The sequence below is a fragment of the Cetorhinus maximus genome, chromosome 8, assembly GCF_964194155.1.
Source record: "Cetorhinus maximus chromosome 8, sCetMax3.hap1.1, whole genome shotgun sequence".
Lineage (NCBI taxonomy): Eukaryota > Metazoa > Chordata > Chondrichthyes > Lamniformes > Cetorhinidae > Cetorhinus > Cetorhinus maximus.
In genome coordinates this window covers 124,952,947-125,025,035 of record NC_135886.1, presented here as the reverse complement: position 1 = coordinate 125,025,035, position 72,089 = coordinate 124,952,947, and the positions used below count along the sequence as shown (strand labels likewise).

The window sequence follows — 72,089 nt, the reverse complement described above, 5'->3', positions numbered from 1 at the left end:
AGCCAGCAGTACCCCAACTGTAAAAATGTCCACAAGAAAGTTATAATGAATTACTGTGGCTGCTAGTTGCAACAGGAAATGTATGCATGTGGGCGCATAATGAAATACGGCTTCAGTTATCTCTGTCATGGAGCAGTGAGCAGCATACTGACTGGCTCCTATAATGTCCCCATGTGTACCAGCAAGGATCCAGTGGCTTAAAACCTGAGGGTAGTTGTGTCCTTTATTGCCACAGGTAGTGAAGGGGAGGTAGCTAACTCTCCTTGCAGGTCACCATCAACCTAGTGGCCTACTCAGTCACAGATTTCCTGCTGAGCCTGAGTACCATGCACTGCAGCCCTGTGATGTTGACGTAGCTGAAACTGTCACAGAAGTTCTGTTTCCTGTGGTAATTTTCAGTGCAAATGCGTGCCTCCTTTTACCCTCTCTACTCCCTGATCATCTTCAGTGTTCTCTGTTGGCAATGGTAGCTGCAGCCCTGTGTTGGAAATGAAAACTCCACAGCTCTATTCTGCTCTGAGGGTCCTTCAAACTTGATATATGTAGCTCAGACATCTGAATGTGAACTCAGAACTTAAGTTTTGTTTTACTCAGCACCCTCCCCTGCACAATTCCCTTGGGTGGAATAGAATATAAAATAAATTTAAATTATTCAAAAGTGAATTTAAAACAGATGTTATAACAAAATGCTGCATATACTCAGCTGGTCAGGCAGCATCCGTGGAGAGAGAAAGAAGAGTTAAAATTTCAGGACGATGATCTTTCAAAGGCATTTCCAGCATTTTCTGTTTTTATTTCAGATTTCCAGCATCCGCAACATTTTGCTTTGTTATAACAAATGTCTCTACATAAAGGGTTTGGAATAACCTTTCATGTAATTAGGTGGAGTACAGGACACTAGGATATTTCAAAGTACAGTTGGACACTAGTCTGGGGCAGGGTGAAATACTTGTGGGACAAAACTCTTGTCTGTGGTGTTTTTTTATGTTCTGCGGGCATTAGCAGTCCCTACAAACACACCTGCTAATTTTCATCAACTCCTTTTAACTTGGAAGCAAGATTTGACCTCCTCTTCTCTTGCCTCTCTTCTCAATTTCCATATCGCCCTTCCATCAGTTACACCAAGTGCTGACATACCGTGTAGCTCCTAACAGATCATGGAATGGTAAGCACAGAAGAAATGGTTGATACTATTTTCTACAAGTCTACAAATAAATTTAATACCCAGATGAAAATATGGTCCTTAATAGGTAGCCTTAGTACTGCCAGTCTCTAGTTAGACCAGTTTCTCTCCTGGTGCTAATGTAGCAAACCTAACACCACTTAGTAAACCTTAAGGAAAGACCATATTACTTTCCCTGCCTTCAGTGTGTTTCATAAGTCTGTTTCTGCAGTGGGGTGAGTCAATCTCTAGGAAGCATGCTAGACCTGACTGTGTCGATTTTCGTTTTTCTCCCCCCGCCAACAGGAGCCGAGGGCATGAAGTCATGCACTGCACTGCACTGCACTACACCACAGCTTTAGGCCCTCATTTTTGTGTAGAAAGTGCCCTGTCTACCATCAGTTAATTTGATATTTGATGTGACACAATTAGAAAGAAATGAAATTATACTGATGTTGTTAGCTCAAGTGAAAATTGCAAGAAGTTTTTCCAACGCCACATTCCTTCAAGTAATTAAAATGTTTGAGGAATTCCATGTCAGTGATGGTTAGAAATGCTTTATGTTTGTATGCAACATGGCCGATTCATATTAAGAAAAAGCTATATAAAATAGTGGGAGGCATTAGTCCCACACATACTTGCAATCTGACTCAACAAATGTTAACAGAGAATTAAAGGTAGTACATTAGTCTGGGTTAATAAATAGTCTAAAAGCTGGATTGAGTGATCGTAATTACTATCAGTAGCAGCTTACCGCAATCAGACGTTTTGACGCAGTTCACTTTTGCGGGTTGCTAACAGAATATCACTAAAAATATCTCAAGCAGCACTTTAATTTTAGGATGTTCAAAGATGCCCTGTACTATCCTCAAGTGTTCACCCTCGTGTTAAAATGTATTCCATGCTGTACCTTTCAAAAAAATGAAGAGTTAAATTCAATGATTTTGCTTCAGGAAAAGACTAATAAAACACAGCAGCAATGAGATCTTTGGGGGAGGGTTTGTATCACTCCATTTTGTTCAGTAATATTTGAAATTATTTTTTACAACTTGGCAGTTGCTTGATTAGATGTTGAACCATTGACTTTAAAGAATTTCAACAGATATTTTTTTCCTCACATGCTGACCGAAATGAGCTTTGCATGTGTGTGAATACTTGGTCAGAGGATGTTCATATGAGATAGAACTTGGTTTGCTGTGGGCCGCCAGACAACGTCTCAAGTACTGATACTAGCTGACTAATGCCCAACAGGCGCACTGTTGTGACTCATGTTGTTCTTATCACAGGAAAAACTTTCATTGTGGTCATACTGTAAGCTCCAGCCAACATGATTTAGATCATTTTCACTTGTTGAAGAAGCACTTTCTTCCCCCTTGCCTTTCCACAGGTTATGTTGAGTAAAGTTCCCAAATATCATACCTCACCCTTTACTTCAGAAGAGCCAGCAGTATAGCAGTGGTAAAGAACTTTTCCCACACCAAGTATCTTGATGGCTTCTCTGAAAGCAGTGCTCACCGAGTCTGGCTTTGTGTTGTGACCCAAGAACAGTAGGAACTATTACTGCTGCATCTAGGATGGCTGTAGCCAGCGAAGGAAAAGACATCCATTCAATGAAGTACAATTCATACCAAGTTTTCAACATGCATTTATCGCTTTTCAGATTTCTGTTGCAGCTTCCGCTAACCATGCGATCAGATTTAGGACACCCCCAGACTTTGTGATTCATGAGGAAATGCACTTTTTTCTCTTTTCCTGCTTATTCTTCTCCCTAACTTTCCTCTCCTCTCCTCTCTGCTTCTCTGCAATGTTCTCTACTCTACTCTATCTACTCTATCTCATCTTCTCACTTTTCCATTTGCTTCTCAACTTGTTTCATCTGCTCTTTTCTCCTCTTCTCTTGCCTCTCTTTTCAATTTCCATATCGTCCTTCCATCAGTTACACCAAGTGCTGACATATCGTGCAGCTCCTAACAGATCATGGAAGCCCACGGCACATGAGAGGTTAGGTGAATGGGCCAAACTTTGGCAGATGGAGTTTAACGTGGATAAATGTGAGGTTATCCATTGTGCTCGGAAGAATAAAAAGGTACCTTATTATTTAAATGGAGAGAAACTTCAGAATGCTTCAATGCAGAGGGATCTGGGTGTCCTCGTGCATGAATCGCTGAAAGCTAGTATGCAGGTACAGCAGGTAATAAGGAAGGCAAATGGAATTTTGACATTTATTACTAAAGGAATAGAGTATAAAAATAGGGAAGTGTTGTTGCAACTGTACAAGGCATTGGTGAGACCGCAACTGGAGTACTGTGCACAGTTTTGGTCCCCTTACTTGAGGAAGGATGTAGTTGCATTGGAGACGATTCAGAGAAGGTTCACTAGACTTATTCCAGAGATGCGGGGTTTCTCTTACGAGGAGAGATTGAGCAGTATAGGCCTTAACTCGCTCGAGTTTAGAAGGATGAGAGGAGATCTAATTGAGGTATATAAGATGCTAAAGGGGATAGACAAAGTAGACATGGAGCAGATGTTTCCCCTTGGGGCATTCCAGAATGAGAGGCCATAGTTTTAGGCTAAGGGTTGGTAGATTTAAATCAGAGATGAGGAGGAATTACTTTTCTCAAAGGGTCGTGAATCTGTGGAATTCATTACCTCAGACTGCAGTGGATGCCGGGACGCTGAATAAATTTAAGGAGGAGATAGTTATATTTTTAATTAGTAATGGGTTGAAAGGTTATGGGGAGAGGGCGTGAAATTGGAGTTGAGGCCAAAGTGAGATCAGGCATGATCGTATTGAATGGCGGGGCAGGCTTGAGGGGCTGAATTGCCTACTCCTGCTCCTAGTTCTTATGTTCTTATGAGAGCCCTGATTTTAGTTCAAGGTGGGTGCAGTGCAAGTGGGTAGAAAATCCATATTGGGGTTCAGTATGAGGCCCAGATCATTTTAGGTCCTGGCCTTCAATTGAATAATGAAGCAATGTCTCCTGCTCAAAACTGACTGGAATGAAGTCACAGCCGGCAGACGGGAGTGTGAAAGCAGGAAAGAGGCCGTGCAGAACTATCAGGGATCCATGTGAACAGTCTCTGGCCTGAAGTTAGTGCTGGAAGATGTTGGGCGTTGGCTGGCTCTCCAAAGAGCTGCAGGTGTTTAGAGGATCAAGGAAGGCCAAGGCTGGAAAGGCCCAAGGATTTCTTGTGAAGCCCGTAGGAAATCACAAGGAAACGCTCAAAAACACTTGGAATGAACACAGCCTCTTGTGGTCACTCAGTTGCCTCCTACCAGGTTTGACAACACATGAACATCCTGATTTTGCCCATTAAAATCACATTGCATCACAAATCATGTCATTGGGTTACAACTTGAAGTAGGCATCCAACTGACCAGGACAGGCAGCCCTGCTGAGCAAGTTTTCTAGTAGGTAAATAAGGCATTGGGCAGGAATACATTGGAAACAGGGAGCCGACACCTTGACTGGCATTTTAACTGCCCACCCATCCCATTTGGATGTTAGTGATGTTGTTGGGACCTTTCCCCATCAACTTCACCAACTGTGACGATCTTCAGAAGGAGCCTCTTATTAGGATTGTTATGTTTTGAGATCCCTGTCTATTTCTCCTGGGAGAAATTTTTGGTTTAATATGGAAGTGAAACAGAGGATAGGCCGGGCTCGTGTGAGCAATAGTTGTCTCAATGGACATTCTTAAAAAGAACAGTGAGCCAGCAAAAGTGTTATCTTTATCAGGCTGAGATAAATGCTTAATTCAAGAACAAATTCAAATGATTACAGCATGCATAGGCATTTGGTATGTTGAAATAGATGCCCTGCTTCTGATCTTGTTGAATTGACTGGCAGAAATCCCCTGCTGCCAAGGTAGTAGATAGTTCAATTGGCAACACAATTGACTAACCTTCAAAGGGAGAATGAGTCTATGCTTACCTATCCAAATATGGAACAATGTAGGAAACAATGGTTCAAGGACCAGTTGAGCAAATCTGCTGTGAGAGGCAGGTTAAAGCCAGTTGACCTCATGAAGAGAGAGAAATAAGCCCAGAATAAGATTTAGTCTGATTTAGAGAAAGGGTCAACCAAAATAAAATGTTAATAATTTCACCAACAAGGATGGTGTGGCATGTTTTAATACTTTTGTTATTATGGGAAGGGAGTCAAATTAAATTTAAAGGTTGTCATTTGTTATAACTGCATATACTTTACTGCTTGTAAAATAAAGCAACTTACTGATTCACATCTAGCCTTGTCTTAATAAAGTGTTAATCAGTCTGCTTTTTGGATAGGTGAAATGCACATCAGGACATATTTGTGAATTATGATTTTCAATTCCTATAACAAAGGGGTTTCATTGTTACAATCCCAGCTCATGCTATTGAATGACTAGACATTGTAGTGATGAATGCTGATTGTAAGGAACATGAGGTCTGTTTTTGGAGGAAACCTCCAAGTGTATCTAAACGTCTCCAGCAGTATCACCAGGAACACTGGCTTTGCCAACCCCTTTTCTGAAGCTATTTCTGTGCTCAAGCTTCAATCTTGAATGGAAGTATCCTAGGTTGAGAGGTGAGCTCAACTGCTGAATGGGTTCACCACTGAATCTGCCAGCAGTCCCAGTCATTGCTCCCCAAATATAACTTTAAAGACTTGTGAATTCTACCAAATACATACAAATCCTGCAACTTTGACATATTTTGATCACTCGACATTATTCAAACAGAGTTTTGGTATTGAACATACATTACTAACGCAAATGGCCTTGAGTCCCAGTCCATGCATGAACCACAACAAGGGTGTTGGGTGCAACTAGATAGAGGTTAGCCCCATTTCATCACCCAGATTTCACAGGGATTTACCCATGATGCAATTTGGAATTGGAAAGAAATTGAATGACCATATCAACCTTCTCCTCTACTAAATCACCCAGGAAGCAGTAAATTCACTGTGCTCATCAGTCTTAGCTTTAAATGGCAATTCAAAAACTCCAATCCAGAAAGGTTCTGCAACTCCATGGCTATTCAGTCATATTTGATCTGGTCCAACTTGCTGATGTCTCTCCAACTGCAACAACTTTTGCGACACTTTCAAGGCTCATCACGGTAATTCATTAAAAAAGAGAGTAGCTTGTAGAGATTAAGACTCCACTGTTGATCAAAAGGGCACTGTGAAAATTTCTTTTACAAGACTTCAAATGTGTACCTGAAAGGGCGGCACATCCTTGAGAAATCAAGATAATTACAACAATTACAGATTCCACAACTAGATTAATGAACTTTCCAACACTTATAATGGTTAGGTAGTTTCTTCACTGCTTTAAGAGGCATTAAAAAGTCATTGCGGCTGGAATTTTAGGTTTTTTACATTTACAGGGTGCACACCTTCCTGCAATTTCACTCACCTGGTGAAAATAACAAAGTCAGATGAGTTTTATTACTCTTTTTTCAATGAACAATTTCAAATGAATGCAAGTTGTCAGAAATCTACAGAGCAACAGTAGAAAACCATGTAGAAGGACAGATTGACCTCGGTATCTCCTCTTTCTCCTGGTATGGTGATATTTTCTGACACCTTCACTTTCTGTTACCAAGAAGCATACATTGTGCATGGAGTTTTAGGTGTTAAATTAACAAAACAGTAACAAAGTACAACTCTGTCAATCAAAAATGTCCACTAAAACATGCTGGGTGTGGTGGGGGGTGGGGGGGGGTTGTGGGTTGGGGTTGTCGCAATTTTATCCAATCACAGGTAATTTTTGTCTTTTGGAAAGCATGATTAAAATTATATCAGAAGCTTTCTACTGATCAAAATTAATTCAGTTGATGGATTCTTCCCTAGATGTAAATAATTGTATCTATAATCAGAGATTTCCCTTCTGTAAACTATGTAAGTTTGCATTGTTCTCACTAGAGCGACGGAGATTGAGGGGCGACTTGATAGAAGTTTACAAAATTATGAGTGGCATGGACAGAGTAGATAGTCAGAAGCTTTTTCCCAGGGTGGAAGAGTCAATTACTAGGGGACATAGATTTAAGGTGAGAGGAGAAAACTATAAAGGAGATGTGCAGGGCAAGTTTTTTACGCAGAGGGTAGTGAGTGTCTGGAATTCGCTGCCAGAGAAGGTGGTGGAAGCAGGTACGACAGTGGTGTTTAAGAAGCAGCTTGACAAATACATGAATAGGATGGGAATAGAGGGATACGGACCCCGGAAGTGCAAAATGTTTTAGTTGACGGGCAATATGATCGGCGTAGGCTTGGAGGGCCGAAGGGCCTGTTCCTGTGCTGTACTTTTCTTTGATCTCAGTGAACAGTTTTAAAACCCTTTTAAGGATTGTTCAGCAGTGACTTACAATTCATTTTTAGCAAGTCTATGGAAAATTCTTAAAACATACATCGCCACATCTTTGGACAATTTTAAATTTACCATCTACTCATGTCTTTCAAAATATGGTGAGTCAGGGGAATAATTATTATTCATGTACATGTGCTAGTGAAGTCATTTACAAAATTGCCTATCATATTGATGGAGCTAACCCCTAATAACTGGCTTTAAATCGAAGTTTCTCCAATTCATTTTTGCATATTTTCCATATTTTCTTTGTTTGTTCCCTTTAAAAGGGAACAGCTAAACTAACGCACACCATCACCCCACCATCCCCCACCACCCCTCTTCAATCCCTAACCTATTATCTCTGAATGTCTTCACTCTACAGGTTTTCCAGTGGGAGTTCAGATAATTGATTCTGAGATATTACTATCTCCACTGTTTCCAGCACCTTCTGAAAATGTGAAAATGGACAATATAACATTCTCAAGAGAATATCCAAAACATAACATTTTTTTTTTTGCACACGCACCTTTTCTTATTAGCTGGAAAATTATTAGCAGTAGAAAGGGACCAAGAGGAAAAGAGTAACAAAGGAACTGAGGAGATGGAGAAATTTGACATGAATCAAAATACTGAAAGCATAAACAAAAAGTATGGGACAAATTTCAGTGACCTCACATTTTTAGCATTGGTGGATTCAGGATTTTGTATTTTTACGGGGGAAAAGGGGGGTGATAAGTGTAAAATAACATGAAAAGCAATGAAAGCCATTTGACCCATTTACGATAAATGGTACAAACCAAAAACATTAACTCGTCCTTTCTCCTGAGAGGTGCTGACTGACCATTTCATCATTTATAGAATTTTTATTATTTGGTCCATCAAGTCTGTTTCTTAACACAATGTGTTAAACAAATTTCAACAACGTCAAACCTTCATTGTCTCCTATGCTTTCCTACTGGAATTCTCCCATTGTTGTTCGTGCTCTGTTGTTTTTCCCATAGATCTTGGGCTATTTATGACTGTATCCTTCCAATGCCTTTGTCTTTAAATTGCCTGCAAGTCTAATCCTTGTTGGAAAGTATCCTTTATATAGTTTACAACTCTTTGCAACTTATTAAAATCTGCTAATAATATGTCAAAAAAATTACCTGGCTCCTTTGAAAGCAGACAGTGGATTTGAACTCCGACTTGTTAGCCTTTTCACTTTTTAACTTTCTTGGACATGTCCAGGCTTGTACTTGTCAGCCCTATCTCAGAGGCCTCGACAGCCAGACTGCCAGTTTTGATAAAGGTTTACAGCCAAAATTAAAGCACACCAGCTTGCCTCATTTTGTAGGACTGTTGGCTCTGACTCACACAATATGGTTTTAAGGCCACTCCAGGACTTGAGCACGTAATCTAGGTTGACACTCCAGTGCAGCACTGAGGGAGTGTGCAATGCTGTGTTCTTTACGTGAAACATCGAGCACTAATTCTGACTGGCTGTGCCAGTGGTTCATGCAGGTGTGAAAGATCTCACCATTCTAATTGCAGAAAAGCTGGAAGTTCTCCTGGTGTCCTAGCCGGTTGACATTTCTCCATCGACCAAAAACGGATTAACTGGTCATTCATCTCATTGCAGTTTATAGCAATCTTGTTGTGCCCAAAGTGGATGTCACATTTGCTTGCAAAGTGAGAAACACAGCATTTCAAATTAACTCATTGCATCTGAAGCAGATGTCTCTGAGACGCTTTATAAATGCAAGATTATTTTCAGTTGCTGTGCGATTCCATTATATTCTGCCTTAATTAAATTGCATCCAACTAGTATCATGGGGGTAATCTTCATTTTAGACAATAGCATTAAATGTACAATATTGGTTCAGCCATACATTTGAAAACCTGTACTGACTTTCGCTTCTATAGTCATTTTCACCAAAGTAATTTTTTGTTGTTGCTAATTATTTTCAACCCACTTGTTTTTCCCTTTTTTCATTTCCTAAGGTTGTTGCACCTTACTAGAGCACAATTCCGTAGATGCTAGATTCCATAGATTCTTCGCTCTTACCATTTTTCATGGTTGATTCGTCTCTGAGTGTAGGCATGTCAACTATGGAAAACAGCACAGCTAACCTGTTCCTACCCTAAAGTAATGCCCCCATGGTGTCAGCGGTGGCAAGGTGACAGCTTTTGCACCCTGAGTCAGAAAATTTGTGTTGAAGTCTCATTCTAGAGGCTTGGGCCTAAAATCTATTCTGATGCTTCAGTGCAATACAGGGGTTCGGTCTTTCAGAGGAGTTGGCTGCCCTCTCAGGAGGATGTCATTGAACCTATGATATTATTCGAGGAAGAGGTAGGGAATTATCCTGTTACACAGGAGCAGGAATAGGCCATTCAGTCAATCGAGCCTGCTCAGCCATTGAATACGATCATACCTGATCATCCACTTCAATAACTTTTTCCCATTCTATCCCCATATTCCTTTATGTTATTGGTATTCAGAAATCTGTCCATCTCTGCTTTAAATATACTCAGTGACTGAGCTTCCACGGCTCTCTGGGGTATAGATTTCCAAAGATTCACAACCTTCTGAGTAAAAACGTTTCTCCTCATCTCGGTCTTAAGTGGCTTCCTCCTTATTTTGAAATTGTGTCCCCTTGTTTTAGACTCCCCAACCAGGGGAAACATCTTACCTGCATATACCCTGTCTACCCCTTTACATATTTTGTAGGTTTCAATGAGATCACCTCTCATTTTTCGAAACTTCTCATTCTTCGAACAGAATACAGGCCCAGCTTCCCCAATCTCTCTTCATAGGACAGTCCCGCCATCCCATGAACAAGTCTGGTGAACATCTGTCGCACTCCCTCCATGGCAACAATATCCTTCCTAAGGGGACCAAACTGCACACAGTACTCCAGGTACGGTCTAACCAAGGTTCTATACAATTGAAGCAAGACTTTGCTACTCCTGCACTAAAATCCTCTCGTGATAAAGGCTAACATACCATTAGCCTTCCTAATTGCCTATTGCACCTGCATGTTAGCTTTCAGCGTTTTATTGGTGAGGACATCGACACTTTCTAATCTCTTACCATTTAAGAAATACCCTGCACATCTATTCCTCCTACCAAAGTAGATAACCTTACATTTTTCCACATTATATTCCACCTGCCACATTTTTTTATTCATTCATGGGATATGGGCGTTGCTGTCTAGGTCAACATTTATTCCCATTCCCTAATTTCCCTTGAGAAGGTGGTGATGAGCTGCCTTCTTGAACTGCTGCAGTCCATGTGGTGAAGGTACACCCACAGTGCTGTTAGGGAGGGAGTTCCAGGATTTTGACTCAGTGATAATAAAAGAATTTTGATATCTTTACAAGTCAGGTTGGTGAATGGTTTGGAGGGGAACTTCCAGGTGTTGGTGTCCCCATGTGTCTGTTGCCCTTGTCCTTCTAGATGGTAACAGCCATAGTTTTGGAAGATGCTGTCTAAGGAGCCTTGGTGAGTTCCTGCAGTGCATCTTGTAGATAGTACCATCTTGCCCACTCATTAAGTCTGTCAAAATTCCCTTGAACTAGCTTTAAATCTTCCTCACAATACACATTCCCACCTAGCTTTGTGTCATCTGTGAACTTGGAAATATTACATTTGGTCCACAAATCCAAATCATTGATATATATTGTGAACATCTGGGGCCTGAGTACTGATCCTTGCAGTACCCCACAGACGCAGCCTGCCAAAATGAGAATGACCCATTTATTCCTACTCTGTTTTCTGCCTGTTAACCAATCCTTAATCCATGTCAGTATATTACCTCCTATCCCATGTGCTTTAATGTTGCTAACCAACCTCCTGTGGGGAACTTTATCAAAAGCCATCTGAAAATCCAAGTATACTATGTCCACCAGCTCCTCTTTATCAATTTTTAGTAACATCCTCAAAAAAAACTCCAACAGGTTTGTCAAACATTTCCCATTCATAAATCCATGCACAATCAGATAATTATTATCGAAGCGTCCATTTATCACATCCTTTAGAATAGATTCTAGTATTTTCCCGACTACTGATGTAAGATCAATAGGCCTGTAGTTCCCTGTTTACTCCCTCCCTCCCTTCTTAAATAGTAGGGTGACATTTGCTACCTTCCAATCTGCAAGAACTGTTCCAGAATCTATGGAATTTTGGAAGAAGATCATCAACGCATCCATTATCTCCATAGCTACTTGTTTCAACACTCTGGGATGTAGAATATCAGGTTCTGGGGACTTATCATCATTCAGTCCCATTAATTTCTCCAATACAACCTTCTTACTGATACTAATTCTCTTCAATTCCTCATTCTCCCTAGTCCCTTGAATCTCTACTTCTTTGTATCTTCCTCAGTGAAGACAGATACAAAGCAATCATTTAGCTTCTCTGCCATTTCTCTATTCCCCATTATAAATTCTCCTGATTCTGCCTGTGATGGACCCACATTTGCTTTACCAATCATTTCCTTTTACATACCTATAGAAGATTTTACAGTCTGTTTTCATGTTATTTTGGTAGTTTATATTCATATTCTATTCTCCCTTTTATCAGTTTCTTGGCCCTCCTTTGCTGTATTCTAACATCCCCCCCAATCCTCAGGTTTACTACTATTTCTGGTGGTCATTACATTACTATTTATGGGACCTTGTGTGCACATTATACCAGTGACTATTTCATCAGCTGTAAAGTGCCCCTGAGGTCATGAAAGGTGATATATAAATGCAAGCCTTTCTCTCACACATGCACTTTACAACTGCTGGGGATCCTTAATACAACACCAATTCTTTTTTTGCAGCGATGCTTTTGTGGCTTCATATAGTCACATCAGCAAAAAAAAGTAAGCTTTGCAAACTATAGTTTGGAGTGGGGACCGTCTCTTTCAGTAGCTTCGCATGTTGAGAAGTGCTGGGGCAAAAGACGGTAAAAAAAAAGAGAATCCACTTTAGGATAAACATTTTTTTTCCCTCGATCTGCTGCAACTTGATCGCAACCAGGAGAGTCTGATGAAATCTCCTTTGGTGATTGGATCAGCAGCCTCCAGCTGCCTACATTCTGATTGGCCGGCGCGCCACCTTCCTCTTGGATACAGAGGGGCGGGCCACGGATTGGCCGGCGGTGACGCGTGCAGGGCGGGGCGGTGGGGGGAGAGGCGGCTCTGATTGGGCGAGAGGGGTCAGCGAGGCCACACCTCCCCCCTCTCCCTCCCTCCCGTGTGGTGGTGGGGGGACGGACCGAGCAGCGATTGGTCGGTGGGGGTTGGCTTTTGAGTGACGGGCTGGTGCCTCCTTCCGAAGGAGATTGTGTCCTGACTTGCAGGGGAGGAAGAGACCGGCTTTGCGGGACAAAGCCCCGGCTCCAGCGGCACAAACCAGAGGGAGAGAGAGAGGGAGGGGGGCGGAAAAGAAAGGCAACAACGGGGGACATAAAAAAAAAGCTCAATGCAAAGAAAATGATCATCAGCATCAGTGAGGAAAACGACAGGAACCCAGAGAACATGGCAGCGGGGGAATATTTAAACCGCTGTCAAAGGATCTCCAGACAGGTAAACCGTGCAACAAAAAAAAATATAGATATGAACAAAAGGAATAGCAGAGAAAAAAACAGCAGCAACAGCAGCAGCTCCCTGTACATTTAAATCACCTAATTTCTTGCAGATTTGGGGTTAGTAACAGGCTGGCCACCCAGCCACCCCTCACATTCCAATCTGCTTTATTATCACATTATTATTTTTCTCTCTCTCTCTCTGTGTGTTCTTGCAAATCTTTCATTTGCACCATTGAGCCCGGCGGACTTGCAGAAAGAATTCAATGAAACTTGTTTTTGTCCAGTTGCGTTGGCGTTAAGATTTCTCTTTTTCTTGCTCCTTCCCCCCCCCTCCCCAAGTTAAACATTTGTCTTCTTCGTAATGCAGTGTTCCTTATTACCTACAAACACCATTTCCACCCCCTCCCTCCATATAGTTTATATATTTGTCTTGTTTGTGGATTTCAGTCACAAAGACACAATGAAAAAGGTGCATTTTTGTTGCATTTTCCTACTGACCCGATCCTTCCATTGAATTAGGAAATGAAGGTTTGATGCAGGAGATTGTAAACTTTGCAAAAAAAAAAAATTTCTTACAAGGTATTGTAACTGTTTTTTTCCTCCTTCACCACCACCCCCACCCCCCTCCCTCTCCCCTTCTCTCCCCCCCCCCCCCCCTCACCTTCCCCAGTCGGCATTAATTGTGTATAAATTTGCAGAATCTTTTCCTCGATTACATTTCACATTACGTTGGCCAATTAAAGTGTGATTGAAAAATGTAAAAAAATAGTCATTCTAAAATTACAGCACTGCAAATTCCACCGCATCGAAGTGTTAACTACTGCTCCGAGATGGCAAACATGTACATTTGTGCTGCTTATTTTAAATGTTCCAATTCCATTTTAGTTCAAGGATATGATTCCTATTGTGATGCAGTGATCCTATACGAATCGATTAAAATGCAATCTGCTTGCATCATCTTTCCGTTTTCTTTATCCTCCTGTACTTTACATTTTTTTTTGTCTTGCTGTAAAGAAAGCATTTGGCCAACATCGATGCCAATCAAAGTTGTTTTTCTCTTTCAGCCGTGCCCGCAGTATGTGTTCTGCCAGGGCAGGGGGAGCTCTGGTTGAGATTTGCTTGTTTACATCATTGCTGGATTTATTCCAGACCCCTTTGTGATTTCGTTTAAAGCTGCAGATCTCCCCTTTTCAATCTGCCAAATTCTGCAGTTTCACCCACTAACAAATGCTTGTGCATTCACATTGGTGTGTAAAGACAGACAAATAGATTTATTGTTGCAATACAATTGCATTTTTTTTTTTGCAGAGAGGAAAATTCCTGGAATTAAATTTAGGCTGTGGAGAGGTAACATGAGAGAGACAAAGCCTTATTTTTTTTTCGCTGTGCGTTTAAGTTTCTGTGATCAAACCAGGAAAAAAAGCAAGCGCCAGTTTAACTTAAATTCACTAGTGCCTGTGATGTTTTATCAAGAAGAATTGGCATTCTACGGTTGCTTATCCTGTTTTCTTGGTCATTTTCTCATCCTTTGTGTGCTCATCCTGATTTCTCGTTCCACACATTTTTGCTGCAAGTTTGTCACAAATGGAATCCAGGGTTTAAGAAATACATGGATTGTTTTCTTATCAAGCTGCATCCCCAACATGTAGTGTTGAATCTATTCTTTTTTTTTCAGTTACTGCTTCTGTGTTTTAATTAAAGACCCAGTGCAGAATTGTTAGTAAGTGGGGCTGACACAAAGCTCTGATGAAGTGCTGAAGCCTTGCTGCCTGTTTACCAGCTCATGCTGATTAAGATCACCACCACCAGGTCTGTTTGGGACTGGACAGTTTATGAGCTGACTGATCCAATTTCTAATATGGAAACAGGTATTGCTTAAGTCTGTTTCTTATAAAACATCAATTTTCCCACTTATGAGTCTTAGGACTTGGAAGCATTAATTATTAAGATCATTAAAGTTTTCATTGAACTTTGGTCACAACAAATGTCTAACCGCCCACTATTCTACACCTTAACCAGTCTGGACTGCACAGATTGACACAATCGTAACAGTCCTTCAGGATTCTAGGTTTTGATCATTTAAAAGGATAGAAGCACCAGAGGGGAAACCAAACTCAGTAAAGATATTTGGGCGATAGTTTCAGACCTGAAGACCATTGTGCTAAGCTTGAGGTTTGAACAGTCCTGATTCTGTTTGAAAGTCAACTGGTGCAGTTGGGAAAAAAAAGGCGGAACTTGTAGACCTAATCATCATCAATGAAAATAGCTTATGCACTCCTTTGCTGTAAACAGAATTGCACCACTATTGTTTTCTCACCATCCCCTCAGACAACCACCGCCATTCCCCTCTCTTTTTATATGTTTCCCACTGACACATACTAGTATATATCTTTTAGGAAACGAATTCGATGCCCAGTTTTCTCCTGAAGGTGCTGACTCATGCTGCTCTGTGTTTTTATGGGCTCCAGAACTGTCTGGTACCTTATGCAAATGAGTATTCTTTGTGTGTGAGCTTTGACATGACGACTGGCCAGGCTTTTTAAGCTGTGGGTGACATCATAGCCAACCCCAATCTAGTCCTGGTCCAGCATTCACTTGTGTAAACCTTCCAGCAGGGTCACTAAATGCGAATCAGGAGCATGAAATCTGGCTATTTTTCACCATGCCTAGCTTAAGGGCACTTAAACCAGTTGTGGTACCCTTATGATCACCCCAGTTACATCATCTAACTCAGCACAAAAAGAGAATCAAATCTTGGAACTAACAGATCAATGTGGCTCAACTCTACAGTAAGCGGTACATTTTATATACTGAGCTATTGGGATGAGCCTTTGGCACCATCATCATGGTTATAGTCCTGATCTGTGGGATTCATATCATCCCACCTTTTTTGCTGATCAAGGCTATGGTTATTTTCAATAAGATTCCCAAATCTGATAATTCAATTACACATTCATTATTTGTAGAATGAGAATATAGAATTATATGTAGCTTCTCTAAATATTGTGGGTGGGATCTGCTTGCCTTCTAGTGTTTGGCCTGTCGTGGCAGTAAGTATGCACTAATTTAACATGGTCAGCACCAAACCGTTAGCATGAAGCAAATGCATTCATTAATAATAATTACCATTTATGATCAAGGCAAAACATTAGAAATGCACAAAGTGAGGCTAGATGCTGTAATGAGAGATTTAGAGCACTAGAGAGACCAGCATTGGTGGGCTGAATGGCCTGTTCTTCTCCATGACTTTTGCTCTTTTAATGTAGGTCATGCATTGGACAGTTAATAACATGATTTAAACAGCTTAACAGCTGGGAGTGACCCACCAACATGAGCAATTGGTTCCCACCGGTGGTAAATGTGGGAAAGTGCCATGGGGAAAGCAAATGTGCAAGCTGTTTGTGGAAGAGAAGCTTTGTATATTTAACAATTGGAATCGAATAAAAAGGAAACAGTGGCTTTTTAAAAAAAACAAATTACCCAGTCAAAGTAGGTCAAATCAAAAGAATAAAAATTAGGAGGTTCAAAGAGGAAAAAAGATGGCCATCTCAATAACTTTCAAAACGGGCCCTTAATAAAGGTTTATGAAAAATGGTGGAAATACTTCACGAGTTTGTCAGGGGAGTGTTGGGAAGAACTGATTACTGGTGGAAGAAAACTGACGCAGTTTTCAACGTGATGGGCAAGGAAGACAACCCATCCAATACAGCTTCCAATTCTGGTAAGTTTTCTTAACACATTATTATACCATGCAGTTCACTGCCCAAAACTTCCAACCACATATAGTCTAGGTTACCATGATATGGGAAACAGTAGGATAGGATGCAAATGTATTTATAATAATTGACAACATTTGTCTTCATTTCACAAAATTTGGTCATCAAAAATGATTTGATATCTTGTGTAAGCCCATTCTTATTTTCAAATTTAACCCTCAAATCACACACATTCAAAATCATATATTCATAAGTCATACGTTCATATCTACACATTCCCAAACTTATCCACTCCTAAAAGTTCATAAGGAAATACTACCATCAGGCAAAAGGAAAAATTGGAAGAGAGGAAGGACACTACTGCCATTTAACCCCCTCAACATCCAAGGAGCCAGGAAAAGACAATTTTGGGACCATTGTAAGTTTAGTTGCAGGACCCTTAACCGACCACCTTACCAGAGGATGGGGTCTTCTCTTGGGCACATTGAAAACATGAAGGGAACACATCAGCCATGGGGGGTCAGGAGTTCTCCAATTCAATTTCAACCACCCATCACAGCTTGAGGCAAGCAAGGAGCATCCCAAAGCCTCGAAGCACTGTGAATGTTTCGAATGTTGTGTAGATTTTATGCTAACTGCATAGCAACATTGCTTAATTGTGTCACTTTATGCAAATTGACAAGGGGACAGCTAGCTGAACAGAATTGGCTTTAGTTGGTCTCTTGACAGTATTAGTCTGCATCAGGTGTCTTAATGAGCCCAGCTCAGGTATGCCATTATTCAGAGCCCCTTGAAATCTTCTGTTGGTCAGCATGTCTGAATTTTTGGGAAATGTTTGAGTTCGACTTTAGATAAAGCGCAACTCCATGTAGACTGTCCTTGTGGTGATGTCTCTGCTCCCAGTATTGTACATCAAGTAGTTTACTGCATTGACCACCTTAATGTAGCTGACCACCAACTTTCTGATGTTACTTATGTAAAAGTATCCATTATAGTTCTTTTGTTTTTTCACTGAAGTCATTAAATAAACTATTATTGTCGTTGATGGGTTTAGGCCTGCTTAATCAGGAAACTGTATCAAAACAAACTGGAAATTCACTGTTGGGATGAATGGCACAAAACATAAATATTCTAGGGACTTCTCCTTAGTTAGAAAAGGTTGTTAATTATACATTTTCCAGCTCTCTCAAAGGCATAATTGATAAATCTGTCACCAGGTAAAGTCACCAACGACGCAGATCAGGAAAGTTCAAGAGCAGGTTCCTGGTCTGCGCTGATATTAAGCAAGAAAATGATCCTCCATACGTCAGGGTTGGTAAAAAAATCGGTTGCCATTCAGTGGCTGCTGCTGAAAAGTGTGAATGCAACACCCTCTGATGATCCAACAGCCTCCCAATGCTAAGTCTAAGCTCAAGTGTGAAGAATGGCTAGTTGGGTGCCATCCAAGAAGGCTGTCAGTGCCTTGCTGTTCTCCAGGAAGAGTTAGCACCTCCAGGAGAGTTGGAGGAGGAGCAGATGTTAGGGAAGGAATCTTTTTCCAGCAAGAAAGCACTTGCATTGTTACATATCAAAAAAGAAGCTTGTACAAGATAATTGCTGAAAAGAGAGACGTGTTGCCGAAGCTTTTCATCTTACACTCATAAGGACAAATGCAAGAATGCCAAATTTCAAACAATCACAACAATTTATACTTCAGGAGGAAAAAAGGCTGATCGGTTGGCAAATTGACTGACTGGTTGAGGCGTTGCCATGGAGAAAGCAATAGGGAACTATAGACTCCCTTGCAGCAAGCAGCTAAAATGGCAAATGGTATGTTGGCCTTGATTGGGAGAGGACTTGAGTGCAGGAGCAAGGATATCTTACTGCAGCTGTACAGGGCCTTAGTGAGACCACACCTGGAGTGTTGTGTGCAGTTTTGGTCTCCTTACCTAAGAAAGGATATACTTGCCGTAGAGGGAGTGCAGTGAATGTTCACCAGACTGATTCCTGGGATGGCAGGATTGTCGTATGAGGAGAGATTGGGTTGACTAGGCCTGTATTCACTGGAGTTTAGAAGAATTAGAGGAAGTCTTATAGAAAGGTATAAAATTCTGACGAGGCTGGACATACTGGATGCAGGGATGATGTTTCTTCTGGGGGGACTAGAACGAGGGGTCACAGGGTAGACCATTTAGGACTGAGATGAGGAGAAACTTCTTCAGTCAGAGGGTGGTGAACCTGTGTAATCCTCTACCACAGAGGGCTGTGGAAGCCAAGTCACTGAATATATTTAAGAAGGAAATAGATTTCTAGACTCTAAAGGGGACAAGGGGCATGGGGAGAGTGCAGGAGTATGGCGTTGAGGTAGAAGATCTGCCATAGTCATATTAAATGGCGACACAATCTCGAAGGGCCGAATGACCTACGCCTCCTATTTTGTATGTTTCTATGTGCTTCCGGGTAATTCAAAAAGGCACAAGGCTTGAACATATTCCTGCTCTTTGCAGGGGTCCCTACATATTAATGTAGCAAACAAAACAACTACAGTTAGATGTGATTCTGCGATTGGGCAGCATTTGCTGAACAATTCTGAGTGTGCTAATAGTTACATTAACAACCAAATTAAGACAATCAGTCAAGTGTGACACACATTCATACGCAGGGACCCTTCTCTGCAAACAAAAGGAATATGTTCAAGCCTTGTACCTATTTTGAATTACCAGGAAACTTGGGGAGCTTATTTTCCCCATTGCTTTCTCGGTGGCAATGCCTCGGCCAATCAGAGTTGGCTTCCCAACCAATCAGCACTTTCTCCTGCAATATAAACTTTTGTGATCGTTTGAAATTTGGCATTCTTGCATTTGTCCTGGTGAGTGCAAGACGAAAAGCTTCGGCAACATCTCTTCTTTTCAGCGATGTACAAGATAATTACTTGGATGATTATCACCACATCCATTTCTGGTGGCTGATTTTGAGAAAAGCCTACAGGGCCTGACATCATCTTGGCTCCTTGGTGCTGGTCTTAAAATGTAGTTCAACTGGGGACAGTTTCTCAGCTGGTATTGAGCCTGCATCTGGACTCGGAAGAATGACCATTTTGGCAGTATCAACCTGGCTGATTGGTTGGATTGGCCATCCAAGTGGATAAGGAGATCTTCTAATCAGCTTGACGTTTGGTGGTCACTACAAAGTATTTTTCTGTTTCCCACTCTACCTCTCCTACCCAAGTCACATTCCCAATTTGAAAGAAAAATCCATGATCCTGTGTCTTGGTTTTGGTTTCTGGAGTGTTCTGACAAATGTATCTTTGTCGTGGTTCCTCATTTCCTTAATGTGCATGGAAGCTGGATTACTGGGACACTTCGTTTTCATGATTGGCTATGTCCAGTGCACTTTCCACTTATTTCATATGTCGTAAAGTTCCTTTGCGCGATTTTTATAATTACTATTGAAGCCTTTACATACCACCTCCAGATATCTTCTACAATTGCATCATAGTTTGTCAGTGAATCTAAATCATTCTGTAAATTTCAGCCCTTTTATATATAGTACAGCATATCAGGGCCAATTTATCCAATGTTGGTCTAACTATGAAGGGAAATATTAAACCTAGATGCTGCCTGACCTACTGAGCAGTTCCAGTACTTTTCTGTTTTTGTTCCTTTTCAGATGTACCGTTAAGCGCACGGGAAAAAATTGCAGAAAATGGCAGTTTTCCTTATCTTCAGTAAAATCTGCTGCTTAATCACTGACTTAGCCACTATTCAGGAATCCGTTATAACTGCTTAATTCAGTGCATGCTGTAAATACACCAAAATAGCTGCACTGAGACTTAAGCAGATTGATGTACTGTTAGTATTTTGAAACAGCCCAATTAACCCTTGTTCCCAATTCTCAGGAATCTATTATTGGAAATAATTTGGTGCAGTAACAGTTTTCTACCCCTTGGGTGACTTTGGTATATTTTGCAAATAGTGACTATTATTGCTAGCCCTGAAATTCCTTGTGGTGGAGCATTTGGCTAATCTCCAGCCTTAGTCTCTGCCATTAAGATCTCTCAGCAGACTTATCAGCTGTAAAGAACAGGCACTTCACCACCAACTTCTTGGACAACTAAGGATGGGCAATGAATGCAACCGTGCCAACCTCACTCATTCCCTAAGAGCAAATAAAAAAGTAGGCCTCAGATTTTCCCGTAATCCTGGTGGAGTTTGTGGGATTAGTGAGAGGGCATATCATTTACACAGGACAGCTGCATACAAGTGCAACTTTTGACTGCATTTCTGGTTCTCATCTGGCCTATGCTGCTGGAAAGTCCCCAGCATCTGTCTACAAGGTGGGGAGTTGCCCAGGCCCCTTAACCTTGGCAAGCAATTCACAAAAGCAAAATACTGTAGATGCTGGAAATCTGAAATAAAAACAAATACTCAGCAGGCACAGCAGTATTTGTGGAGAGAATGCTTCAGGTAGATCAGCATTCATCAGCTAGCTGGTTTCTAAAAGAAAATATTCTTCAGAGGTCCAGCCTGCTTGCGCCATGTCCCCACCTTCGCCTGGAGCTTTCCTAGTGCACTTACCTCTGCTCCATACAAGACAATTCACTGGCCAGGGCAACGACTCACTGAGTCATGAGCTCCATTACGCCCAGTGAGTGAAGCCTCCTCAAGGCCATATGTAGGCCGCACTGGTTCCTAAAGGACAATTAGGATTTTTACACCATTCCATCAGTTTCCATAGTTTTTTCATACCATTTCACATATTAACTAAATTTATTAAATTTAATTTCACAATTTATCATGGTAAGGTTTGAACTCCTAACCTCCAGATAATAAGTCCAGTGCCATTACCGTTATACTCTTGATTAGTTAGTCGGTGAAGGTAGAAACCAGAGCCAGTCTTTACTTGATACAGAGTGAATTGTTACAGGCATATACCTCCTAGCTTGACTTGTACCCTGTGTCAGTGTCTCTTTATATGTGCTCAAGTAACCATCCAATCAATGGCCTCCATCTGTATATACTTAACCCCAATTGATACAGTTAACAACTCTCCTTACTAAATGACCTAATGATGCGATCTTTGTTTTATTCAATTGCTATGTCAGTTAACCACTTGACAGTTGGACAAAAAGAACAATGTTTTCATGAGTTTAACGAGTACAGGGGAATAATTGAAACAGCAATGTAATCTGTACACCAGTGCACATTTTACTTGTTTACGTATCTAGTGGAGAATGGAATTGGCAACTTTGGGTTTGGGTGTAGACTGAGATGATCAAGTGCTTAGAGATTCAATATACAATTAATTGAAAGAATCAAGGGGCCTGTTGTGTTTTTTATATATAACACGTGAACAAATGTGCACCTTAGGTGTCAGCTGTGGCTCAGTCCATAGCACCCTTGCCTTTGAGTCAGAAGGTTGTGGGTTCATGTCCCACTCCCGGAAACCAAGAACTGTGATTGTACTCAAAAGAGTTGCAATCTGTGACTGTTGATAACTTGAAAGAATTTTTTATTCACCACCTACACACCTACCAATTTGCTTACTAGTTTATGGTCTGTTTTTGAGTTATATACTTCTATTTCATGAGCTCTGCTTTAGCTCATTTAAGTCACAATGATCCTGTGTGTTCACATTGTATTTGTAAAGATTTAATAGAAGTTGTATAAAACTAAAACTGAAATAATTAACTGATGTTATTCTGCTCATTGTTCAGCATTTCGTAACACATTACGATGATTACTTTGGCCACAGGTACTTGGATCTGCAGCTCATAAGCCTGCAAAAATACATTGAACATTTTCTTCGGCACAAATTCATTCCTTTGACTATTTGCACTTTTCTAGGAACAAGATTGCTGTAATCTTCTGGCTTTGATGGTTTGCCATTGGCTACTTGACTTTTGAAATATGTTGCTTTTGGGATAATCTGGTGCAGCTTCATGGCTGCACAGTATTTTTGTCTGAACCTGTTGGACATTTTGAGGAGCATGTTAGCAAGAGGTATCCTTCATTGCTCGCAGGTTTCAAACAAATGTGCTGGAAAATCATTGAGGTTGCCCTCAACCTCTGGTCTGCCTTGCATCCATCAAAGGAATATCTTGGAATTTTGATAACCTGTTCATTCTATGGAGAGATTCATAAAGTTTCCTATATTGGACAACATGAAACAGTTTCACAGAATTATGTAACTTTGCTAGAGGTGTGCTAATGGCTAGGAATGAACCCCTGGCTTGTAAGAGTTGTGGGTGCAGTTAATGCATTTAAGTAGATAATGAGAAATCTGAAGTTTTGGATGGAGCTGCTGGAACATAGCAAGGCGCTGTGATCAGGCTAACAGTGGCAATTCACACAATTTATAGTGAATTACTCATAATATCATTTAAGAGTTTTTAATGTTGATCAGCGCTCAAATACATACTTACCAGTTGTCTAACAATCAACTAACAACTGTCTTCTGGGGTGTGGGGTGCAGTAATTAATAGGCCCAGTTGATTCTAAGGGACATGTTTAGCAGTGGGAAGTAGGAACCAAGATCTCTGTGGCAGAATGAGCCAAGAGGTTCACAATGCTCCTAGATTTCAATAATGATTGATAGCTATCTAGCACATTGATGGGTCCTGGTGGGATATGATACCTCTCTAAGTCAGCTGTAGATAACCTGTAAGCCAATATCTTAATGGGTAGGGTGGTCCTAACTGGACAATCACCATGACACTTAACAGTTTTCTATGCTGGTTATCTGTACAGAATCAGCTAAGTAAACCAGCAAGATCCTTGTATGCACCATGCCATCTGCCAACTTGTACTTGAGTACTCTATATTTTCCTACATTACAACGGTGACTACATTTCAAAAGTACTTTATTAGTTTTAAAGCGCTTTAGGATGCCCATGATCTTGAAAAGCATTATATAAATGCAAGTCTTTTTTATTTTATTTTATGTGCTTGGGCACATGGGATGTTTCCCATTGGGGAATGAGTGCCCATTCTGTGTCTGGCAAACAGGATCTAATTGTGTAGGTCTCTCTCTCTCTCTCTTTCTCTGTCTCTCAGTAGTTTGGTTTGAATGGTCTTGAAAAAGGTGATGGATTGATTTCCGTATGTGTCAAAGATCTGAAGGACAAGATCTCTGTCCTCAACATGGAAATCTCAGTAAATCAATCAGAAAATGAAAGATAAGACCAAGGCATGGAACGAAATTTAGGCCACTTGATCCATGAAGTCCATTCTCTTGAGACCATGTATAATCAACCTTAGCTTGGACTCTGTCCAGCTATTTAATCTCCTACGAAGGGAAGTTCTGTATAAATGCAATGCAGGATAGTAATGTAGCACAAGGTTGAGATAGCATTGATTGAATGTTTTACAGTCTTGTGAAACATGTATACTGTTTCCCTATATTACAACTGTGATTACACTTCAAAAGTGAATCACATTGGGATGTCCTGAGGTCATGAATGAGACTCTTTAAAGGCCAGTGCTTTCTTGTGTTATTCTGTATGAATGTCCTGACCGCCAGTGTTCTATGCACAGTATATACTGAACAGATAGGGCAGAATTTAATGCCCTCACCTCTGGCGGGTTTCGTGGTAAGGGTCATTTATTTCGGGTGGGAGGGTGACGGGTGAGGACCCTCTTGCCTTCCTACCTCCGGCCTGATTAAGACTGTGGTGGAAAGGCCCATGGATGGCCTTCCAGCTCTGCCATCAATTGCAGCCCTTAAATGGGCAAATTAATGGGATCTCGCCAGGCTGGGAGCATGACAAGCAAACCCTTGTAGGTTTGCTTGTGGGCTCCCGGGGGATGGGGGTTGTTAGGGGTTTCCTCATTCAAAGGCACCTGAGGGACTCCGCATCGGGAAGAGAAGGGGAGGGGCCCTGCTGAGAGCAACCCTCTGCCCTTGCTGCCAACTACACTTTCCCCCGTCATCTCTATCCAGAGACCCCCGCCACCTGGCATCACACCTGTGGCCTGGGATCCAGCAACAATACTTGGCTTTGAGCGGGTGTTGTACCAGCAGCAGCCAGCATCTCCCTGGTGGCACTGCCATTCAGTAAAGGCCTCGGCGAGCGGGACCTCTGCCCCCCGGGGTCCTTGATCCCAGGGAACCCCACTACTGTCCACTTAAGTAACCGAGTGGCACTTAATTCGGCAGGTCTTCCCTAAAAGAGGCAATGCGGGACTCCTGTCATCTCTCCAGGCAGTGGTCAAGATCCCCGGCGCCTCCATTAAATCCAGCCCCTAGACTTCAAATGGCTTCTTTCTCAGGTATTGGTAACGATGGCCTAAGCAAACTTAACACCATTCTCTGTGTCAGTGACATACTGCTCAGCTGTTCACTCTCCACCTAACTGAAATCAGCTTTCAGCATAGTTAATTTTGGAAATAAACCTCTGTTGTAAATGGTTAAGAGTTAAGAATTTAATTGTACACATACATACACACCCCGAAAAAAATTTGATGCATGCTATCTATTTTATAAAGAATGACAAAATTCCAGTCTGAGCAACGTTTGTGATCCACTCAGGCTTTGATTTTGTGGGTTGCTGCATGTCCTTACCTCTCGAACACATTTTCAGCAATACTCAAGTTCTGTACTACCAAACAACTATTATTATCAACATTCCCAGCCAGCTTATTTAACATTTTAGTACCATTTGTACCGTAGGGAAAAATTGTACTTAAGGTGATATGCTTTTAACGTGTGACACTCTGAATTTATTACCTCAAAATGCTTCCAGCGCCTTCACCACCACTAGTAATAGACTTGTAACCATCAATAATTTATCCTGGTGATATCTAGCTCAAAACGCACTCTTCAGACATAATCCAGATTGGAAGAATGGCAGAGGAGAGGAGAAAGTACAGAGTTAACCAATGATGGCTTTGAATTCTGGGCCTGAAAACTCATCCAGTGTAATATCTGGATACTCTGGTATTTAGAAGAGCGGTGTAAGATTTCAGTCAGCAGGCCACACTGAATATAGCATCGAAGTGAGTCAACTGTGTCTGGTGTAATTCTTAAAACTAGGCATGTTTCTTCCAAGTCCTGTTGCTGATCTTGCATTTTAGAGCGGGTGTCGCCAAGGGACAGGCTCATGATCCACAGCGACGCCAGCGAGAAGCGTAAGTGGCATCACCGTTTTTATTTTCTGAGCCATATTCCTTTCCCTGAGTTAAGCTTCAGTTGGAACAGGGAACAATAGAAAACGTGTAGATATATTAGTCACAGAAATGCTACTGGGAAAGAAACGTGAAAAGGTGCTGGAGAAAGCTTGCGAGTAGTGAAGAAAGTCTGGTCTTAAATGTGTGCTTTCTTCTGATGGCACCATTTGCTTCCAGCTAACTGTTGCATGGGGGGGTGGGAATGTGACCTAGAAAATGCCACGTTAGCTAACCTTTCATGGCCCAAACTGGTTGGGTACCCTGGGCAGTTGGTCAACGATGAGGTGAGATGCAGATCAAATGCAAGACTAACCAGACTTTGGAGTTTTTGTTGACTAAGAGAGTTTGACCAAACTGCAAAAAGCAAAGGAAGGTAGGCTTCTTCGCAAATATAAGATCTTTTTAAAAAAAAGATGAAAGAGCTATTTAGATTAAAAACCTGTTGGTTTCACTTACCACATACAGAGTGCTCTGTGGTGATCTCTGTCCAGTCCATTTAATTTCCTGAGGAAAGGCCTTTCCAACTTTCTCCCTGCCCCTCCAGATATCTATCTGACCTTACACCCAATACTACTATTAACAGATAACATGTGCATAGGCCCAGCAGTTTAAGAAGTATGATGTTCCATGTAGCATTTAATCATTTCTGTCTGCACATATCCTTGCAATCATCAATCCTATTCTGAAACAAAAGTATTTATAAGGATCTTTTTCAAATATACTAATCAACATAGTATCAACTGCGTTATCTGAGAACCTCTACGATATCCATTACTCTGTGGGCAAAATGGCTTCTCTCTAGCTTTAGTTGAGGATTTTTAATTTTATATTAGTGTCTTTTAATTCTGCACTCAAAACTCAAGTTAACTAACCTGCTTACATCTGCAGTATCTGTTGCACTGAGCCTCGTGGGACCTGGTTTAAACCATTGTGAAAGGATGATATATTGTCTTAGGAATGGCCTCAGTTAAACTTAAAGCTGGTGAGACTATCCCAAAATATTATTAGAGTGGAAAAGCTTGATTCCAAAACTTGATCTATACTAGTTTACTTATGGGAAGTTAGCTAATTCGCATTCTGGAACAACCTATTCCAGAGTCAACATATTAGCTACTGGGGAAGCTTTTTGCTCTAGTTTTGCTCCAGCACAATGTATTGCAATGCGTTTCTTAACGGAGCTTTTTCATTTTTTATTTACCCCCAAACGTATTGCCTCTGAATTTTCTGGTGCCTTAAACATAGAAGAAGACTTGCATTTATATAGCACCTTTAATAAACACAGATATCACAAAGCGCTTTAAACCAATGAAACAGAGCAGCCATTCAGCGCACAACAAAATCCCACAGTTAGCAATGTAACAATGACCAGATAATCTGCTTTTAGTGTCTTGATTGAGGGATACGTATTAGCCGGGACACCGGGGATCACTCCCCTGCTCCTCCTCAAAATTAGGCCACGGGATCTTTTACATCCACTTGAGAGGGCAAATGGGACCTTGGTTTATTGTCTCTTCCAAAAGACAACCCCTTTGACAGTGCAGCACTCCTTCAGTACCCTGGAACCTTCTGACTCAGAGGCAAGATTGCTACCAACAGAGCTATAGCCTCAACCAAATAGCCACATCTGCCATTAGGTATTGGGAGGCTATTCATTATTGGGGACAACACAGCTAAGCATATTCCTGCCCTTGCCCCATTTCTACATGTGCATCATTTGGGTGAGTTGCTGGAACGATCAGGAGCTGGAATTCTGTCAGCCATGGCTTAGTTAGTAACATTCTCTCGCCTCCCGGTTTAATCACGAAAATCAAGAGTTATGCTCCAGTGCAGTACTGAGGGAGCACTGCACTGTCGGATATATCATCTTTCAGTTGAGACGTTAAACTGAGGCCCCATCTGCTAGCTCGGGTGGATATGAAAGATCCCGTGACAGTATTTTGAAAAAGAACAAGGATATGGCCAATATTTACCACTCAATCAACATCAGAAAAAAAGATTATTTGGTCATTATCACGTTGCTGTTTCTGGGAGTTTGCAAAGTGCTTAATGGTTGCTTCATTGGATATAAAGTGCTTTGAGACATCCAGTGGCCATGAAATGCCCTATATAAATGCAAGTTTTTCTTTTTATTCCTGGCTGATTTTCCACCAGACACTGTCCAAGTGTATTGAAACCAGTTAGAACCCCTCCATTACTGTCCCAATTGAAAACAAGTAGCATAACACAGCCGGGATGGGGGCTGGGGAGGCGTGCAAATCTGGGACTCCCCAGTCGTCATCATACTAAGATGCCGTATTTATCCATCAAGCCATTGTGGAGCCTGGCTTTAAATTCTTCAAGAAACACCGTGGAAACAATTGTTTAGGATAAGAACAACTGATGACCCAGTGCCATCATCTCACATCAATGCATCAATCATTTTAGCAGGACAGCAGTGCCCTTCAATAATCAAAACAGCTCCAGACCCTGGAGTGAGGATTTTGTTGAATATGTTGGTTGAAGGCCTAAGGGAATGAAATTCAACTAGGGGTGGAGGAGGGAAGCCCAAGCAGTGTTCAAATGGGCAATAGTTAACCCTGAGATGCAGACCTGTTGATACGATCTCTCAGAATTTAGTTCTGCTGCAAGTCAGCCTCAGTAATCCACAAGAGATACCAGTGGCAGATCTTCACACATCACTTCTGCCCATGGAGTTATATAGCCTGGAACTCTCTCCCTTAAGAAATTCATTGCTGAATCATGCTTGCCATAGCATATTAGCTTGTGGGAGGCTGTGCTTTGTTCCTTGGTACGCAGCACAATTTCTCCAGATTGTTCTGTGCTCCCAGCAACCCACTAAGTTGAAATTGGTGGAACAGTTCTCCTGGTTACAGACAGGTTACAGCTGTCTGCAGCTGCACTCTGTTTTTCTGTCTCCCAATGCCCCTCTGAGCTGGGTTTCCCCAGTGACGTAATCAATACTCACTACTTCCATACAAGTAGTTCAATAACACTAAGCAACCAACTGAGAAATAAGCAGGAGAACATCAATTCTAGTTCTTATTGGAAAAAGTGGTGCCAAGCATGCAACCCTCAAAGAGAAATAAAAAATATTTCCTTCTCTTTTTCTTTATTCTTTCTGGTCCACTTGATTTTGTCTTTCATACTCTCAGCATCTCTTTGACATGTTTTTGTGTTCCTCCTCTCTTTTCCCACCACTCTTTCCACCGCCCCCCCCCCACCCCACTCCCTTTTCATTTTCCTTTCTCTGTGTTTCTTTCTTCCTGTTCAATCCAAGTACAATGCAAAAAAACTCTAATGACAATTGGAAGCGGAGTTCTGATCTCCGAGAATGTCCAATAGCTGATCATGGCACCCATAGTGTTGAGCCACATTTGCAACAGGATTCGCAGGAGACTCAGCGAAGGGGTTGTCATCATGGATGACGCCAGCTGCTCTAAGTGACAACTTGTAAACAGATTTTCCTTTTGTAAAAAAGAATATGTATTTTTGAGGGGTCTGCAATCGCACTGCAGTGCTGTTGAGAATTAATGACTTTGTTTTTGCCTTATTTTAATCAGCTGTGGACCCCTGGGAACTGCAGCATAGTGGTGCTAGTTACTACTTGCAATCAAAAATCTGCTGTTAATGGAAAATAAGTGCTGCAGAGGATTATTAAAGGCACATTCTCCATTCACTCCCCCCCCCGCACCCCGCAAGTGCCTGTAGCACAGTACTGAGAAAGCTGCTGATAAATTGGCATAAAAACCCAAAGTCGTCCTTTACTGTTACTGTTCCACCTGCTTAGCCCTGAATATGATCTCAGTTTGTTTATTTTTTTTTTTTGCAAATGAATTTGTTTGGAAATATTCCAATATCCACACTTGAGACCACACATGTGCACTTTTCAGCAGGGACTGGGCCACCGGAGATTGAGAATGGGAATTCTCTTACAGTGTTTTTCCTTTTGTTGTCCCAAGCACCCCAGATAAAGATCACCTTTTCCTGATCGTGCGGACACATTGTAGTCTCTGATTCCATAGGCAGCCAAATGGTATCTCCTTTGTTTTTCATTTGTGAGCCTCATATCAGATGGCCAACTGACCATGGAACTCATTATAGCAAAGTCAAGTTTTGTCCACACGCGCACGTACTCTCTTTCTAGCAAGAGTTAATGACGTGGGAAGTTAGGCCGATTCCTCCCGTCCCTCGCCCAAAGATTCTGAAGCTAATTATTATTATTTGGTTGAGGTCAACCAGCTCAGCTGGGACGCAAACTGAAGGGTACTCAAGAATCTCTGTTTTAAAAAAAAGTTGCCGTAAAATATACTGAGCAACTTGGAAGATTTTGTAAAAGAGCAACTGGCTGAAGTTAATTTAAAGGGATCTGCCAAAAAGGAGTCACCTTCAGTCAATTTCCTGACTGAAGGAGTTCTGTTAACATAGAAGGGACACTGCTGGAAGCGAGCTGTAACCTGCAGCGGCTGCAGGTTAGGATTCGGACTAAAGTTCTAGCCTTACCTGTTTAGAGAAACATTATAGGGATAAGGGTGTTGCTAGCAAGGCCAGCATGTATTGCCCATTCTTAGTTTTCCTTGAGAAACTGGTGGTGAACCTACTTCTTGAGCAGCTGCAGTCCATTCAGTGAAGATACTCCTCCAACTTGCATTCCCTGCAAGCATGATTCCTGCTGGGAGTGCATTTTGTGGAATTATCCAGTTATTACTGAACCTATGCTCCTTTATACTGCCTTAATTATAAATTGCAGTTGCAGTTCCCATCGTGAGTTGATAAATATAAGGGTTTTATGTGTATGACAGTGAGCAGGATAGTGACAGACTTCAGAAGGACTCAGGCAATCTGGTGAAATTGGCAGATTAAATTTAACACAGAGAAGTGTGATGAAGAGAGGTGATACAAAATAAGTGGTAAAATTTTAAAAAGGGTACAAGAACAGAGAAACTGGGCGTGTAAGTGCAAAATTCATTGAAGGTGATAAGATAATTTGAGAAGGCTGTTAAAAAAAGCATATGGGATCTTTGGCTTTATAAATAGAGACAAGAGTTCAAAAGCAAGGAAGTTGTACTAAACCTTTATAAAACACTGGTTAGGCCCCATCTGGAGTATTGTGTTCAATTCTGGGTACCATATTAAGGAAGGATGTCAAGCCATTGGAAAGAGTGCAGAGGACAAATGCTAGAATGATACATGGGACACAGCACTACAATTACATGAAGCTAGGATTGTCCTCCTTAACTCAAAGAAGGTTAATAGAGGATTTGGTAGAAGTATTCAAAACCATAAAAGGTTTTGATAAAGTAAATGGGGAGAAACTGTTTCCAGTGGCAGAAGGGTTGGTAACCTGATAAGGTAACTGGTAAAAGAACCAGAAGTGACATAACGAAAAAAATCTTTATGCTTTGAGTTGTTATGCCCGGGATTACACTGTCTGAAAGAGCACTGGAAGCAGAATCAGTAGTAACTTTCAAAAGGGAATTGGATGAATATTTGAAGAGGAAAAAAACTGGCAGCTGTGAGGATAGAGCAGGGAATGGGACTAATGGGATAGTTCTGATAAAGGTCTGGTATAAGCACCATGGGGCTAATAGCCTCCTAGTTTGCAGCAAACTTTAGAAATTTGCTCCACATAGCCAGCTAAAGTTACATAGTGACAGTTGACATGGTACAGTCAACATGACATGCATTAAGTGACTTTTCTGCCTTGTGGGCTGGTACATCTGACCCTACATAATTACAAGTGAGCGCCTTTTGGATGAATTGGCATGAATCACCCCTTTGCACATTTTCACAAGGAAACCACAGACCTCAGTGTAGCTCCTCACCCTAAGAGCACAGAAAAAGTCTGAAACTTGACATATTGAAATCATGAAATTGAGTCCAACCACTCTGTCACATGTAGTTATTCACCGTTATGCCCAGGCAGGAATATCATCACCAGACCAATACCATATGGCAGTCGGGTACTAGGAGGTGTGTGGAGAGCTCCCTTATCAGGAAACAAAATCTTACCATTTAAGATATATTTTCTTTCCCAGATTGTTAACTATAAATTGAATTTTTGCATGGGATATAGAGCACGGAATCAGGTCATTCACTCCAGCCAGTCCATGCTGGTGTTTATGCTCCACTCTGCCTCCACCCATCTTCTCTCATCTAAATCTATTCATCATAAATCCTTATTTCCTTCTCCCTCATATATGCTTGTCTAATTTCCCCTCAAATGCATCTGTGCTATTCACTTTAACCACTCCCTGTGGTAGCGAGTTCTACGTTCTCACCACTCTTTTGGAAAAGAAGTTTCTTCTAAATTACCTATTGGATTTCTTGGTGACTATCTTTATATTAATGGTCCCTAGCTATGCTGTTCCTCACAAGAAGAAACATTCTCTCTGTATCTCCCTGTATCCACTCTATCAAAACCTTTCATGATTTTAAATACCTCTATTAGGTCACCCCTCTGCCTCCTTTTTTCAAAAAAAGAGACCCAGCCTGTCACTCCTTTCCTGATAAGTATACCCATGCATTTCTGGTATTACTCTTGTAAACCTTCTCTCCACCTTCTCCAGTGCTTCTGCATGCAGTACTCTTAAGTATGGTCTAACCAAGGTACAATACAAATTTTAGCATAACCCTACTTTTCAATTCTATCCCTCTAGAAATTATTTCACATTGAAACACATCTGCCACTTCGGTAGTTTACCTGCAGTCTTTCACAATCCTCTTGTCATCAGAAAATTTCAATATTGTTCTTCCATTCTGGAGTAAAAATATTTATCAATATATAGTAAATGAGATCTGCCCCAAGATGGATCCATATGAAGCCCAACTCGCCCGGTCTTTCCAGTCCAAGAATTTTCTTTTTACCCCTGACCTTTGGTCTGCTCTTGAACCACCTCTGTACCAATGTGGTCACACTCCCCTTAATGTCATGTCATATTGCTGCTCTTGGTTACCCTCTAGTAGGAGAAACTGGACACTGGGATAAATGCCTACAGTCCAGTTACGGCAGGAAAACATGCCTGCCCTGTCCATTCTTCAGTCAGGTCTCATGATGGCCGAACACTATCAGGCTACGGGAACCGAGCAGGAGAGTGGGACTGACTGGATGGCTGTGCGGTTAGCTGGCATGGACTCAATGGGCCGAATGGCTTTCTCCTATACTATCGGTGACTCTATGACTGTATCTAAATTGTTGAACCTCTGATCATCTCACATTATGGAAACCTCTTCAAAAAAGATTTTTGTGCTATTTCTGTGATTAATTTGCTAAAAACAACTCAATTTGAGAAACATTAAAATATAAAAACCATTTTTTTGTGGAACCAACATAGAAAACATTAGTGTCTCATGGCCATCACTTCCTATTTTGTTTTTCCGATCCCGTGAAATCCTGTGGATTCGATTAAGCCCAGCGTGTAAAAATGTGTATAGTCCATTTGGTATGGTCCAAGGCAGTGTAGGCTCAAATGATTCTATTTTTCAGCCATTTGAGGTTGGGATCTGCCAGTAATGATTGGAGTCGGGCTGGGAAAAGCAGCGAACTTCCTTGACGAGAATCAAAAAAAAAATTTATTTGCTCATTGAGTTCAAATGGATGGTTAAAACTTGTTAATGACCAGTGGGAGCTTGGGAGGGGCCAGTCCTAAAAGGATAGTTCCTCATGGGTAATCTAATACAGCATCAGCTCAAGTTAGTGACAGATGAGGCTTCCCATGGGCGGGCAGCTGTTATGTCTGTCAATAGCACGGTCAGTATGTGGAGGCGTCACGTTTCAATGCTGACAAGAACTGGCAGTGGTTGAATAGGATATCATGAGCCTATTAACCCGTTCTTCGTTGACCGTGTGCCAGTTTATTACTGTAAACAATCAACTGCAGCAGTTCTTAAATGTGTTGATCTCCTAACAGGTAGTATTTCAAACCACCTGCAGATATTTGGAGGCAAGTGTTAAACTTGCTCATCATTGGGCGACACAATTGCTTCAGAGCTGCATTCAGGCTCTTCATGCTGCTAAAGATTTAGTTAATCAAACTTATTTATTAAACAGAAACTACCACGGAACAACTCAGAAGGTTCATTCTAACAAAGCTTACCCAAAATCTTCTGCTATCCTGCTTGTGAGAATTGTGTCGGTGTTTTATAGGGCCACTGCCTTTAGCACCTCTTTGGCAAAGGTAAAGTCTCTTGTCTTTGCGCTTTGAGCACAACAATAACACAACAATCTGGCCTCTGCCGAGTTATCTTTCCTCACATGGGACAACAAAGGAGGCTCTGCCGTTAGCCACAGTTTCATTAGGAAAGGGTATAGCTGGTTTTGAATTCCACACAGCAACCCTAATGGAGGTACCAATGTACAGATACCAGATGAGAATAAGAACAGGTTCAGCTATTTCAGGTAAAATCCTAGCACTCGCTGTTCAAGGTTCACCCATGACTTTTTTTTATTAACAAAATTTGTTCTTTTCATGCAATAATACTGTGGAAAAATAGGTCAGAGCACTTTGCAATAAGATCAAAGAAGAAAGACATGGAGTAAGAGATGGAAAAGATTAAATCAAAAGTACTATTGAGGAAAGGTTATTAAGAGGCTTCTGAAGGAAACAAGAACAGTAGCAAGAATAGTTTTGGAGGTTTAGGGTAATCTTTGTCCCCACCAATGTTTTTTCTGTGTAGCATCTTGTTCCATTGGGTGATGAATCTCCGTAAAAAGAAATACCTCCTGAGATCTAACCTAGTTCTTTGTTTGCGTAATTTATACTCACTTGTCCTGGTCCTCCCTAACCTACCTAACTCAAATAGCCTATCCTCATGGACCAAATCTAATAATTTCACTATATAAAGACCTCAATCAAATCTCCATAAAGTCTATGTTTTTCTAGAGTTTAAAAAAAACCTCTTTAAGCCTATTTTGGTAATCAAGGGTGTTAAACCTAGGTATAGATCTAGTGGCCCTGCTCAGAACCTTTTCCAAAACCTCTATATTGCTTACCATGTGAGCTGGACACAGTATTCTGACTCTGATACTTTTTTTCTTAAAAGAATGAGGAGGGTAAAGGCCAGGTGTTTCAAAATGGGATCTTCTGGCCTTGAGGTGGAAATTTACAAGTAGTTCCAATTCATCTTTTAGGTGCGAGGTTAAACTGAGGTCCCGTCTGCTCTCTCAGATGGCTGTAAAAGATCCCCTTACACTATTTTGAAGAGCAGGCAAATTCTCACTGGTGTCCAGGTCAAAACTTATTCTTTAATCTAGTCATTATCACATTACTATTTGAGTTTGTGTGCAAATTGGCTGCTGCATTCCCTACATTACAACGGTGACTACGTTTCAGAAACGCTTCATTAGCATTTTGGGTTGTCCTAAGGCCATGAAAGACGCTATAAAAATTCAAGCCTTTCCTTTATTGGCCCCAGCAGTTAATGAGCACCTGAAGTTCCTTATACTTGTCGATTCAGGCAACTTCCTCACAGAAAAGAAAAGAAAGGCTTGCATTTACATAGTGCTTTTCATGACCACCGGACACCTCAAAGTGCTTTACATCAACAAAGTACTTTGAAGTGTGTAATATAGGAAATGCGGCAGCCAATTTGTACACAGCAAGTTCCCACAAACAGCAATGTGATACTGACCAGACGATCTGGTTTTTTTTTTTGTGGTTGATTGAGGGATCAATATTGGCCAGAGCACCAGAGAAATAACTCCTGTTCTTTGAAATGGTACCTTGGGATCCTTTACATCTACCTGAACAGGCCCACTGGAGTGGGACTTGAACCCAGAACCTTGTGACTGAGAGGCAAAAGCTCTACCAACTGAGCCACAACAGACACACATGGAGCGCTTGATCAGTAATGCTACAAACATCACAATTGTCTATGCATGAGCAATGCTATGAAAAAAAAATTAAAATGAAGAGTAATAACTGATAACTAAGATTGAATTACAACCTTGAATCTATTTGAATAATTTAGATGGTTTAAATATCAGATGATGCATACCTGAGGGTGTATTATAGGCCAGAATCTAATCAAGGGGTTTGGATGATTTCATGAACGATAGCTTGATACATAATGAATGGAATATAATATCGAGAGCATGTGGGAACAGGAGTACTGAGGCTTGAATTACCTGGTATGTTAGAGCTGTTTGCAGTTTCTGAAGTCCAGCCACTTCTACGTGCCCTGACCGGGGACTGGGATTTCTGAGTTGAGATTGGCTTTTGGTAAATCTATGCAACAGAATAGAAATTTCAGACGAACTGATGTTGGCCCTGGCACAGTGGAGATGGCCTGGCATGACTGAACAGCCACTGACTCCATAGTCCACAGTGGTACCAACAATGCTGCACATTCAACCAAAGTACCTTCAGAATAAGGAAGAAAAACAAAATTAATTCCAGAATTCTGCTGTTGTATAACATCTTCGTCAGAAGTACATTTTTATAGATATATATTTTAAAATGAAAATGAATGTTGTGCTGCAGTGTGTAACGTTGACCAGTCTTTCAAGAATGGGGGATATTTGGATATGAGCCCAGAACAAGTCTATATACGTTCTAGAGCAGAACATTACTGTCGAGGAAACTTAAAGGGCCTTCAGAACTGAAGGGATTTTGAGGTGTCTTGCCTTTGGTGTGTATAGACTAGCTGCTCCTAAAGACCAGGTGCAGGGAGAAATTTCTAGAAACCTGTAGCCAAAATTTAAATTATACTGTTATTGGGCTTTCAACATATGGGGCTCCATGTAGTGCTTCATGGTCACTTTCTCATGCAACATTTAGATTTTGCTGGCATCACAGAGGTGTGAAATTTTCCGATTGTGCCACTGGATTGTAGCAATAGCATCCCCTTGTGATTTGGACTAGACATTCGTATCTTTTTGCATGTGTTTCTTTAATCTCCATGGCCGACTGTTAACCAATAGGGGTGAGACAAGGTTTTATCGAAGATGCTAAGCTGCTTTTATTTCACAGTAAGTTGAATATACAGAGCAACAGTTAATCACGTAATTTGATCGGTAAAACTTTGTGTAATGAGATAGAAATAATAAACATGCTATGCTACCCCATTTGACTTAAAGTTAATTTTCTAACTGCTCTCTCCTATGATCCATCCTTTTGGCTGCCTCGCAGTTTTTTCAGGCTGCTCACATCTGGGCTTTTGCTCATCCATGTCCGTACAGGAAGCTGGGACCTGGTTCCTAACCCCTCCTCTTTCTGGATTTGGCCAGAACAGTTGCTAATCAAGACGGCGACTGCATCGCACCTCTTTTTGAAACTGGCTTTGTGTAAAGCTCAACAGGTGTTAGATGTGGCTTGGCAGGTTGCGTTCATGCCCCTTGAGTCAGAAAGCTGTGGAAGACTCAAGCACGTAATCCAGGCTCGCGCTGAAGCGCTTCACTGAGGGAAGGCCTTACTGTTGGAGGTGTAGTCTTTCAGGTGAGACATTACAGCGAGGCCCCATCTCAGGTGGATGTAAAATATTCCATAGTGCTATTCAAAAAAGAACGAGTTCTCCCCGATGAACTGACCAATATTTATCCCTCAACCAGGATCACTTAAATTATCTGGCCATTTATCTCATAACTATTTGTGGGACCTTGCTGTGTGCAAGTTAGTTGCCATGTCTCCTACATTACAACAGTGAGTATATTTCAAGAAATGCTATATTGCCTGTAAAGTGCTTTGGGACATCCTAAGGTTGTGAAAGGTGCTGTATAGATGCAAGTTCTTTCTTTAACAGGCAACAACATTCCATTTTCCTCCCTTCGCCCACAGTATGAATATCCATTAGGAGCCCTTGGGATGAGATTACAGTTCCCCTATTGTTTCCGATAGTCCTTCATAATGCTGTTTGTGTCTGACTTTAGTACACATCTGGAAAGTGGCTGTGGGCCTCTTTTTCAAACTGTGGAAATCCACTTTGTTTGTCCAAACCCAATATTTTCAAGTACCTTTTTTTTAACATAGCCTTTAAATGGAACAATGATTTTTTAAAAAGCCAAATCCTGAAATGTGACAGTGAGTTTCAAGCTTGAGAGAGAGGGTCCCATCCACTGCAGCCAGATTGAAGGTGACAGGGGAGGGAATGTCTAAGAAGAGTATGTCTTGATCAATACACTCCTCTACATCTCTTCGGAGAAAAGGATAGCTATAAATTTATTTTGTAGAGGGGCGAGTTGAGAAAAAAAAAATTTTTCTCTCGATAACAGAAGAAAATGTTAGTATTTAAATATAACTCTTCAATACAGGAAACTCAGAAACTCTTCCTCTCAAACCGTAAAGAACAAAAGAAAGCTGTCAGCTGCAGTCTTAAAACTTGGTCTCAGGCCAAGGTGATGTATTGTTTAATGCTGACATGCAGTAAATTTTACCATCCAAAGCTACTCTTTGTGGAGTACCTTTCTATAATGTCGGTTTAAATAAACCGGCGTAGTGCATTGATGAAACCAAGCCGTGGTGACATCATGTTGGTATGGGCTTTTCAGCTCGTTGCATTGGATTGGAGACTCACGGAAGAAGTCTCGCAGCAAAATTTTCAACAGAGCTTTAAATTTATTCTCTGCGTAGTTTCTGTGGTCATTAAGTAAGGGGTGTTAGTGTAGGGGAAATGGAACACTTTGCCATTTCAGGCACCTAGTGCCAGCATCAAGCAATCCGTTACAGTTATAGCACACTTCAGGATGTAACATGAACGAAGTGTAGAACCTCAGAAGAGTAACTCCTACTCAAGCCTCCACCAGTGAGATTGCCAATATGTCAAAGTATTGTGTTTTTATATTGAAGTCTGTTGGCCGGGACTGCTAGGATGAAATTTAAGTGTCTGCTGACTGAAAGGAGCCTGTGTGAACTTAGGTGTATGTGGGCATGAGCTTGCAGCACAAAGCTACTCATGAAATGGCACAAAAGTAGCAGTCTCAGTCTGGCTTCAATGTTGGTTTCCGAGGGAAGAGAAAAAAATAGTCACTGTGCTGCAGTGAGATTTAGTCTTTTGCAAATGGAACTTGGGTACATTTTTTGGGTCAGAGGTTTGCACGTGAATGCTTGTTGCTGACTGCGTGGCAAAATTGACAAGAAGTATTTCACGCTCCCGCATGGACACCTGCCACCTTGATCAGCACAAGAAAAACTTGCAGCGTAAACATTCTCCAGCATCAACGATAGGTAGCGCTTGGGCTGTTTGCGTCTTCATTCAGCGCTGTACCAAATACTGAATCAAAATTGAAGAAGCAAGTCTCACAAAATGAAGTACGTGTGTCTGTGTGTGTCTACATATGTGCATTTAGGGGCCGATAACATGATGGCAGCTGCCCAATGAGCTGACACAGGACAACACCTGTGCTGCATCACCGTGGCCATTTTATTTACCCATGGGAAAAGACAAGGGCTGGAAATTGAACTGCATTTTTCGGATGCTACACAGGACCCAAAATGGTGGGCAGACAGCGTGTGCACATCTGGCTGGAAGCACAATGCCTACCATATTGGTTAAGGACAGAGGAGAGGCGTCCTTTATCCATACATTAAACAGGTGTTAGGCCCTTTGCACATGGATTTGCCATGAACATTGAAATATAGCCTGCAGCCCAACATCTAGAGAACCTCAGACTTCCCCAATCAGGGAGGCGGGGCACGAATTAACATCTCCTCCCCCCAGCAGTTAAAGATCGTTACGGCACAATTTCTAGATCAAGTGTTTTGGCTTGAGCTAAATCTGTAATGCTGCTTGAGGCTAGTGTGGGAAATGGAAATTTGACTGCACTGGTAAGTCAGCATGGCATGAAGACATATTGTTAAATATAAACTCTGCATCTAACTGTGCTAAAGCTGACTGGGAAGTACATGTTGCTGATGTTGGATTCCTGAAATGAGAAAATGTTCCATTGCTCAGTAGTGATTTGCTTGGAAATATGGTTGGGATTTTTGTGGAAGGAGGCTGAGTTAACTCATACAGCCAGTTTAGGGTGTGCGTGTGTGGAGGGAGGATCGTAAGAGTGGCGCGGCTACAAGGAGTACTGTTTAAGCCAGTTCAAATGCCTCCAGTGTTAATGTGCTGAATGGTCTTAACCATGACTTTGTAAGGCGAACATAAGGACCTTGGAGTTAAAAGTGGCCTGACCGACAAACTTGTAGGGTATTTTGTTGCACTTATAGACATAGATAGGTGCAAATCTACACTGATTGCATCTTTGGGTTCATACTATAAATTATTTTCAAAGGGCCAGCTCCTTAGAGCCTCCTGTTGTGCATACAGTTTTGATAACTGCAAAGATATCAGTCTGCTCTGAAACATGTGTGGTTACTTACTGAAGCTGCTGCAGTGCACACTTTTCCAGAGGCTTCAGTGGGCACGTTAGTGCCAGTTAACTCTGCAAAACCATACCGTGCTCCTTTAAAATGTTGCCGTGATCTTTTCCAATGTGAGTAATAACTGACCTTTGACCATTAATAATCATTTAGTTACGACCAACATTTATTGTCACTTTCTTTGCCTCCATTTTGTGTTTTTTCTCTTGGTCTCCCTCTTTACCTGTAAGGCTGTTTGTATGTTTAAACCTCCGTCTTTTCCATTTCTCTAACTTTCATTCTTCTATCTCTGGCTCGGTTATTACCCCTGTTTCTGTTGTTCTTCCCTCCTGTTTTCTGTTCTGCTTAGTCTTTTTTCTCTTCCTGTTTTTCTCTGTCGATATTTATTTCTCTCCTACTGCTTGCTTTCTCCCTCTGCTTCTGTTTTTTTTAATGTTCTCTGCCTCTGTTTCTCCCCTTGTTACAATACTTTGCTCCCTCAGCTTTTATGTGTTTCTTTATCCTCCATTCATGCCTCTCTGCCCAGCTACACAGTAGTGTAACGTGATAGATGAAGTTCAGAATACACTGATAAATTATCACTTCAGTGCTGTGTTGACATGACCTAGATATGAGCAGCACTACTGTTCCACATTTCACTCCACAGACATATATTTGCAGATCTCCACAGTACGAGCTGGACGTGCTGTTTTGCGTCCTGGGTTATTTGAAACCCCCTCATCTGTCTTGTGTTTACTGTAAAGCTTTTCAGTGCCAGAATTTTAAGCAGCTTTGCCTGCTGCACAATTTTTGGACTGATTGATTTTGTTTGTAGGCACTGCCTTATACTTGGGTATCGTTCCACAGGCAAGGAACACCCAACAGTACATCATTTTCTTAGTTATTAATATCTGAACCTAGAGATTGTTGGCTGGCTATTTTGTCATGTAGGATATGATAGCTGAACCTGATCTTGTCATCGCTTTTTGCCCTTACACCCAACAACTTGCAATTATATAGCGTCCCAAGTTGCTTCACAGCGGTGTAATCAATCAAGCCATGTACGGAAACATTAGGACAGGTGACCAAAAGCTGGGATGCAGAGGTAGGTTTTGAGGAGTGTTATTTTTTGTTTTAATTCTCATTTCTTCCCTGGGTTTTTTTGCCTACTTAACTTGAAATCTATGTCCTTTGATGAGTTAATGAAAATGTCGGCAGTAAGACACCCCTCCAACAGATCTTATTGAAAATGTTTCTAATTGCAAGTGAATGATACAAGATTCATGTACTAGCAGCAAGTCTGCAGTAGCCAGTGGTGCCAGAAATATGGGGGAGAATTTTCTCCCCTTCGGGGGGGGGGGGGGTTGTGCGGGGGCGGGCGCGGGCATGGCATGGAGCCAATCGGCGCCCCAGATCAGGTTCACGCCGCCATTTTACATGGGCGGGTCAATTAAGGCCCGCCCAGCGTGATGTGCACCCAGAAGCGTCGTGTGCTCCCTGTGCGGGCAGGGCGGGAGGGCGTTGCCTGAGTCGGGACGCGCGAAAGAGCACAGAAATCTCCCTGAGGCACAGAGGTGCCCCAGGGAGATTAGTTTTAAGTCCAAAAAGTTTAATAAAGTAGCGAGAAAATTTTTATGATATGTCCCCTCGAGCTGGGACATGTGCATTAATTTCAATAAAAATTTTTGTCAAAATTTAAAATCATTCATGAAACCTCATCCCGCCTGTGGATGAGGTTCCATGAAAAATGCGAAGGCCGCCTGGGCTCTTCGCCTGCCCAACAACCTTAAGGTTGGATGGGCAGCTCCGTTAATTATTTTAATTGAGAGTTAAATGGCCTTAATAGGCCTTTGACAGTTCAGCGTGCGCGCAGCCGACTCAGGTGCGCGCCCACCGAACTGAAAGTCTGAATGACGCACGGTGACATCGGGACGCACGCCCGACATCACCATGTGTCATTTTACACCTCGGCGAGCGGGCCCCACCCCGGCTCACTGAGCCAAAGATTCAGCCCATGGATTCCTTGCAACTTTTGCTGGAACTTTTGGTCACCTTGGTCTCTCTGCTGCAAAATTTCCACACTTTTTCAGCTTAGCCCTTGCAATTGTAGTCAGTCCTGTCCTGAACTTCCCTCTCTTGTTTCGTCTAAACCCCAAACACACCTCTCTTCCTCATCTCTCAGTCTGCACACTGCTGAAATTAAGAGTCAGCACCCTGCCTGGTGCTTTAACTCATTTGCCCCCAGGATCTTTAGAAACTCCTCCCTTTCCACCCAGAATCTCAGGGTTTTGAAACCAACCTGGCATTGTCTAATGGTTGTTTTCTGATTAACCTCCTCTTGTTCTTTTAAACTGTGCCAGTGTTCTGTACAATGGGCCTTGACCTTTTAGCCAAGTTTCTAAATATATGAAAAAAAAAGGAAATTAACTGAAGCTTGCCTAGTTGTGAAAAGAGCTTTGAAAGGTAGCTGAATAGTACATCAGTCTGGTGTTTAGTAACATTTCTTCTCCTGATTCTCTTCCAGGACCGGGCAGGCAGGGTCCCTCGACCATGTACCAATGGGCAAAATCCATTGATACCAGAGCATGAGGTAATGTTCAAATTAATTCTGTTTTACTGCAAATAAATTTGGAAAATGAGCCATTCTGGTAGGAAAAAAATATCGAACGGGCTTATTTTAGAGATGCATGCTCCTGTTGGGCAAAACTCCCCTGCGAGAGAATGTAATTGAGAAACCCAGGGAGGGGGGTAACGCACCCTCTCTCCCAGCATGTCAGATACCCCAGTGATGGCGTGTGATCATAAAATTGGCTCATGTATCTTTTCAGTCCTTCCAGTTAGCTTTGTTTCCCTTCTGAAAGTGCAGCCTAATACTGTGGGATAGTTCTACAGGCACCTCCCACCCACCAGTACCTTGTCCACTGGCTATTGCACATGTGAACCTAGCTAATGCACGTGAGACGTTCAATCACAGGGACACCATTGCCAACCCAATTCTATCATTCTGAAGTCCAATAGGTCACCGAATAAAAATCAGGAATCAGAATCCTGCCTGATTAATTTTTCAACTCCCAAGCCCAACTGCAGCTAGTGACCCATATTGCTGTCCCAGCCTAGAAATAACCTGGGGCTTTTGTAGTCTGCATGGCTCAGTTTAATCTTGAGTCTTGAAATGACGTTTCTAGAACAGTCATTCGAAAGGTTGAAATTTCTTTTGCCAACAATTTACGATTGCGGACTTTTAGTTTATTTTTTCTTCATCGGCACTTGTTATGAATATTAGACAGAGAGAGTAAATGTGCGGCCTTCCTCCTAAACATCTCTACCTGAGCTGCTGTGCAACCAGACGTTAGGCATATATTACAGAAACATGAGTGACCCTTCCCTCCAAGTTTATCCCACTCCCAGGGAAGCAAGTGTTTTTCCACTTGATACTTTCCACCAAAGGCACAGCTTGGCCTATGCTAGCTTAGTGGGCAAATATAACATCATAACATATGAATTAGGAGCAGGAATAGGCCACTCGGCCCCTCGAGCCTGCTCTTCCATTTGATAAGATCATGGCTGATCTAATTGTGGCTTCTACTTTCCTGTCTACCCCCTATACCCTTGGACTACCTTGATGGGAAAGAATCTTATATAACTGAACCTTAAAAATATTCAATGGCCCTGCCTCCACTGCTCTCTAGGGGAGTGAATTCCACGGTCTAATGACCCTCTGAGGGAAAAATGTCTCCTTCTCAGTGTCAAATTGGAGACCCCCCCTCCTTATTTTAAACTATGTCCCCTAGTTCTCGTCTCCCTTATATGGGGAAACATCCTTTCAGTATTCAACCTATCAAGCCCCCTCAGGATCTTATATGTTTCAATAAGATCACCTTTCATTCTTCTTTACTGCAATGGATATAGGCCCAACCTGTCTAACCTTTCCTTTTAAGACAGCCCCTTCATTCCAAGAATCAGTCGCGTGAACCTTCTCTGCACTGCTTCTAATGCAGTTATGTCCTCTCTTAAATAAGGAGACCAAAATTGTGCACAGTGCTCCAGGTGTGGTCTCATCAACCTCCTGTACAACTGTAGCAAAACTTCCTTACTTTACATTCCATTCCACATGCAAAAAACAACAATACTCCATTTGCCTTCCTAATCACTTGCTGTACCTGCATACTAATATTTTGTGATTCATGTGAGAGGACACCCAAAACCCCCTGTACCTCAGAGTTCTGCAATCTCTGTTCATTTAAGTAATATGTTGCTTTCCTCTTCTTGCCCAATTGTACAAGATCGCATTTTTCCCAAATTATACTCCATTTGCCAAATTCTTTCCCACTCACTTAACCTATTTGTATCCCTTTGCAAACTCCTTATGTCCTCTTCACAACTTACTCTCCTACCTATCTTTGTGTCATCAGCAAATTCAGCAAACATACGTTTGGTGCCTTTATCCAAGTCATTGCTATAGATTGTAAATCGTTGAGGCCCCAGCACTGATCCCTGTGGCACTCCATCTGTCACATCTCGCCAACCTAAAAATGATCCATTTATGCCTACTCCGTTTCCTGTTACCAACCAACCCTCTATTCATTCTAATATGTTACCCCCTACACCATGAGCTCTTATTTTGCATAGTAACCTTTGATGTGGCACCTTGTCAGATACCTCATAGAAATCCAAGTGCACCACATCTACAGATTCCCTACATTTACATTGCTTGTTACTTCCTCAAAAAATTCTAATAAACTATTCAAACATGATTTCCCTTTCACAAAACCATGCTAACTCTGCTTGATTGCATTAAGAGTTCCTAAGTGTCCTGTTATGACCTTCTTAATAATAGATTGCAACATTTTGCCTGAGAGATGTTAGGCTAACTGGCCTGAAGTTTCCTGCTTTCTGTCTCCCTCCTTTCTTGAATAGAGAAGTTACATTCACTAATTTCCAATCTGATGGGACTTTTCCAGAACCTGGGGAATTTTGGAAAATTAAAACCAATGCATCTATTATCTCAGCAGCCACTTCTTTTAAGACCCTAGGATGAAGTCCATCAGGTTCTGGGGACTTGTCATTCTTTAGTTCTAATAATTTTCTCAATACCCTTTCCCTGATGATTGTAATTGTTTTAAGTTCCTCCCTGCCTTTCACATCTTGATTTACAATTATTTCTGGAATGTAATTTATCTTCTCCAATGAAGACAGATGCAAAGTATCTATTCAATGCATCCGTCGTTTCCCTATTTTCCATTATTAATTCCCCAGACTCTCTCTCGACGATTGTCTGCCACTGTGTCTCTGCTGACCTATCCTTTAACCTGATTTCCCAGTTTACTTTAGCTAGTTCCATCTTCATACCCTTAAAATTATATTTACTTGAGTTTAAAACACTAGTCTTAGACCTACTCTGCTCCCTCAAACTGAATGGAAAATTCAATCATATTATGATCACTGTTCCATAGAGGTGCCTTTCCTATGAGGTCATTAATTAATCCTGTCTCATTGCACATTACCTAGTCTAGAATAACCTGCTCTCTGGTTGGCTCTAGAATGTGTTGCTGTAAGAACTGTCCTGAAAACACTCTATCTTTGCCAATCAGATTCATATAATCTATATGTAGATTAAAATCACCCATGATTATCATAATACCTTTCTTACAAGTCCCCACTATTTCTTCCTGTATACCCCGTTCTATAACGTAGTTACTATTCGGGGACCTATAAACTACTCCCACAAGGAACTTCTTACCTTTACTATTTCTTATCTCTACCAAGCCTGATTCTGCATCTTGATCTTCAGAACTAAGGTAATCTCTCACTATTGTACTAATGTCATCCTTAATTAACAGAGCTAACCCACCACCTTTTCCTGGTTTCCAGTCCTTCCAAAATGTCACGTACCCTTGAGTATTCAGGTCCCAGCTTTGTCACCTTTCGGCCATGTCTCTAATGGCTAACAGATCTTACATATCCATTTCTATTTCAGCTGATATTCATCCGTTTTGTTATGAATGTTATGCACATTCAGATACAGAGCCTTGATTTCTGTCCTCTTTACTATTTTTGCATGCCTAGCCTTATCTGCTGGTGCACTCTTAAGTTTGTACACTCTGCTACTTCCTGCCATGCTCTGATTATCATTTCCCTTATTGCTATCTTGCTCTCTTGCCTTGTCCTCTCTAATTTATCACATCTTTCCTCACTTGAACCCTCACCCCCACTATTTAGCTCAATGACTCGCCAGAGCACTGGTCCCAGCATGGTTCAGGTGAGGACCATCAGAATGGGTACAGCTCTCACTTTCCCCAGTTCTGGTGCCTGTGCCCGATGAATTGAAACTCATTTCTCCCACGTGAATCCTTGAGTCATGCATTCAACTCTCTAATCTTATTTGCCAATTTGCCTGTGGCTCAGGTAATAATCCAGAGATTTTTGAAGTTCTGTTTTTTAATTTAGCCCAGTCTTATCTATGTCGTTGGTACCTACATGGATGACAACTGGAATTTTCCCCCTCCCACTCTATAAGTCCCTCTCTAGCCCAGAGCAGATGTCCCGAACCCTGGCACCAGGCAGGTAATACAACCTTCTGGACTCGCTCTCGGAGAATTGTGTCTGTATTGTCCCCTACTACCACTATATTCCTATTAACTCCCCTTGCTTGAATGCCTGTACCATGGTCAGTTTGCTCATCCACCCTGCAGCCCATACAAGCTGTAAGAACCTCGAACCCATTGGACAATTACAAAGGCTGAGGTTCCTCCATTGCTACCTTCTCCATCCTCATAGCTGCCTCGTTCGCAGTCACGCCCTCCTGTCCCTGGCCATGGACCAAATCAGAAGACCCCAGCCTAAGAGGCGTGACTGCCTCCTGGAACAAAGTGTCCAGGTAACTTTCTCCCTCCCTGATGCATCACAGTGTCCGAAGCTTAGGTACTCCAGCTCATTAACTCTGAGCCGAAGTTCCTGCACTTGCTGCAGACGTGTTTGCCTTGGTTCAGTCTGTTGTCCATCAGCCGCAGCTGCAACACATCACCTGCCCTGCCATCTTTAGTGTTTCAATTACTTAATTGTTTTACTAATTAAATTTTAATTAATGGCTCTGGCCCTGCCTGTGCTTAAATTCTTATTATTTCAATCAGTATTCTGCTTACCCCAATTGAAATTCCTAGTTTAGATAAGATAATTAGGAAATACTCACCAGCCACATATAACGAATAAAACAATGTAATAAGTTGCACATATATGAAGCGGGGGATGGGGAAGGTTAAAAGTTGCAACAATCTATAGTGTTACTGCAGCAATCTTGACTTGCAAATCCCTTTTCCACATTTGGGAGCAGATGGTGTAGGCGGAGGTAAAGAAAGAACTTGTGAAATTGATAAACTTTAATAGTTAGCCTGACTTCTTTGAAGTGAATGGATTTTAAGAAATTATACTGACTTTTCTGTTTTGCGTGTTTTTAATGTTAGATCAACAAGATGGGTGCAGAGAATGAGCGGACCCACCTGTTGTTTGTGAAAGCATTGGGCAGCAGGAGCTGCCTAGATGGAGTCGTGCAACTCATGGGATGCCACCCTCAGTACCTGGAGTCATTCCTAAAAACCCAACACTACCTGCTGCATATGGATGGACCCCTCCCTTTCCACTACCGACACTACATCGCCATCATGGTAATGTCATCGTGCCTTTTCTGCCAAGCTTTAGAATATAGTGCGATTTGTTGTGGTATTAACGCACAGGGCATAGCATCCGTTTTACCAAGTTTCAGATTTTGACCTCTCCGTACAGGAGAGGTACCACTACTGGGGTGTGTCACATTACTGGGGTTTGTCACACTGCCCCCTCATGGCTACCCTTGGAGCAGGCTGACCAGCTCAGCCTCTCAGTCACAGACCTGACTGGTGTAGAGGAACATTTGTGAAGGGAGCAAACATGTGCTTTGTTGGATGTTAACACATCATAAGAAGGGGAGGAGTGAGGGTTTATGATTAGCTTTTACCTTTTTTCATTTTTTTTTGCTGGATCATATCTCATGTTTTCAACCTGTAACACTCAACAACAATAACTTGCATTTATACAAGCACCTCCACTGTAGTAAGAATGCTTCATAGAAGTATTATCAAACAGAATTTCGCATCGAGTCACATAAGGAGATTATTGGGCAGGCGAATAAAAGCTTGGGCAGAAAGGTAGGTTTAATGGAGGAAAGAGAGCTGGAGAGACAGGGAGGTTTAGGGATGGGATTCCAGAGCCTGGCACCTTTTGAAAGCTGAAGGCACGTCGGCCAATGATGGGGTGATTAAAATCGAGGATACACAAGAGATCAGAATTGGGAGGAACACTGATTTCTCAGAGGATTGTAGGATTGGAAGCAATCATGGAAATAAGGAAGGGGCAAGGGGAAGGAGGGATTTGAAAACAAGAATGAGAATTTTAAAATTGAAGCATCCTCTAGCGCAGGTGTTAGTTGCACTGAAGCAGAGAATTCTCACAGCGGTCAGTATGTCATCAATGGAGTTTTCCAGGTTGCCCACTGAAGCAATTGAAATTCCCGGTGATGTCCAGTCCTGGTATGCATCCTCTACTGTTGGAGCTGGAGTGCTGCAATAATCTAATATAGTGAGGTGCACTTAAACAAATATGTTGTAGGCAAATAGGCTGTTTAAACAAATCAGGATCCTTATACAAGTCCTTTTCACAGGCCTTTCATTGATTTCATGGGTCCTTGTGTCTCTGTCTTGAGTCACTGAGAGGTAGGATGCCATTTCAGCCTGGCGTTAGCAGCAGTGTCCATATCAGACTCAACACCGCACTGAAATCTCGATGTCTTCTCCTGGCCTTCATTCCAGTCTCAAAAGGTTTTAGGGAATTTTTGTTTGTGCCGTTCCCCTGTAGCCTGTTTGACACGTGTACCATTTCCAGCCCAAGAGGGGCTTTTTTACTTCCTCTAGGGAAATCCCTGTCACTTCTAGGGGACATTGTTACAGAATAAGGGGACACTCATTTAAAACTGAGATGCGAAAGAATTTCTTCTCTCAGAGGATAGTGAATGTCTGGAATTCTCTACCCCAGAGAGTTGTGGAGGCTAGATCACTGAAAGTATTTAAAGAGGTGGTAGATAGATTTTTGAAATATCGGGGAGTTGAGGGCTATGAGGAGCTGACACAAAAGAGGAGTTGAGGCTGGGACAGATCAGCCATGATCTTATTGAATGGCGGGGCAGGCTTGAATGCCCAATTCCTGCTCCTAATTCTTATGTTCTTTCTTATGTTCTGGTTAATGTTTCAAACATTTTTATTTAAAGAATGCCATCAGGAATACTAACCGCAATGGGTTAATGCAGCAGTTTGAAGGAGCTGAACAAACGAGGCACAGTTGATGTTGAACTATCTCTGTGATAGTGATTGTGAGGGAAGAATGATCACTTCACTAAATGTGTGAAATCTTCCCTCATTTTCTGTAGCAGTTCCCTCTTTATGTTAACTTCAGTATCTTCGTCGAACCAGTGTTCTGCGTTGATGACTGGAATGACCACACCTCCACCAACATCAACCCAACTCCTTTGTGATATTCACCTCAGTTATCTCTCAGCAGCATCTTGCCTCAACGAGAATCTCCACCCGTTAACCCAGCTCCTGCATCACTCAAGCTCAATAATAGCCACCAGAGAGCACCCCTGATGTTTTAAATGTTCACTATTTTTATAAAATGCTCAAAAATTGAATACAAAAATACTTATTCTCTGAAACTAATTATTTTTAAAAAGGGGGATTTCTTGGTGAGGATGCTTCTTTAAAACAAATCATTCATTTTAATTTACTTTTGGTTATGCTTTAAAGATAGGGAAACTCACGGGTGCCTAAATCTCAGGCGTTATTTGTTCTTCCTCGAACCATGTCCCCCCTGTGTCAGCATATAGTGTAAAGTGGTTGCTGAGTATAAAGTCCATTATCTGCTCTGAGGTGGAGCAAGCCCTTGATTCTTTCCACGCTGACATGTGTTCAGTGCTGTTTGAGAATTCAGTTTTCCTCAAAATGATGACACCATTTCATGATGCCAGTCCTTCACTCAAATGGTTGGCTGTTCCAGACAGTGTGAGGTTCAGATTTCTCCACACAAAGGGTTGTGAATCTTTGGAGCCCTCTACCCCAGAGAGGTGTGGTGCTTAGTCGGTCAGTGTATTCAAGTCAGGGACCCACGGATTTTTGAATATTGAGGGATATTGGAGATAGTGCAGGAAGGCATTGCTAAGGAAGAATATCAGCCGTGATCTTATTGAATGGTGACGCAGGATCAAGGGGCTGAATGGCAGACTCCTGCTCCTATTTCTTGCATCTCTTTCCCTTAGTGGCACATAATGTGGTGCAATGACCCATCAAGGAATGTTGTTTAATTTACTGTGGCTTCAGGTCCTAATCTTGAACTTTTTTGTTGAACCTTCACTCTTTTTTTTCCTTTCTCAAACACACATACCTATCTAGGCGGCAGCCCGACACCAGTCCTCTTATTTGGTGGAGGTTCACATTAATCAGTTTTTGCAGGTGGGTGGTGACCCACAGTGGCTGCAGGGTCTCGAATGTATCCCTCAGAGACTGAGGAACCTGAATGAGATCAACAAGATCCTGGCACATAGGCCCTGGCTGATCACCAAGCAACACATCGAGGTGAGATTCAACCTTCTGAGAACCGTACATACCATCTGGGCTAAAGCTGAAGCTGAGCCACTGTTCAACCACATCCTACATATTTGGACTCCCCGTGACTTGATCATATCGACACAAATAAAGTGGTAAACTTAAAACGGCAAGACAATTTTGATCAATTGTTATTTATATTCAAAAGTAGATCAATAGTGTCTGTGTACTGCAGATCCAGCTTTGTTCTTGTTTCATAGAATCATTCAACACAGAAGGAGGCCATTTGGCCCATTGTGCCTGTGTTAAATCTTCAAAAGAGCTATTGAATTAGACCTCCTCACCTGCTCTTCCCCATAGCCCTGCATGTTTTTTTTTCCTTTTCAAGTTTAGTTTCCTTTTGAAAGTTACTATTTAATCTGCTTCCACCATAGGTTCAAGCAGTGCATTCCAGAGCATAACAACTTGCTCCAAAAGGAAAATAAAACCTAATTTTTCCTGGTTCTTTTGCCAGCTACCTTTAAAACTGTGTCAGGACTAAAACAAAAATACCTGGAAAAACTCAGCAGGTCTGACAGCATCTGCGGAGAGGAATACACTTAACGTTTTAAAACTGTGCCCTTTGGTTTTGGAGACTCCTACCAGGAAACAGTTTCTCCTTATTTACTCCATCAAAACCCCCTCTTAGTTTGTAGGGTGTACTAGCCAAATATTTTTACTGGGCAAATCTGATGAAAATCTATTCTCTGATGTCTCTTGCCTTACTCCTTGGAGTCAGTTCAGAATAATGTTATTAGAGAGGCTGGGAGTATCTCTCTCAGTTGTGGGAGAAAAAAACCAGAAAAAGCAATGAAATAAATGAAGCAGGGGGAAAAAAAAATCGAATCAAAATATTTTTTGCTACCTTCTTAAAATTTTGCATTTTCTATCTACCTAGAACTTGCTGAAAATTGGAGAGCACTGTTGGTCACTGGCAGAGCTGGTACATGGGGTTGTGCTGCTGGCTCATTACCACTCGCTGGCGAGTTTTGTTTTTGGCTGTGGGATAAGTGCTGAGGGAGGACACGAGGGTGGCCATGTCTTAAGGCCATCGTCAATTAACAACCAGTGCTCTGGCGACACAACGAACGGGAATGGCAACATCCCAGACCCCTCACTGGCACATCGCAGGCGAAGGGTAAGCAATATCTCGTTGGTGAGGGGGTACAGGTGGGAGGGGTAATGTTAGGTCGTACAGAGAGCTACAGTACTAGTGCAGCGGAGCCCTGGCTAACTTTACACAGGAGGATTCTGTGATGGGTAGCGAATTGCAGTTATAACCCTTCATATAGCAGAGAACCATTTTCAGGAGCACCCCTGTTTTTTTCTCGGGGCGGAATTTTATTAAATCATTTTATTTGAGTTGGAAGTGGCTTTACCAATAATATTTCACAGAACCACATGGCTGCTTCGCGCCTAAGTGGATAGGTAAGTGGATAAGCCCAACTTCTTTCACTGATTGTGCAGTTGTTGACTGGCAGTGCAATTTTTTTCCACCATTTTGAAAAATGGATTTACATTCGTTGGGGTGTGCATATGCAGTCTTTTGTAAATGTAGATGCACGGTAGCAGTAATCCCAAACAAAATTACGTTGTTACTCCCCTTTTCTCACGACACTGACTGTTGCTGAAGCGCAGTTCCACTGGTACCACATCCAAATGGCCATTGGTCGTGAACGAGACAGTGAGGGCTGAACTTTATGTAGCCTGCTAGCGAGGGACAGGAGGTGGGGGTGGAAAATGGTGACGGGTGGAGTTCCCGTCACCTCACCGCCATGCGGAAGATGATAAAGGCCCTCGCACTCAGTGGCCAATTATGCCACTTAAGTAGCCATTTAACAGTCTCTTCCCGCCGCTGCTGGTGAGATTGGTCATTGGGATGGGAGCCCCAATAGCAGCTCATTACCTGCATGGCAGACCTAAAAACTAGCTGGGGCTTCCCTAAACAGCCAAGGCGGGATTGCCGCTGGCTTTCCGGCCAGTCATCGGGGCCTCTGCCTCTCTGACGGAATCCTGGTCCTGAGTTTCAGAAGGCTATTCAACTCCAGTTACGTATCACAGCTGAGCCCACTCCTGTCCCCATCCAGCATTCAAGCACAAAACAGTGGTGCCTCGGTTGATAGTTCCCTCGCCTCTGAGTTACAAAGTTCCCAGTTCAAGTTGCACTCCAGGACTTGAGCACAGAAATCAAGGCTGACTCTCCATTGCAGCATTGAGAGAGTGTTGTACCATCAGAGGTGTGGTCTTTCAGAAGAGATGTTAAAATGTGGCCCTGTCTGTCCTATCAGGCAGATGTAAAATATCCCATTGTACTCTTTTGCAGAAGAGCAGGGGAGTTATCCCTGCTGCCCTGGCCAATATTTATCCCTCAAATAGCATCACAAAAGCAGATTGTCTAGTTATTACACATTGTTGTTCATGGGAGCTTGCTGTGCACGAATTGGCTGCCACGTTTCCTACAACAGTGAGCAATACTTCATTGGCTGTAAAGTGCTTTGAGACAGTTGGTGGGCATAAAAAGCACTTAAATGCAAGTCTTTTTCTTTCAAATACTTCTCAGCACAAGTCAATGGACTTCAGTCAATCTGACACCATCGTTGTCTTTCCTCTCCATAGCCTTGTGGTGCTCAGGCCTGTTGCATTCTACTGTCCTTTAGATCAGCAAATCCAGCACCAACTATGAATTAAACTTTACTTTCCTGGCCGCTGTGTCTCTGTTTCTCACTGCATTTTCCCACTAAACCATTGGGAAAAATGTCATCCCTTCAAGCCTTCTGCTGAGCTTTGAACTCTGTTGCTGTCCCCTTTATATATGAGCTGATTCATTCTCAAAAGACTAACACAAGAACACTGATTGGGATTGAATCTACATAATCAGTAGAACAGTTCAAGGGTTCAACAGTTCAATAAATATTGGTTAGTTTGGGGGGCGGTGGGAAGTGGGGAGATGTGTGTCCCGGCTTTGGTAGGCCATGGACTTGCTGCATGTGTAATGAGGTTTTGTAGCTCAACACTTGATTTGAGAGGGGATTGAACATTGTGGCCTTGCTTTTGTCAAGGTGTTGGGGGAGAAGAGGAGTTGGATTCTGAATGTCCTAACCTCACTGAATAAGGAGGAGGATGATTCAGGTAGGTGTCAATCAAGTGCAGTGACAGCCTATGAAAGACCAGGGCTAATAAAAACAGAAAATAAATACTCAACAGGTCTGGCAGCATCTGTGGAGAAAGAAACAGAGTTAACGTTTCAGGACCATGATCTTTCATCAGTACTCCAGTGCTGACTGATTGTATTTTCATTTCTTCAGTCAGTGGATTATTCCAGTGATTCCGAATGTTTGGCAGACAGGATGCAGAAATTCCAGGCAGAGAAAGAGAATGAAGAGGAGATGCTGCGGGAAGAAATATGGATTGGATTGGAGACAGAAAAAGACACAAGTTCACCAACAGTGACCAGGGGTAAGCAAGGTGCCCTGCAACTGGCTTTTTATTTGTATAATAATCCTGTTTCCAACTATTAATTTCATTCCCTCTGTCTTGTATTTCACCCTGCCAGTAATTAGTTTCCTTTCTCTGGAGTATGTTTGCCTGCTGCGAACTGTTGCCAGGAATTTGAGGCTATTCTCCTTAACATATGCATCCCCTCCATATTTAGAACTAATGTGAAATAATCGGTAATGAGATGGAAAAATGTCTTGGGACTGGGCTCCACATCTCAGCCACACCATTCTCAGGGGCGAAAGAAGGGGAAATCTTGGGGAGAGTCATTACTGGGCTGCTTCATCAGGTCGTATTAGCGGTCAACACAAGAGCAGCATAGGCAGAAAGCCTTGGAGCAGGTCATCCTGTTAATCACTCGCAGAATTGGTAAGACCAGAAGAGGGATTGAAAATAGGGAACAAAAACTAGAACCCTCACGCAGAGAACCAAAGTGGAAAAAGAGGGAGAAGGTTGTTGTTTTTGCGAACCCTTTTAATCCCCTGCCTCTGACTTTGATTACACAGCTCTGGAAGATAAACCTGTCACAATACCTGACTTGTCCTGTTACGTGGAAGACCCTGAGTTTGGTTACCCTGAATTTGCCAGAAGAAGTGGAGAGCAGCTGCCTGTTTTCCGAGCTCAGGTATAATCTCTGTCTTAGAATGTGGCAAAGGATGTTTGTACCCTACCTTGACATTTAGGCTGTGGGTACCCATATGTGAAACTTGAAATTAAGACTGATTTACAAAGTTGGGAAGGAGAGATGAGAGGTTTATACCAAATTTGACACTGAAGTTAACTTGGTTGATTTTTTTGCTTGCTTGCATCTTGTTCCCTTCTTCCTCTAATGAATAAACAAGAGCTGACATTCTGGACTGGGCTCTGAGGCTGATTGTCACTGGATTCAAGGGTTGAATCTAAGACTAAGGGTTGAGACTAAGAACATAAGAAATATGCCATTCGACCCATCGAGCCTGCTCCACCATTCAGTTAGATCATGGTTGATGTGATTGTGGCCTTAATTCCCCTTGACTTCCATGTAGATCAAAAATCTGTCTAGCTGAACCTTGAATATATTCAGTGACCCAGGCTCCACTGCTCTCTATGGAAGAGAATTCCAAAGATTTAACAACCCTCTGAGATAAGCAATACCATTCATCTCCATCTTAAATGGGAGACCCCTTATTTCTAAACTGTGTACCATAGTTCTAGGTTCCCCCACAAGAGTGAACATCCTCTCAGCATGTACCCTGTCAAGCCTGCTCCGAATCTTATATGTTTCAATAAGATCATCTCTCATTCTTCTAAACTCCAATGAGTATAGGCCCAATCTGCTCAGCCTTTCCTCATAAGTCAACCCTTTCATTCCAGGAATCAGCCGAATGAATCTTCTCTGAATTGTTTCCAATGCAAGTATATCCCTCCTTAAGTAGGAGATCAAAACTACACTAGGTGTGGTCTCACCAATGCCCCTGTGCAGTTGTAGCAAGACTTCCCTACTTTTATACTCTATCCCCCTTGCAATAAAGGCCAACATTTAATTTGCCTTCCTAATTACTTGCTGTACCCGCAGCTAACATTCGTGGTTCATGTACAAGGATGCTCAGATCCCTCTGTACTGTAGCATTCTGTAGTCTTTCTACATTTAAATAATCTGCTTTTCTAATCTTCCTGCCAAAGTTTTGCAATCTCAAATTTTCCCACATTATACTCCATCCACCAAAGTTTTGCCCAATCATTTAACCTATCTATATTCCATTGTAGACTCTTTGTATCCTGCTCACAACTTGCTTTCCTATCGTCAGCAAATTTGGCCAAAATATAGTTGGTCCCTTCATCCAAGCCATTAATAGAGATTGTAAATAATTGAATCCCCAGCACTGATCCCTATGGCACTCCACTTGTTATAGTTTGTCAACTTGAAAATGACCCATTTATCCCAACTCTGTTTCCTATTATTCAGCCAATCCTCTATCCATGCTAATATATCACCTCCATCACCATGAGCTCTTATTTTGTGCAGTAACCTTTTATGTAGCATTTTTCAAGCCTCTATTTCAAGCTTGATATTAAGGTTGATATTAAACTGTAGGTGCAGGTGACCTGGTTTGATAATGACTTACATAATAAAAGAAAGAACCTGTGTTTGAGCCTTGACTCTTAGTTAGCTTATACAACCTAAATTCAGAAGTTGACGTAGGGGCTGACGTGGATAATGAGAGAAGGAGCTATTATCTCAGTAGAAGACTCAACTGGGCTGAGTGCCTAAAGGCCACAATGCATAAATTAATGCTCGCACAGATTTATAGTGGAGGTATGATACAAAGGGTTGATCAGTATGATAAAGTTGCATATTTAAAGGCCCAAAAATGAAAAGTGACCAATCTCCTTCCTTTCTTTGTCCTTCTCCCCACCAATCCTGTTTTTCTACTGGCCACTGTCACATGTTAAAAGACTGGTTGTATTTGGTATTTCCTTGACAGGACTATTCCTGGGAAGACCATGGGTTCTCACTCGTGAACCGGCTGTATTCAGACATTGGCCACCTCCTCGACGAGAAGTTCCGCACTGTGTACAGTCTGAAGAATGGCACCATGGCCAAACAGCGCGGCTGTGACTTCTCAGCACTCAAGAGGGGCATTTGGAACTACATACACTGCATGTTTGGTATTAGGTAACTAACTGTCATTTGTACAACACCATTTTCAATAAAACGGTGTCGGTTTCTTAGAAAAGTTTAAAAACTCAGAGAGAGAGAGAGAGAGAGAGAAGACAAGAAAAGAACTCCATATCGTGTAGGTTGAAATGTGAACTAGGTCATTTTCTTACCATATAAAATCACCCACAATTCTTTCTCTTTCTGTGGTCATAAGAACCCATTCATGAAACAGAGATAACCAGAGTAGCTTAAATATTTTCTCTCTTCCCCTCCTCAAGGTGTGGACTTATAGTAGAATACATTTCCACAGGTGTTAGTCCTTTTCTGGCAACTTGTTCAACAAGCCGTTCTTCGTGTGTGATCTTCAGCGTCCATGCATGTATAGCTTCGAGCAATGGTCACTGGATAATTGTAAGATTTTATTCCCCACTTCCCCAGCTCCGTGTCGCAACCCTCCAGATGCCATGATTGAGAGAAAGGACTAAAGCCAAAACCTTTGTGCCTAGCACCACACTGGGGAGTGAATTTACCCTATGTTATCATGGAACTTGGAGAGTGTGTCAGTGTTTAAAATCCACTGATGAAAAAGAGTAGTATCACTGTCACAGAATCTCAAAATGGTTACAGCACAAAAGGGGGCTATTTGACCCATTGTATTTTGTGCTGACTTTCCGAAGGAGCAATTCAACCAGTGCCACTCCCACATCTTCTCTCCATAGCCCTGCACATTCTTTTCAGATAATAATCCAATTCCCTCCCAAAAGCCACAGTTGAACCTGCCTCCCATTTGGCCCCTCAAGCCTGCCCCACCATTCAATAAGATCATGGCTGATCTGCCCCAAGCCTCATCTCCCCTTTTGTGCCAGCTCCTCATAGCCCTCAATTCCCCGATATTTCAAAAATCTATCTACCTCTTTAGATACTTTCAGCTTATCTAGCCTCCACAACTCTCTGGGGTAGAGAGTTAGGCAGTGCATTCCAATTTTTTTTTATTCATTCATGGGATGTGGGCTTTGCTGGCTAGGCCAGCAATTATTGCCCATCCCTAATTTCCCTTGAGAAGGTGGTGGTGAGTTGCCTTCTTGAACCACTGCAGTCCATTTGGTGTAGGTACACCAACAGTGCCGTTAGGAAGGGAGTTCCAGGATTTTGACCCAGCGACAGTGAATGAACAGCAATATATTTCCAAGTCAGGATGATGAGTGACTTGGAGGGGAACTTCCAGGTGGTGGTGTTCCTATCTATCTGCTGCCCTTGTCCTTCTAGATGGTAATGGTCGTGGGTTTGGAAGGTGCTGTCTAAGGAGCCTTGGTGAATTCTTGCAATGCCTCTTGTAGATGGTACACACTGCTGCTACTGTTCGTCAATGGTGGAGGGAGTGAATGTTTGTGGATGTGGTGCCAATCATGCGGACTGTTCTGTCCTGGACAGTGTCAAGCTGCTTGAGTGTTGTGGGAGTTGCAGTCTTCCAGGAAAGTGGGGAGTATTCCATCACACTCCCGACTTGTGCCTAGTAGATGGAGGACAGGCTTTGGGGAGTCAGGAGATGGGTTACTCGTCGCACGATTCCCAGCCTCTGACCTGCTGTTGAAGCCACAGTATTTATATGGCTAGTCCAGCTCAATTTCTGGTCAGTGGTAACCCCCGCCAGGACATTGATAGTGGGGGATTCAGCGATGGTAATGCCATTGAACATCAAGGGGCGATGGTTGGATACTCTCTTGTTGGAGATGGTCATTGCCTGACACTTGTGTGGCACGAATGTTACTTGCCACTTGTCAGCCCAAGCCTGGATATTGTCCAGGTCTTGCTGCATTTGGACATGGACTGCTTCAGTACCTGAGGAGTCATGAATGGTGCTGAACATTGTGCAATCATCAGAGTACATCCCCATTTCTGACCTTATGATAGGAGGAAGGTCATTGATGAAGCAGCTGAAGATGGTTGGGCCGTGGACACTACCCTGAGGAACTCCTGCGGTGATGTCCTGGAGCTGAGATGACTGACCTCCAATAACCACAACCATCTTCCTTTGTGCTAGATATGACTCCAACTATTGGAGAGTTTTCCCCTGATTACTATTGACTCCAGTTTTGCTGGGGCTCCTTGATGCCACACTCGATCAAATGCGGCCTTGATGTCAAGGGCAGTCACTCTCTCTCATCTCACCTCAGAATTCGGTTCTTTTGTCCATGTTTGAACCAGGGCTGTAATGAGGTCAGGAGCTGAGTGGCCGTGGCAGAACCCAGACTGGGCATTAGTGAGCAGGTTATTGATAAGCAAGTGCCACTTGATAGCACTGTTGATGACCCCTTCCATTACTTTACTGATGATGGAGAGGAGACTGATGGGGTGGTAATTGGCTGGCTTGGATTCGTCCTGTTTTTTGTGTGCAGGACATACCTGGGCAATTTTCCACATAGCCGGGTAGATGCCAGTGTTGTAACTGTACTGGAACAGCTTGGTAGGGGTACGGCAAGTTCTGGAGCACAAGTCTTCAGTACTAATGCCGGAAAATTGTCAGCGTCCGTAGCCTTTGCAGTATCCAGTGCCGTCAGCTGTTTCTTGGTATCACGTGGGGTGAATCGAATTTGTTGAAGACCGGCATCTGTGTTGCTGGGGACCTCCGGAGGATCTCCTAACCATTCGATGTGTGAAAAAGTTTTTCCTCATGTCACCATTACTTTTTTTGCCAATTGGCTTAAATTTGTGCTGTCTGGTTTTTGATCCTTCCACCCATAGGAACAGCTTTTCCCTATCTACTCTGTCCATACCCCTCATGATCTTGAATATCTCTCTCTTCAGGGACCATGCCCTAAGAGGGCATTGGCGACCATGGGCTTCCATATCTTGGCCCATGGTTATGCTTGGCATGGCAATGCAATGGTTTGCCATTGCCTTCTGCAGGAGGCTGACCAATATACCCTGCTCTTACCACCTGCCACAGGCATATGTTGAAAGAATTTACAAATTAGTACTCAACCTGTTTGGCCAAATTATGAATGCACCTTCCATCCAGTCCTGGGGTGGAATTTTACAGCCCTGTCGCGGCAGTCCAGATCTCCTTTGACTTTGGTGGGACCAGAAAATCATGCCGGTGGGAGGGGCCATAAAATTCCACCCCTGGAGCAGGACTTGAACCCTGAGCTTCTGGCTCAGAGTCAGGGACACTACCCACTGTGCGGCAAGACCTCCCATGGCTTTGGCCACCTCTATCAAATCTAATAAAACTAATACAACATTTATAGTGTAACAGAGGAAAAAAAAAACTGTTGGAAACAGTCAGTATAAATCATTTACGCAAATGCACTGGAGATTATTGACCGTAATCACTGAAAAGGTTTTCTTTTCCAATTGACAGGTACGATGATTATGATTATGGCGAGATGAATCTTTTCTTGGAGAAAAATCTGAAGGTTTACTTGAAGACTGTGACTTGCTACCCAGAAAAAGCAAAGCCTCAGATGTTTGAGAGGTACTGGAGGCAGTTTAAATATTCAGAAAAGGTGAGTATTAATCCAGAAAATCCACTAGGTAATATACACCCAACTGAGCCTTGGTGAGTCATAACAAAATAATGAGTCCTCAAACTAATTGATAACACCCTGTGAAAGCCAACAGCTACAGATATTATTGCATTAAATCGAACTACAATATTAGCACAGTATATTTACCTCCACACCATCACTGTGTGTACAAGTGCCTCTGAGCATACAACATTCCCTTAGTCTATATTCTGCTGGTGCTTGCATATGTATACATTTTCTAAGTGGAGCTGAGGATTATCAGATCAGCCATGATCTCATTGAATGGCGGAGCAGACTTGATGGCCAAATGGCCTACTTCTGCTCCTGCGTCTTATGGACTTACTCTCAGGATATGGGTTTCACTAGCAAGGTTGCATCTTTTGCCCATTCATAGTTGCCCTCAACTGGTGGTTCTGGACCTTTTTTTTGAATACGGGTTGTGGTTTGATATAACTGAGTGACTTGCTCGACCATGTCAAAAGGCAGCTGAGAATTAGCTACAGTTCAGAAAATCCAAAAGCTTCATGGTCATTTTTATTGATGCCAGCTTTTTACTTCCAGATTTTCTTCCTAATTCAAATTTTCAGGCTACCAAACTGGGAGTTAAACTCACACTCTACTGGATTATTAGTTCAGACCTCTATCTTAATAGTTCAGTAACATAACCATACCCATCTCTATGCAATATTCCCCATGTATGTATCTGTATAACATAGAAATATTTGAATTACATCAAATTTACAGCTAGGAAATAGGCCATTTAGCTCAATTGATCTCTGCCAGCGTTTATGTGCCATATGACCCTCCTCCAACCACTCATCATCTAACACAGCCAGCATATCCTATTCCTTATGTGCTTATCTAGCTTTCCCTTAAATGCATCCATGCTCATTCCCACAACTACTCCTTGTGGTAGCGTGCTCTTTGGGTTAAAAAAAAGTTTCTCATGAATTCCCTATTAAATATATTTGTAGCTATCTGGCCTTGAGTTTTGATTTCGCCCACAAGTGGAAATATTTTCTTGATGCCTGTCCTATCAGATCCTATCGGTATCATAAAAACCTCGATCAGATCATCCCTCGGCTTCCTCTTTTCTAGGGAAAAGAGGCCCAGCCTGTTCAGTCTTTCTGATAGCAAATTGAATGTGAATTGTAAACTGAATGCAAGTTGCGAACAACATTGATCCCAGTACCAATCTCTGTGTGTTCCAAGTAGTGGATGATATGACTTCTGCTCTCAAGCCTTTATACACACAAGATGACAGAGGTCACATGACTATGGCAAGCCGCAGTGCACCAAGGCACTTCTCCAAACATCCCCCTTTTCATGAAAAGAAAAAGCAACTTGCAAGTATTTGCAACTGCAAGTTAGGCGCATACATGGTCTACAACGAAAAACTGATCATTCTAGTGTGTCACTTTGTCTGTTCCTCCACACGCATTACATATACAATCTTTGAAGCATTCAGGTCTTCTAACGGTATGCGTGCGGGTTGTTATTGGCTGTTTGTCCACTCATTCTTGCGGTGATGATGCATTTCCGAGGAATGTCACTGCCATGGCGAGTGTTGCTGCTGTGGTAATTGTTGCTGCTGATCCGTTGTCTTTGTTGGGGAATGGTTGGCCTCTGGGACTGATAGTCATTCAGTTCCTTGTGTGGTTGGTGAACCCACACCTTCCTCATCAGCTGTCTGCTCCAGTTGTACGTACATATCTGCAGTTAGGACGATAGATCTGGTCATTCAATGTCGCCGTGTATGATCAAGGTTACAACTTCTCTGCACAGGTACCAAGTTGCCAAGTGGGCTGACTTTTGTGGAGAGAGTTGAATGTTTGCACTCCGATCAGCTCTCCAACTTTCAGCTCTGGCAATGATTTGGCAGCTTTTTCAAAGTGATATTTGGCTTTCTGTCATTTCACTTTACCTTTGTCACTCATTCCTGTTACAACTTCTGGCTTCAGTAGTTTTTTTAGTTATTGGAAGAGTAGTTTGGGTGCAGCGTGACATTAGTCGCTGAACTGGACAACTTTCCCTGCCTTCAGTAGGTGTGTTTCTTCACTCTAGGATTGTCTTGTACAAATCTGTGCTGGATATATTTGATTTTTCAATGATCCCTTTGTCAATTTTCACTACTGCGTCAGCCTTTCCATTTGACAGGGGTTAGTGTTGAGATGATGCGTAGTGCTAAATTTCCTAACCATTTACAAAATGTCTGAATTCTTCACTCCTGAACTGAGGGCCATTGTTACTCATCACGATGTCAGGAATGCCATAACGACTGAAGTGTGCTTTCAGGTATTCTGCGATCTCGCTGGTGGTCATTAACTTCAGCTTGTCTAACTCCCAGTAGTCTGAGTCAGTTCCAGTGAGAGTGAAGAAGTCTACTCCAAACTTCATCCATGGTCTGTCTGGGATGTCATGAGTCATGTCATGAGTCACTCTTTAGCTTGCTTAGCTTAATATTAATCATAAGCACTGCACTGGTTAATATGGTCCTTGATCTCATTGTTCATGTTTGGCCAGTAGAGCACTTCTCTTGCCTTCCTCAAACTAGACTCAATTTCTTGCTGGCTTGCATGGATGTGCTTTAGCATCTCTTTTCTCCGCTCCTTAGGGACGATGACTGCAGTTCCTTTGTACAAGATTCCCAATACTCTCTTATAGCAATAGGTGTGTCCTTGATGGTTTCAGGCCAACCATTCATCACTACTTTCTGCAGCACTTGGAGCATTGCATCTTGTTGTGTAATTTCTTGATCTGAGCAAGATGCCCGTCTGTCAGAGTCAATGTTTCTGCTGCATTGATGACCTCCAAAGCATGCTGTGCTGTTATTTCTCAGTGAATCTGGAAGATTTCACATTCTGTACTAACATCAGCAACTTTCTTCAAAGGTATACGGCGCTTGATAGCATGTCAATGATGTACATCCGCTTCCCCTGCTTGTACTTCACATCCAAATCTCTGCAGATTAAATAACACTCTTTGCAGACGCTTTGGAGCAGATAGAGGTGGTTTGAGAGAGATGCATTGAAGTGGCTTGTGGTCAGACTCTGCCGTCACCTTGTCTCTCCTGAACAGGTACAGATTAAAATGCAAAGACAATAGCCAGGCATCCTTTCTCAATCTGTGCATAGCGTTGTTCAGTTTGTGTTAATGCTCTTGTGCAAACACAACTGGTTGTCCTTGTTGCATGAGGGTTTCTCCAAGCCCTGTCTCACTGGCATCACAACTGCAGGGTGACCTCATCATTAACATCATAGTACCTCAGCACTGGTGTTGGCATCACTAGTTGTTTGATATGAGTGAAAGCTGCTTCATGTTCTGTGCCCCAATACCATTGCACATCCATTGCAGTTAGCTTGAGTGGAAGTTCACACTCTGATGACAAATTGGACAAGAACTTTGTTAGGTAGTTTACAAATCTTAACATATCAATGCATCACCTTCACATCTGTTGGTTGCTGCATTTCTGCTACAGTTCTCACCTGATCAGGATCAGGGAGGACTCCTTCGCTGTCAGTACATGACCTATGTACTTCAGTCGCAGTTTCTTCTTATTCAGCTTCAAGTTCATCTGGCAAACTCTCTAGTAGCAGTCTTACTAGATTCTGATCATGGTCTGCAATGGCTTCTTCCATCGTATCTCCACATCCGTTGAGCAGTGGATCATCAACAATCATTCTTCGCCTGGAAGATCATTGACTATCTCATGGTATCTACGTTGATACTCTTCTAGAGCAATAGAAATACCAAACAGCATGCGCAACCATCTGTACCTCCCAAATGGCATCCAGAATGTAGTCAGAAAACTGCTACTTACATCCAACTTCACTTGCCAGTTTTCATCTTTCGCATCTAGGGTGCCATGGCAAACTGCGGAAAAATTTCTTCAATGGTTGCCATGAGATTTCTTCAAAGATTTACCGAGGTCCTTTGGATCTATGCACACTCTCAGCTTTCCAGGTTTTTTCACAGCTACCATACTGCTAACCCAGTCTGTAGGTGTTGTCACTTTCTTGATTACTTGCTTCTTTTCAAGCTCCTCTATCTTGTCCTTCAGGCTAAACTTGAGAGCAGCTGGAACTCTCCTCAGAAGATGCTGAGTTGGTCTCACATTCTCATCTACTTCAAGATGATATTCACCAGGAACACATCCAAGACCTGTGAAAACATCTTTAATTTTTTAGATTTTGTTCAGCAGTCAATGGCTTTGTGCTGTGCGAAACACTGCAAACCACCCCTACTGGTAGATGGAGGGTTACCAGTCCAAACCTTTAACTTATTTCAGCTGAGATGAGTGGATTTTGCTTAGTGCCTACTATTTGGAACTGCAAATATTCTTTCTTCTCATTGCATTGGGCTCTCAGTTTAGTTTGCCCTTTTGGGGTGAGCATTGTTCCATCATATAGCCTCAACTTTACCTTTGATGGTTTCATTTTTGGGTCACCATCTCGAGCACAGGTCTGTGAAGCTCATGAGGTTGCACGTGGCAACAGTGTTTGTCTGACACTTCACATTAACTTGATGTTGTCCTTCCGCAGTCATCGTTCCAATAGTCAGAAATCATTTTTTTTCCTTGAAACTTGAGGGTGCCAACTTGTTTGAAGGTGTAGAGTGATTTGCCAAGATCACCGTCTGACTTCTCTTCAGCAACCATCTTTATAGGCTTGCTTCTTTTCTTTCCAGCAAAACACTTGCATGCAAAGCGATTCAGCTTCTTGCAGTCAGAGCACTGCTTTCCCCGCGCTGAACATGCTTCCTTTTCTTTTATGTGGCGTTCTCCACAACATTTAGATCCAGTATTCTGGCCTTGGTCTTTTTGTTGGCCCTTCTGTAAATAGTTCCTTCTTTTCCCCCATTATCTTGTGCTTGGAAGGCCTGAACTGCCTCTCCGCAAAGTGGGAAACCTTGTCAGTTCTCCCATCAATACTCATCAGTTGATGATTGACCACTTGAGAGCTTCTGCACATGTCAATAGCTTTCTTGAGAGTAAGTTTCTCTTCTCCCAGCATACGTGCTGTCACAACAGGATCTTTCGTTCCTAAGACAATCCTATCTTTGATTAGGTCATCCTTCAGTTGCTCAAACTCACAAGATTCAACTAGACGCCTCAATGCAGTCACATACTGATCATTAATCTCCTCCCCCACCTCCTGAGGTCTGGTGTTGAACATGTAGCGTTCATAAGTAACATTGGTAGAAAGCTCAAAGTGGGTCTTCAAGGCCTCCAAAATTTCACAAAACTAGCTTTTCTGCTTCTCAGTGAGGTCTAGGGTGCAATACAGCTTGTACCATTCTTTCCCCAGCACTGATAACAGAGTTGCTACCCTTATATCTTCAGGTTTCTTGTTTAATTCTGTGGCAATTTCATAGTTCTGCCATTGAGACTGGAAGAATTTCCAGTTTATTTTCATCTGCTTTCATCTCCACAGGAGCCAGTATTGGAATATTCAAAGCTCAACCAGTAGTCAATATCCTGTACAAAGCTGTGGACTGAAGCTTTGATTATTCTTTGCTGGTTCTTACAAAGGCTGGCTCTCTTCCATCTATCAAAATCCTCTCCATTTCAATGGCACAATCCTGATGCCATTGGGCAAAATTTTTAGCTCGGCCAGTGGACGCGCCCCGACCCGCTCGAGCGTAAAATGACGCGCGTGGCGTCGGGCAAGTGTCCCAATGTCACTGCGCAGTCGTGCAATATTTCGGTCGGCGGCCGCGCATGGGAATCAGCAGTGCACCCGCCGACAATTAAAAGGCCTGTTAAGGCCATTAAAAAGACAATCGACTGACATTTTTCGCTGCCTGTCCAACCTTACGGTTCAAGGGCAGGCGAAAAGACCAAGCGACCTTTGCACTTCTTAGGAAACCCCGTCCACGGGTGGGATGAGGTTTCCTAAAGCAAATAAAAATAAAACAAAACTTGTAAAATTCAATTAATTTTAAGTCAAATGAGGGGACATGTTTTATTACATTATTCGTTTATTTATTTTTTTTTTGAAAATGCTTCATCTCCCTGAGGCAGCTCTGTGCCCGCCCCCCGACCCCTCACCTGCACAGGCAGCGCTGAGCGCTGCCACTCGCGTTCCACGCTGGGTGGGCCTTAATTGGCCTGCCAGCGTGAAATCGCCTTCCGGCCTCGATGGTGGGCAGCAGTCGGCTTCCCGACCGCCCCCGCCTGAGCCCGCCCGACAAGGGAAAGATTCTGCCCCATGTTTCAAGTGGTGGATGAAATGGCCTCTGCTCTCAAGCCTTTATACACACAGGGTGACATAACAGGTCACGTAACTATGGCAAGTCACAGTGCACAAAGGCACTTCTCCAAACACTGCGGAAGATTACTTCCCACTTTTTGCAGTCCGTACTAATCACTAGAGGTTACATTTTGTAATGAGTTTAATGGGCAACTAATGCACAAATCCAGCAAATTCTTAAAAATAATGCGTGAGGCAGCCCGGCCAAATGTCTATTCACTTTCAGTGCGACTGGACAATCCGGCAGCAGAGGGTTGGAAAGTCTCCCCCCCCACTCCCGCTGTTTGGGTGAAGTTCTAGACATTCGCAAGTCACGGCATATCTCTGAACTTGCTGGCTGATTGCAGATGGCAGATCGCACACACCATTCTTTATCAGCATGTTCCGGCCCAATAACTATACAGTGGCTACAACTAAGCAAAAACAGCAAACTATGGGAATACTCAACACCAGCAAGGGAAAAATGTTTGTGGCTTGAGATGGGGAGGGGACCCGGAACAAGGCAGCAGAATCCCATCAGTTCTGAACTGTCTTTTTCTTTCAACTGCTGACTGCCCTTTGTACATTTCCAATATTTTGGTTTTTACTTTCAACTTTCGGTGACGTGTGCCTTTTCATTTCAGTAACTCGCCCCTTTTGATTTGTGTCACTGTTTGCATATTACTGCAAAGAGCGGTCTTATACTGTATTTACACTTCTTTGTCTCTGTTGCTAGGTTCGTGTGAATCTGTTGATCCTGGAAGCTCGGATGCAGGCAGAGCTTCTCTATGCACTGCATGCAATAACCCACTATATGATCTCTTAAGAAGATCATAAAGAAGGATCTCCTCACCTGCGGAGGACTTTTTTAAAAAAAAAACAACATAAGCTTAAAGACTTGAACGTCTTCTTGGATGGAGGCATCGCAGGGCAGCTGGTACCATGTCGCAGGGTCTGCGGCAGCTAATGTGCAATTATTGACAGTGACACAATCGAGTATTGTGACTGTGTACAGAGAATGATGTAATTTCACAAAAGTGTTTCATGCCTCAACACCAAGTATTCACTTGAGGATTTTCAATCTCTCAACAAGTTTCAGAAGTCAAAAGGCTATCGCATCAGTGGTTTGCGTGATTACCATCAACGTACAGAATATTTTCAAGCCTTGATGTTGGGACAGATGAGCCCCCTTTTTTTTTTTGGAAAAGAAAGACTTATTTTTGCTATGAATAGTAATAACAGATAATATGTTTGACACGTGTTGAGTCTGTTTCATATTGGAATGGCGTTTCCAAATCCTTGCCATATTACTTTTGGTTTTATGACTTATCCAAAGCCTGTGTGTGTGCGTGTGTGTGTGCGCGCGTGTGTGTGGGTGGGGGGAGGGGGGCGTTGGGGAGGGGGGAGAGGTTAACTGTGCCAATGAGCTGTGAATTTTGTAAATCTTGGGTGACTGAATAAGGGAAGAGAGGAAGGACAGTGAGCCAATGGGACTCAACATTTCTTGAGCTTGCCCAAAAAGGCACTAATGAATCATGTGAATTTTCTTCCCTACCCTAGTCAGTGGTTATAGAAGGATGCACTGCCATAATGCGGTGTGCCAACTGAGCATGGTTGACTTACCTAATCCTACTGAACATTCAATGACAGGATCCTCATTATGTTGGCCAATATAAAAATGGGTTCAGAAACCAAATCTACACAGGCCAACATTAACAATTTAAGCTGTTGATTAGTCTGGTGGCCTCCAACACTTCCAATCTTTTGAGGCAGTTTTAGACTTCCTTACCTGAAGTTCTCTCATACTATTTGCATGTGCAGTTGGTTCATTGACAGCACTGCATGTTTATGCTTTTCTAGTTGGGGAACAAAAGCATCTCTTAAGGTCTCAGACAGGTTCTTGATATTGGTATGAGTATGGAAGCTATTGGATTGGTCACCCTAACTTAACTGGAGTTGGATCACTGTTGAACTGTATTTTATTTAATTTTTTTTAACATTCTATCCAGTAACAGTGTTACATTACAAGAAGTAGAACGAAATGAGAAATCAAAAAGTGTATATCACTAGTAATTGACTTGTACAATGATTGCTGTAGCTGGTGCTCACTATGCATGTAATGTGATCCTTGCCACTACAAGCAACAGCAGGACAACCATCATTTTCCATTTACTGTCAGACAGTGAAACATGGGGATGCCAGGATCATGTGGGAGTAGCCGCAATATCAATCTGCAATTGGTGGCTCCAGATCAAGCCTGGTTTCTCTGCTTGTTACCACCATGCAACCAACCACGCCCCTCCCCAACTTTTTTTTAAAAAAAAGAAAAAAATTGCTGGTGCTGGTCTATCATTAGGTATAACCAGTTTAAAAATACTAAAATAACACTTTTTTCTTCCTTTTTAGCGGTATAAATGTGACTGTAAAAAAAAAAGAATATATTGTAAATGGACACCATTTTGGAACAAATGGTCCTGTGGCTGATGATGTGTGGAACAAGACAGTCTTGTTGTGGTCACGATCTAGATCATCATCTTCATCGTGATTAGAATCCTTTTACATGGTGTGTTCTAATTGTGCAATATGTTTACGTGGGGACTATGGTTTAGCGATTGACTCTCGTTCCAAAATGGAGTAGCATTCAGTCATCAATCTCACAAGCCTCGTGTGCTTTTCTGTTCTTTTAAGGATGTTCTTAGGAATTCCAAGAATAAAGAAAAGTTCAGAGCAATTGCAACATATCTGTCGCTGCTGTCATTGTCTTTGATGTAACCTGAGAGTTTCAAAGCTCTGCAGTAGCATTTTATTTGCACCAAAATAAAAAGAAACTTTTTTAAACTGTGAGGAAAAAGGCTGTCAGTTATGCAGTACTCTCTGGCTCTGCTGATTTCTGAGTGCATAAGTTAATGTTCGACCCCTTCTACATTCTCTTCACCCCCTCACTGTTTCCCCTCTCCCCCACCTTATATTCTATCCTCTTTGAAAGTAATGACTCATGCTGGGATAGGATTCCAGAGCACCAGCAGCCCCCCCCCAAATAACCACCAAATGACCACCTTTAGCGGGTGAGCCTATATAAATAAGCTCATCCCATTCAAGCATATGCTTCATCATGGATTACTGAAAAAAGCAATTGGGAGCAGGAAGCCCAGTTGATGCCCCACCTCACTGACTCTCAGAAAAGGGAAAAAGAAACTTGCATTTATGCAGCACCTTTCACAACCTCAGGACACTGTAGTCACTCTGGTTATAAAGGAAATGCAGCAGCCAATTTGCAGACAGCAAGCTCCCACTGACAACAATGGGATACTGATCAGATAGCCTGTTTTTGTGATGTTAATTGAGGGATAAATATTCATCGGGGCAGCAGGTATAACTCCCCTATTCTTCAAAATTGTGCCATGGGATCCTCTATGTTTCCCTGAGAAAGACAGAGCCTCGATTTAGCATCTCATCTGAAGGACCAGATTGGAGTGTTAGACCTAATTTTTGTGCTCAAATCCTAGAATCAGACCTGAACCCTCAACCTAACTCAAAGCTGAGAGTACTACCAACTGAGTCACTGCTGATAATAGAGTCATGATGTCTCTCAGCCAAGCGAATAAGTCCAATTGAAGTGCCAAAATCAATTAATTACAGAGCAGGAAAAACACATGTAATATTCTGGCCTACATTTATGGAAGGGAAATTATGTTTAACAAACCTACTGGAGTCTCTTTGAGGATGCAACTAGCAGAATAGATAAGGGAGAACCTTGTGTGGTGTATTTGGATTTTCAGAAAGGTTCTGATAAAGTCCCACATAAGAGGTTAGTGTGCAAAATTAAAGCACATGGATTGGGGGTAATATATTGGAAGGGATTGAGAATTGGTTAGCAGACAGGAAACAGGAATAAATGGGTCTTTTTCGGAATGGCAGGCAGTGACTAGTGGGGTACCACAGGGATCAGTGCACGGGCCCCAGCTATTCATAACATATATCAACAATTTGGATGAGGGAACCAAATGTAATATTTCCAAGTTTGCTGATGACAAGAAACTTGGTGGGAATGCAAGTGGTGAGGGGGATGTTAGAGGCTTCAAGGCGATTTAGACAAGTTGTGAATTGGCAAATATATGGCAGATGCAGTATAACGTGGATAAGTGTGAAGTTAACCACTTTGGTAGGAAAAACAATGGCAGAGTATTATTTAAATTGTGATAGATGGGGAAATGTTGATGTATAAAGGGACCTGGGTGTCCTGGTACACCAGTCACTGAAAGCAAGCATGCAGGTGCAGCAAGCAGTTAGAAGACAAATGGTATGTTGGCCTTCATTGCAAGAGGACTTGAGTACAGGAGCAAGATGTCTTACTGCAGTTATACAGGGCCTTGGTGAGACCACACCTAGGGTATTGTGTGCAGTCTTGGTCTCCTTACCTAACAAAGGATACACTTGCCATAGAGGGAGTGCAGCGAAGGTTCACCAGACTGATTGCTGGGATGGCAGGATTGTCATCTGAGGAGAGATTGGGCTGATCAGGCCTGTTTCACTGGAGTTTAGAAGAATGAGGGGATCTCATTGAAACATATAAAATTATGACAGGGCTGGACACAGGAATGATGTTTCCTCTGGCTGGTGGGTGTCTAGAACAAGGGGTCACAATCTCAGAATAAAGAGTCGGCCATTTAGGACTGAGATGAGGAGAAACGTCTTCACTCAGAGGATGGTGAACCTGTGGAATTCTCTACCACAGAGGGCTGTGGAGGCCAAGTCACTGAATATATTTAAGAAGGAAATAGATAGATTTCTAGACTCTAAAGGAGTCAAGGGGTATGAGGAGAGAGCGGGAGTATGGCATTGAGATAGACAGTCAGCCATGATCACCAGAAACACAAATCTGCCCATAATAGTCCTTTTACATGTTGGGTTGCTTCCATTGGATATTAATATGTATTAGTTTCCATTGTGCTGAATCTATCCACTTATACTACAGAGTGGATTTAGCAACAGTAGGAACTGCTCATGTCCATTTGTTGGTCTACCCAGGTCAGATGCAAAAGCTGTTGATGTATGCTGCCTATTCATAGATGATTTTACCACCTCTAACACAGAGATCATTGGACAATTCTGTATTTAGGTTTGCCTTTAATGGTGTTCTCCAGTTCCATAGCACACAAATGCCACAACCACGGATGTTGCAGTACTGTTTGCATGGGACATGGTGTATCTTTCTTAGTCTCCTTGACTCCCACTATTTCTGCCATTGCATCGTACACGCAGGAGTGTTGCACAATTGAAATGATTTTTTTTTAATATTTGCCCTTTCTTGAAAATTAGCAACAATTTTAATTTTCTAG

At 42.2% G+C, this 72,089-nt stretch overlaps 1 protein-coding gene across 2 annotated transcripts; it reads left to right on the top strand.

Annotated features, from left to right (window-relative positions):
• Positions 1 to 12,826: 12,826 nt before the first annotated feature.
• Positions 12,827 to 69,591, top strand: LOC144683944 (sestrin-3-like). Of its 2 annotated transcripts, XM_078547556.1 has the most exons (10): positions 12,827 to 13,050; positions 42,718 to 42,783; positions 47,654 to 47,854; positions 50,666 to 50,848; positions 51,756 to 51,995; positions 54,163 to 54,313; positions 54,859 to 54,977; positions 56,818 to 57,008; positions 60,355 to 60,499; positions 67,487 to 69,591. In XM_078547556.1, exons 1-10 carry the CDS (start codon positions 12,958 to 12,960, stop codon positions 67,574 to 67,576), a joined length of 1,479 nt encoding a protein of 492 aa, XP_078403682.1. In that variant the 5' UTR covers positions 12,827 to 12,957; the 3' UTR covers positions 67,577 to 69,591. The 2 variants fall into 2 exon arrangements, with proteins under 2 accessions (XP_078403682.1, XP_078403683.1); XM_078547557.1 differs by lacking the exon at positions 42,718 to 42,783 and having other exon boundaries at positions 12,888 to 13,050.
• The last annotated feature ends 2,498 nt before the right edge of the window (positions 69,592 to 72,089 follow it).

Coding starts and splice junctions, on each gene's coding strand:
- LOC144683944 (XM_078547556.1), top strand. CDS start 12,958: ATGATCATCAGCATCAGTGAGGAAAACGACAGGAACCCAGAGAACATG. Junction 42,784..47,653: donor CATTGATACCAGAGCATGAG/GTAATGTTCAAA, acceptor TTTTAATGTTAG/ATCAACAAGATGGGTGCAGA. Junction 50,849..51,755: donor TCACCAAGCAACACATCGAG/GTGAGATTCAAC, acceptor CTATCTACCTAG/AACTTGCTGAAAATTGGAGA.